Source organism: Aphelocoma coerulescens, chromosome 3 (genome assembly GCF_041296385.1).
Source record: "Aphelocoma coerulescens isolate FSJ_1873_10779 chromosome 3, UR_Acoe_1.0, whole genome shotgun sequence".
Lineage (NCBI taxonomy): Eukaryota > Metazoa > Chordata > Aves > Passeriformes > Corvidae > Aphelocoma > Aphelocoma coerulescens.
Genome location: NC_091016.1, coordinates 20,011,444 through 20,081,212, shown reverse-complemented (window position 1 = coordinate 20,081,212; position 69,769 = coordinate 20,011,444). Strand labels below are relative to the sequence as shown.

At 43.1% G+C, this 69,769-nt stretch overlaps 1 protein-coding gene and 1 long non-coding RNA gene across 2 annotated transcripts; one reads left to right on the top strand and one right to left on the bottom strand.

Moving 5' to 3' along the window:
- Positions 1-38,526: 38,526 nt before the first annotated feature.
- On the bottom strand, positions 38,527-40,974 carry LOC138107750 (uncharacterized). Its single transcript, XR_011149679.1, has 3 exons — positions 40,824-40,974; positions 40,240-40,279; positions 38,527-38,637 (listed from the first exon to the last, which is right to left on the bottom strand). It is a non-coding gene; the product is annotated as an uncharacterized lncRNA (long non-coding RNA).
- Positions 40,975-47,115: 6,141 nt separating this feature from the next.
- Positions 47,116-69,170, top strand: KCNK12 (potassium two pore domain channel subfamily K member 12). Its single transcript, XM_069009345.1, has 2 exons — positions 47,116-47,467; positions 65,755-69,170. The coding sequence occupies exons 1-2, from the start codon at positions 47,116-47,118 to the stop codon at positions 66,648-66,650; spliced, it is 1,248 nt and encodes a 415-aa protein (XP_068865446.1). The 3' UTR covers positions 66,651-69,170.
- The last annotated feature ends 599 nt before the right edge of the window (positions 69,171-69,769 follow it).

Genomic DNA, 69,769 nt, shown 5'->3' with positions numbered 1-69,769 from the left:
CTCCTAACCAGGACACAGCCTGAGCATACATCAAAGTCTGGTCTACAAAGCAGAGTTAAAAGCTGAGGTCCCTGTTCATATCTCACTTGTTATGGCCACAAAACCACGGTAACTCTCCCTTTCTGAAGAGAAATGTCAGAAATCTGCCTGCTGCTTTGACTGCTAATGTCAAAGTGAGCCCTGAAATCTGTCTTTTCCCTTGCCATTTTTTTATTTTTAGTGCAAAGAAGTGCACTGAATCTCTGGGAGAAACTTAAAGGCCCAGAAATTAAATAATGCTGAGGCACTTTCCCAATGAAAGCAATAATGAATTCAGAAAAAAATGAAGCCCCTTATCTTGAAATGCTGTAAAAATATTGTGTAGTATATAATAATTACAGCAGTGTAATAGGAGCGTGCTGCCTATTGCTTTGAAACTGCTTCAAAATGTTCACTGTTCCAATGAAACAGTGAAAGCTGTTGCAAAATCATCACTAGGAAGGCCTGTAAAATAGAAGAAGTATTTTCTTGTTCTTCACCAAAAAACTGCATATGCCAGTACTGACATGAGGCACATTTTGTGTAGAAATGTGCAGTTGTGCACAAGCTCCAACAACACAGGAGTCTCCCCTGTAGAAGCAGTTGCTTAGTCTGGGTCCCATTTCTCCAGCTGCAGGCTGAGTGTCCACAGCATCCAGAACTTTGGGACAGGGGAGTAAAAAAGTGTAAAGGGAAATCATGCATGTACCAAATACAGTGTGTCTAATTCACCTCACAAACATGAGAAGCACCAGAGACGTTCCCTTTTCTACATCCACACAACAGAAGAGTCCTGAGAGGTAAAACAGGGTCAAACACCAAAAGTTTGGGCGTCACCCGTTCTGTTTTGCTTTGACTTTTTATGCCACTGATAATAATTAGCAGTACCTAAGCCCTTCAAAGCTGTATTGTCATTTGTATTTACTGCCTTCCTTAAAAATGCACACACTGTGTTTTTGTCACCAATACACTGCATAGATACATTTTTGGCTGTGGTGCATGTTTTTATTAGGAAAAAAAACCCTTGAAGAACACCTTGCTTTCTGAATAAAGCATACTGAATTTCATATGGTGCTCAGATTTTTGCACAAATCTGTTCTTCAGCCACAGAGCAGTCTCCAAGGAAATGTTTGATTCTGTACCAGTGAGTTCTGTGCTTGCAGAGAACAGATCTGCTGTGCCTGAGGAATGAAGTGGTCAAGCATGATGATGGTCCTTCAGGTGATGTTTTTAAGCATTTAGAGCTGGGTCACCCATGATTTCAAATATATGGAAGATGTCTAAGATATTCTGTGGTAGACAGATTAATAAGGAACTCATAGTAGCTTATGCAGCAAAATCCTGTGCTAGCTGCTATTTTCTCAACTCTGGTGGCTCCGTGCCCAGATGTATTTTGGTGCTGCTGGGAGGTGATAAAGGCAAGCATTACCAAGTCCTTTCAAGTCTTGACTAAACCACAACCCCCCAGAACTGAATTATTATGATTTAATTCCAGTATATGATAGCACTTAAGTCATGGGATTGGTGTTAGATCTATGAATAATGCAAGTTTATTTAAAGGAGCAGAAACAGACCAGATTATTTAAAAGACACTGACTGCCAGGGCTGAATATAAATTTTTCCAAATGTCTTCATCTGTTAACAGAGCTGTAGCCAGAAGCACAAGGAAATACTAGTTTTGTTATGTATTATGAATGACAGAGGAGTTGCTGTTTATCAGCATGGGAACTGATCTCCTCCCCCAGCAGGAGCAGTGGGAGATGCTGCTGCAGACATCACGGACGGACAGTTTGCTATAAATAAGGAACTCTGTATTTATAAACTGCAGGCCAAACTGACTCGTTTAGCTGAGCATCTTTTGGTTTCCTTACCAAATTGCCGAGGTACAAATAATTTGATCCACAGTTGTCACTGAATTTCTTCCTTGCTGTTTGTTTAATCAGACATTTCTCCTCTGATTGAAACTGTGGCAGTTTTGGTCTGGAGAGGCCCTGATTGAGCTTTTATTAATCAGAAGTGTACAGTTCAGACCTGGAGAGGTGGGGCAAGTATCCTACCTGATGCTGTATTTTGTAGACATGAGCTGAACCATGGGAATGAAGAGGGAGACCTGGCTGAACAGCAAGGTGAACTGAATCCATCTGACCCTAAAGAATTCCTTCATTCAAGAAGACGTTTTAAGAGAGGGATGACAGAACAATTTTGGTTTTTTTAGAGCAAGATGTTTTGTCAATAACATCTTACAGATCTTTGGGGATGTTTTAATTTTACTACAGAGACCAGGAATTGTCACATGATGTGTATCAGAGTATTGGCATACTTTTGTTCAATATATCTGATTTCACATGGTCCTTTTGGCCTTTATTCCACTGCTTGTAATAATCAGTCACTGTGTATAAATATTTCATTTTCACCAAGAAATTTGCTACAGTGAGGAAAGCATTCCTATTGCTTCTGTCTCCCCGTTTCCTTGCTGCTCTGCAATATCTTTCCATCCTCTGTTTGGCTTTCCCCTACAGTTCTGAAAGAAATGCTAGGGATTCTCTTCTACAGGAGCGTGCACTTTCTACTGATTTTTTTTCTAATTATTACATTGCTCTTCCAGAAAAAATGGGGGATGAAGGGGGATTTCCTTCTCACATCTTTTGCACCTTCTCAAATGAGCTGCCATATGCACTCCTCCTTCCTGCACTGGGGAAGGAAATATTTGGCAGGAGCAGCAACAGGAAGCACACCAGGTCCCTCTTTTTGTGAAAGCAAGTGGAGGATGGGAGAAAGATAGGGCAAGGTGTTAAAAAAAATTAACAGCTTCCAGGGCAAACTACAGAGCTTGTACAGCTGCCCAATGTTTTATGGAAGCACTACCAGTGTTGGGATACTGAACGTCAGTTCATCAGGGCAGTGTCTAACAGTGCTTTCTGCTTTGCCCCAGGTGTTTTCATGAAAGACACTGATGGAAAGCGTGTCATTCATGTTTATGGAGTGTTGTGATCATCACAGCAGTGATACTCCACCATCACTGTTCCAGTACATCTATTATCAGTGCCTGGTGCTGTTATCTCTGCTGATGGCATTTAATAACACCTCCTGGCAGCAGCACAAAGGAGTCCAGGCTTCACTGACTTCATTTTCCCCTTGGAAAGCACTAATACTCCTGGCATATCCAAGTTATTGCAAAAGTGGCTTTACTCATTTTTGATGAAGTTACTCAAAATGATGTACCGGTGAATTGCAAGACGCCCCATTAACCAAAATTGTTTTATACAGAATGTGAACATTTTTCTGAAGGACATTGCCATTGAATGGGAAAACCATAGGAGCACCTCTCCTGTGATGGAAGGCTGAGAGAATTGGGTTAGCTCAGCCTGGAAAAGAGAAGGCTTTGAGGTGACCTAATTGTGGTCTTCCAATACCTGAAGGGAGCCAACAAGAAAGCTGGAAAGCAAGTATTTACAAGGGTCTTTAGTGAGAGGACAAGGGGGAATGGCTTCAAACTGAGAGTAGGTTTAGATTAGATATTAGGAAGAAATTCTTTACTGTGAGGATGGTGAGGCACTGGCACAAGGTGCCCAGAGAAGCTGTGGATGCCCCATCCCTGGAAGTGTTCAAGGCCAGGTTGGATGGAGCTCTGAGCAACCTGATCTAGTGGAAGGTGTCCCTGCCCATGCAGTGGGGCTGGAATTAGATGGTCTTTAAGGCCCCGTCCAACCCACACCACTCTATGATTCTGATTCTCTTTGCTTCATTTCAGGATACTCTCCACATCCTGACATGTGAGGTGTGCAATGATCCTAATCAACTGGCTGTTTTCATTTTCAACTTTTTTCTTTCTTAGTCATTCCTTGAAAGACCTTTTATTAATGAAGCCCAGCTGAAGGGGAGAAAAACATGATTTTTTTTCCCCTCTAAGATTCATATGACTCATTGAAAATAAGGTTAAAAGTTCCATTCTTGCTACTGATTCTTTAGTGCAAGTTCCTGGGGACTTTTCTGATGGTTACCTAATCTTCCTCTGGGCAATACTCTATTTCTGACTGCTAAAATAAACCTTTACTTTCTCAAGGCTTACTTTGTGGCTGTTTTTGCTGACTTGGAGTTTCATTAACAGCTGATCAGCCTATCCCTTGAAACAGTTTTCCATCTGAGATACAAATTGATAACTGTCTTCCTAAAAATGAATGCACTTCAACAAAATGGATCCTTTTGTACACACTAAGTCTGGTTCCGTGTCTAATGCAATATCAGATCTAAGGTCTAATTCTGTCTTTGCCTATGACACTGACACAGGAGCTAAATCCAGGTGGAGGGGACAAAACGTGGACATTGCTCTTTCAGAGGAGCAGTGCAGAATCTGGTAGAGGCGAGAGAACGCTGTTGAAAAAACTTTGAGATGAGAGGTGAGTTTGAGAGAGAAGGGAAACCTTCCTGACTGTAGAATCATTCTGGAAACGAGGGTAGACATTGCCAATGCATGACAAACAACCCTGCCAGTCAGCAACTGAGAATGTCTCAGAGAGGAAAAAACACTGGTTTTGCTCAGTCTCCACTTTTACACCCAAAATCCTGCATGCAGCAGTGACACCAGTGAGGTGCAAGGCTACGAACACGCCTGGTGTTTTGGATGGGGTCCTTGCAAACTCCAAGGGTGAGAAGCTGAAGTGATTGGTGACACCACCACCAGGCATCTATTTTACAGTTTTTCTTATGGTTTCTCACCTCCATGTTATTCCTGTGGCTGTGCTTGCACTTGGCCCTCATTGAGCCCAGCTCACAGAGGAAAGGTCATGCTGGTGTCAAGGCAGAGGCACAAAGGTCAGTACCTGGCTCTGTTACCAAGTACTTCTGAGTGTATTCACATCTTCATGGGAACAATATCAAAGATCTTCTGGAAATGTTAGAAAATAAAAAGGGCAAATATTGCAAGTAGCTTATGCTGTTGTCCTGCAATCTTGAACATTTTGAGGAAAGGGGAAATAAAAAAATAAAAAAAAAAGAGAAGATTCATTGAACATCAATATTCATAATAGTATCTTGGCTTCAATCCTCTTGTCTCATGGCTAATCTAAGATCCACTGCTGGCAGTCAGGATGGTGCTGCCATGCCTCTGCCTCTGGGGACACCTGCTTTCCTCCACAGCCACTTCCCCTCTTTCCCAGCCACTTTGTGTTTGTGGAACCCCACGGTGCCAACAACGCCCTCGGTAGGCTCAAGCCCACCCTAGTCACACCAAGGCAAGGAAAAGCGTCACACTGATGGGCACATTGACTGTACTGGCTCGAAATGCATCCTTTATGAAGTTACATAAGCAGAGAGATCATGTAGGAGGACTGGAAATAATAAGCTGTTAGGATGATTTGCTGAAGCTGCTCTTCACCTCGGCTCCCACGGAAACACAGAAATAAAAGTCCAATTTCCTCCGTAGACAGAGATCATCGAGGGCAGAAAAATTACAGAATGAAAAGAAACATTTCCCTTTGGTATTTGCTGCCAGCAAAAGCGGTGCTGAAGAAGATACGGACTTATAGACACAAGGACGTAAGGTCAAAATTAGGTGAAAACTTCAGTCAGCAAAGAGACAATGTAGCACAAAAGGAGTAACCTGTTTGCAAGCTGTGAGGGTGGGAAGAACATGCCTGGCATGTACAAATAGGATGGAAAGGGAAAAGCTGAAAATCCTCCTTAGACAATAGTGAAGCTCAAGAACTATACATTCCATAGACTAGAAATAATTTTCAATGTTTATAAACAGCTCATGTTTCCAGAATATCCATAATATCTATTCAGAGCTTCTAAATAGTGGTATCTACCAATTGCCTAAAATTAGGGCAAGCTTAATATTTACATTCACATGCTCATATATGTTAATCTTTTTGGAAAGATACATTGAACAATCCAATTTCTATATAAAGACTAAAGGACAACTGATAATGTTATACACCATTTGCTGACCCATTCCATTCTTGGAGAGATATAGCAGAGATAAAGAGCGACATCCTAGATTTTATTAACTGTAAAAGACATGATTTATTTCTTTATGTAATAAAATCTTCAATGATAACAATGCCTCAAAGAAATAGCCACATTGGGAGTACCTCCTGCTGTCTTTTCCTTGGTGCAGATAGGTATATTTGTGTAAGACCTCACAGAATTGGAATTTCTTCTGCCCTTTTATCTAAATTTAGAGTTAATTTGGGTGACATTGCAAACTGCATTTACTACGGTATCCCCTGGATAACAAAGTGAAGTGAACAGATGTGCTGTGGATAGTGAGAGAGTAGTGGGCTAAGTCTGCCCAGGAACTCGCTAGGAATTGTTCACCCTTTAGACTTGAACCTTGCTTGAAACTCAGCTGCAGCACCCCAGCAATCTTCCTGTTCCTTATCAAATTGTGCTTTCACTTTCCTTATATTACTTTTACATATTTTATCCATTAGACAACCCGAGAAAAACACCACTCTCAAAAGTTGCCAAACTTGATATTGCAGCAATTTAACAAAATGTTTGCAAAATCAGCTTGAACCATCTTAAGACCAGGTCAGTATTCTCCTCACATACCCAGCTGTGTGTGAGGTTTCCCATGTGCTGTGTAACCCCACAAGGTCCAGCATCGTGTCTCAAACAACCAGACTCCCGCCAAGCACCACTTCTGGGCGTAGCACAACAATTTTCTAGTAGATTAGCTGCTAAACAGGCAGGGCAGCAGTGCTGCTCACCTTAGCAGCTTCATAAAATTAAGCAAGTGACTAAAATTCTTTATCATCTTCTTGGCAAACAACTGAAGTGCCAGAGCAAATTTGGAACCTGCAGTACTTTCCAGCTGAATGGCATTGCCACCGGACCATTTTGTCAGGGCTGGGGATCAAGCATCAATTTCTCCTCCATAACTAGGTTAATTTGTCCTGAGTCATAAGTTTTTGCCAGCTCATCCTTAGCTGATTAGGCAAAGCATTCCAGTCAAATTCACACAGAAGAGCCTGCATTAATGCTGCTTTGTTGTTATCATCATAGCAATACCACTGCCAGAGGTCTTTTACCATTTGTGTTACCACCTCAGTGGTAACACCTGTGTTACCTGCTTTGGAAGGGACTGGGAGGCAGCTCCAGTAGAGAAGGGGAGGTGATTATGGAGGCTCCTACATTGAACCAGTCAGAATATGGTCACAGCACTACTGTGCTTAATTCAAGAATGTCCCAGATACTTTGTATGTACTGATACAGCACTGCCTAATTCCAAAGACCATTTTTATTTCATACATTTACCCTCTCTTTCTTGCCTACCAGGAACAAAGACCGTGGTCTTAAATTAATTTTACTTTGATGGGGGAAGGTGGGGGCAGATGTTGAAAGCAGAATATTTTTCTTTGATGTTGTAAGGTCCTGCAATTTTTCTGATGAATCCTGGGCTTTCTTCCTGTTGTAATTTTTCTGATTCTCAACGAGTCATTTAAGATGTTTTTCATGGGCAGATTTATTGCTGTTGAAGTAAGTTTAATACATTGAAACCTAGCCCTTAAAAACCTTCTGAGCAAGGTTTAGCTGCAGAATTCTCAGGAAAAGGCTTCATTTCAGTAAATATTTCAAGTTTTAATGGTAGTGAAAGAGAAGGTGTTCCATTCTTTATCCATCACAAATCACATTTATTGCCACCTGGAAACTGCCTTGTGTTTCTCTGGCAGGCATCTATTCAGTAGTCTGCAAGCAGCACCTGGCATTGCAGAGTTCATCTGAAGGGAGCTGACAGAAAAAGCCCTTGGAAACACCTGTCAGCACAGGGTGCTGCACCCTGCCAGGCTACAAAACCACTGGTTTTCCTGGGGTCTGTAATTTTCCCTTCATACAAATGTATCAAGATAAGTAGTACAGCAAATCACCATTTGCAGTTTCAGCTGACACATTTCAGCAGCACCAGCTCGTGGTCCATTCGCTATTCCTCCCACACAGCAGCTTTCCTGGTGATAACCCTTCCCACACCTACCTAACTTTACCTAGTTGCACACATTTAGGACAAGCACACAAGGACTGGAAGTCCTTGGTCCCTCCTGTGGCCACCTAGAAGCTGCGATTGGCTTCGGGAAGATGCCAGGGAGAGTGGTGCCTTCTGGTCACTTTGTTCCCAGAAGGATTCTGGACTTGGCTTTGAACCAGTGGTGGTGGGACTCCACATGACAAATGCTTCCCAGCAGGAACGTGGCAAGAATGCTGAAAATCCTGCTGCAGTCCTGAGGACTGAAAGAGCTCCAGGACTTGTCCCCGTAGGAGGAAATGCTGTGTGTTGAGCTAGCTGCTGCTTATAAAATCCTGCTCATGTTAGTGGCATCAAACCTCTAGTGATAAAATGCACCATGAGATAAAATCTGGAACCAAGAGTGATAAAGTTCTGTGCCTTGTCCAACTGATTGGCAAACTTTTTTTCTCCCATCTGCTCTTCACTAAGTGGGAAAAATCAGTACACTTCCTGAGCAGGGTTTGGGTCCGCTAAACTTTCTCCATCTCAACTGGCTGATAATATCTCTGCAATATCCTCTTGGGATTGCTTTCTTCTGAATGAGGATGTTTGTTTACCTGGTGTGTTTATAGACAACCAGATCTTCTCTCATCCCTGTTCTTCTCGACTAAGCAAACCACTCTTCTCATCTTTTCCTGTGTGGTGCATTTTCATTCACTGCCTTTCATCATCTCGGAAGATCTTCTCTGAGCCTGCTCCAGTGTCAGTCATCAGTTTTGCAAACTGATGTAGAGGATGCCCAAAGCAGCCCAAAGGAGGACTTTGCCAATAGCTTTGCACAAGTGCTAAAACAGAGATGAGACTGTCCATCCCATTATGCAGAAGAATTCACAGAGGATCTGCCCAGCTGTGTGCTCCCAAGGACGAGTGCACTTTTCCTGCACTCCAACTGGATCAGAAACCAAGCCTGCACTGCTATACCCTGACCTCTCAGCAAAGACTCTGGGAAGACATTGAATTTTAGCTGCACCTCCTGTGGGTGTGGGGCACATCTGTCCACCTGCAGAAGACTCACAGTCTCAATGGAGAAACCCTCCACAAATATAGAGGCATATCAGCACTTCACAGCTCTTTCGCATATAATACCTCAGGCAGATTTGGATATCAGAGAAGTGTCACTTTTGCAAACAGGTCTTGGCTAATCCCTCCCCTCTAGCTATCACACCCAGAGTGCAATACCCTCTCAGGTTACCATTATCCATTAAAGTTTCTCTGGAATGGGGCAATAATAAATTGCACAGATTATTTTTTTTAAATAATTTTCCATTACACATCCAGAAACTTTCTGGTTTTCTGTAGCACAGAAGAACTTGATGGAAGTTGGATCTGCTTCTCAACTGTGCCAATTTACCCTTTACTTGAGCAACTAAAACATCCTCTATGGTGAAGCCCCCTTTTTATTTCCAGGTTCTTACAAATGCACAATCCAGAAGTAGTAATGTAACTGAAAAATACCCCTAATCTGTTGGACACGAAATTTTTCACGTGAGAATGACATTTAACATTATTAGAGGCAAGCAAATAAATTATGAAAAAGAACAGATGTTGCTGGGATATTCCTCCATATTTTTGTTAGCATCATGCCATCATTCAGACATCAGCACTCCTGAGCTGCTCTGTAGGATACATTGTCTTTTCCTGCTGTCAGCTGGTAAGGAGAGACACCAGCTGACACCTGCATAAGAAAAACACCATTAAATGCTAAATTTTGTCAGGGCAGCAGGATGATAGATCTTGATTCAAATTTTTACTTCTAAAGGAATCCTGAACCATCCCAGTTCTGGCTTCTGGCAATACTTTCAACACCTGATTGAGAGACTAAGTTACAATTCATTGTCTGAGTGAAGATTAACTTTTTCTTATCTTGTGGGCATAAAATGATTGTGTTGCCTTGTGAGCCATCCTGACTCCAAGAGAAAGTCAGCCAGCACCAGACCCTGCCCCTCAGGCAGTGCCCAAGCTGGATATAGTCACTGCATCCAGCAGAGCAGCTGTGTATCACAACCATAACTAAAGACAGCCAGAGGGATGACAATTTTTGGTGTCTCTGAATGTTATTGCAACATTGGAACTGAAAACAGGAGCTAAGTGTCCCTCCCCGCTGCCCATGGTGGTTTTACTGGGACAAAGACATCACTCCTCTGTGAATTGCTGCTGAGGTTCTTGTCAGCATTTTTGCAGTCATGGCATAGGACATAAAAAATATTCTTCTCTCCTTATATCAGATATGTAGCTATAACAGCATATATTATGCCTGTTTATGCACATGAAAGATCTTTGCCTTAAGAAACATCTAGAAAGTCCTTGACTCCCTTGGCTGTAGTTCTCCAACCGGGGGCCATCTGTTTCCCCTCTGTAAAAACCTCCTGGGCTCTTCTCTTTAATTGCACATCACTGGCTTAACTGTAAACAGAGGTTAAGCCAGCAGGCTGAAGTTTAAGTTTATTCTCCAAAGAATAAAGCTGGCTCTCTAATCACCAGTATCACTTCTAGCCCATCACAGCTGCAGCTGCCTGATGGATGTGGGTGACAGCAAAGTGGCCACCACCCTGCAGAGTTTCAAATCTCAGGGTAAGGCCAGAGGCAAGGGATGGGGACAGCAGAGGGGGTGGCTCAAAATGCTCACATGATTTGTGCCACCATCGAAGGCAAGCTGCAGTCCCTGATCCTTCCATCTCCCATCCCAGCACCCCTAGGGGAACAAATGCCTTCCCCTGGGATAATCCCACTAACAGGCTGGGCTTTGCACTGATACGGAAATGGATTTGTTGCCATTTCAGGAGCTGGGAAATTGCAGCAGCAATATTTGCTTGTTTCCTAGCAGCTTCCCAAGGAGGGATGTGTGAATCTTCTGTTTTCACCTCTGAAACAAACAGGGGAGAGGGTAATCAAGCACCAATTTAAACATGATTTTTCAAAGTGAACTGCTAAAAACTTAGCTAAGCCAATAGAAGTAAGGCAGAGAAAGAAAAAGAAAGAGGAAGCCATGATGTACTGTCTGAATTCTGAAAAACAATTTAAGTAACTTCTTCCTCTAAAGTACATGCCATTTCTTCATGAGCACTTTGGAAAGCTGTTCTGTGGTTCTCATAGGTGTCAACATGCATATTATTTTGACAAGGAATCCACAGAATTGACTGCATCATACTGAGCTGGGAAATGAAATTGTGGTTTTTCTTTGCTGCTGGCTCAAATTCGGCTGGACTGATTTGGACCCTGCTCTCAGTAGCACTGAACAAACTCTGCTGGAGAGCAGCCAGACTTGGTCTGAATTTCTGTTAGGTACAGAAAGTGGCATCTCAATGTATGCTGGCTGCAACTGGAAGGAGGAAAAATAATAACAACAACAACAACAACAATAATAATAATAATAATAAATAATTATAGTAATGATTTTACTGGAAGGCATCACACTGTGACAGAACATAATTCCAGAGAACAACCCAAGGTCCTGTACAAAGTTTCAGAGCTCTTCCTCCCTTCCCTCAATGGATGCATGTGAAAATATGTCTGTAGTGTTAGTAAGAAGAGCAGGCTAACACACCAAAACAAGAAGGGGAAGGGGAAGGGGAAGGGGAAGGGGAAGGGGAAGGGGAAGGGGAAGGGGAAGGGGAAGGGGAAGGGGAAGGGGAAGGGGAAGGGGAAGGGGAAGGAAAGGAAAGGAAAGGAAAGGAAAGGAAAGGAAAGGAAAGGAAAGGAAAGGAAAGGAAAGGAAAGGAAAGGAAAGGAAAGGAAAGGAAAGGAAAGGAAAGGAAAGGAAAGGAAAGGAAAGGAAAGGAAAGGAAAGGAAAGGAAAGGAAAGGAAAGGAAAGGAAAGGAAAGGAAAGGAAAGGAAAGGCTCGCTTATCAGCATAAATATACAGTAACAAAAAAAACTAACCCACCAAAAAGTCAAACAACACTTTATATAATCTCAAAGTCAATAATTTCCCAACTGCTGCTTGCTTCAGTATCCAGAACTCAGTAGTTCACACAACAACACCCTGAACTTACCACTTGAAAAGGATAAAACAAAGAGATATATCACATGGTCTATTTACAAAACAGTTCTGATCCGTGGCAGGTTGGCTGATGGGACAGAGGACATCATTCCTCAGGGGATGTTTGGTGTTGCCAGAGTGGTGCAGCCACCTCACGCTTACCCCTTGTGAAGTGTGTGGAGTGATGTGAGTTTGTTGCAGCTGCTGAATCCCTTGCACAGCTGGCACTGACCGGATCATCAGAGCATGTGGAGCAGCATAGCTGGGATAAATGGTTGTTTTGCCACCACACATGCCAGGGAAGAGCCGTGGCAGTGTGGCAAAGCTCCAACTGTTACCCTCCATGCTACTCCTGCTTCAGGCATCAGCATAAGACCAGACCTTCCCAGTTCATCCCTCTGCTGCGGCACTTGAGTGCTGAAAATTAAATATATTAAAATTCAAAGGCGAAAAGAAATCCTACATGTGTGCCTTGGGTATATTCAGGAGTATCAATGCTTTATCTACTTGTGTCTGCTGGGCTGGGAAATACTGACAAGCAAAGCCAGATTAAACATTTCCCCACTTCAACAGTCTTCAGCCAGCCGAGGAAACAGGAAATAAAGGGAGCTGAGACACAGACACTCTGCATCTACGTGTAGCAGCTCAAGCTCAATTCCTCTGGATTTCATGGCAGGTTTCCTCTCTCTAGCTATTTAACAGGCATGCTTGAAAAAATCCAGTCATTCCAGGTACGCTGCACACACCATTGCCTGCTCCATAACCACACTGAAGCCGCAGCTGCAGCAGCAAAAACAAGCATTTAGAAATAGGCATATAAAAAGAAGAACACATACCGAATGTTAAAGCCTTGAAGCTGTGAGTCCATCCTGTTGCTTTTATAGGAGAGCACATTTCTCTGAGCTCCCTTTTATGTTCCTGTGATTCACCACGATGCTGATAAATGTGTCCTTGTTACCTGTTTGCTTTATACATTGCAAAAATTTATGGCCTCTTGCCATCTGCTTCAATTAAGAAACTTATATATAGATCTGGGTGCCTTGCCCAGTAAAATACTTTCAGAAAGAGAATTTTATAGTCTGATAATGGGCCAGATCTCCAGCTGGCATTCATCCACATGCTTCCAGTAGTGTCACTTGATTTACTGCAGCCAAGCAGTCAGGTAGGTAACATCACATCAGTAAATTCAAAATGTTATTCATCTCAGCAAAGCCTTTTAATTGCAACACTACTGACTGATGCTTGCAGCAGATTACAAAATAATCTTCAACTCCTGTTCATGTTGAAACTAATTATTTTACTGAGACATTCTTGCAGCTCAAGCAAATATGATTGGATCTCTTCACCAACACAGACTGCAGATAATGGCTCCAATATATCAAACATACCTTTCCATTTTGCATGGGTATAAGAGAGATGTCAATCACAGCTTTCTGGGAAGGGCTTTTTGAGGTCATTCCAGTGGCAGTAGAGTATTCATGAAGTTAAAACAAATGAGACTAGAACAACTTAACACGTGACATCCCTACAGATTATTGCAAACTCCTCTACCTCAATCAAAAAGCTACCACTTCAGCCAAAAGGGGATAAATGCTGCATAATTTAACATCAGCTACACCACTAGTGCCACCTACAGCATCCAGCTCAGAGAAACTATTCAGACTATCAGCTGGCTCAGGTGTGCATACATTTCTAGACCACTTTTATTTGGCGTCCAACCAGTCAAGAAGACATTTTCATAGAGAAAATAGGCATTTGTGCAACACAGGCACTAAACTACTTATTTGCAACATGCAATTCAGACACATAGCTCAAAAAACAGATCCTCTTAGCAAATGCCAATGGCACATTAGGAAAGCAGACAACATGTACATCCAGTCCTGACAGATGAACAGCTTTTACTTGTTGCATCTATTTTGTTTCATTTGTGCTGGAAGTGCTTGCCACCACTGGACAAGGTTTTTTAAATGATGTAATTTTTCCGTCTCCTGCTTCTTGAGCTATGGAGCAGCTCTTCCACCAGTTATCTACAGCTGCATGAGGTACTTTCAGCTTCAGCATGGCTCAGGATGCTGCATAGCTGCAATTCACAAGTGCCACGCTGATGGCTAGCCTTTGGCACATAAGCTCATGGAAAACACCTTTATTGAAGGCTGGCTAGTAATGTGCTTTTGGGACCAGTTCCCACAGCTCTGTAAGCATTAACCTTCAATGAGGCTTGTCACTTCCAAGATTATTTCATGGTTTGGCTGATCCATTTTCTGCAGCACTCACAATGCAATCTGCAAAGGCTCCTGTCTTTTCCATGTCATTTTTACAAGAATCCCGGGGGAAATCTCGTCTCACATCCTCTCTGAATTTTGTGCTACATCATTTCCTGGTCACTGCACACCTGCTGAAGGCTTTGATGTGTGTTCCCCCAAAAGGCTGACTGCAGCTATAAATCCTGGTGAGGTGAAGAGAAACAGACCCATCTGTACAGCTCTCAGTCTTGGCAAACAAAGATTGTCAAAAATAGAAACTCTTCTCACCTTAAAACACACGTTGAACCAGAGCTTGTAGATAAGATCATACTAGGAATTAATTAATTTATTTTAATAAAGAATATTTTTGTGCCTTACATTTAACTACTTTCTTTAAAAAAAGAACCACCTCTTGTTTACATTTCCCTGACTGTTTCTCTTATTTTTTGACACCTCACAGGAAGCGCCTCAAAATATATGAAAAAATAGCTCACTTCCACCCTTAATTTTTTAAATAGACAGCACTGCTGAGGCTTAGGCTCAGGAAACCAATATGTTTATCCTTGTATGATTTGAAGCAGAGAAGCAAAGGGAACCCTTGGTAGGATTGTGTCACCAAGAGCTGTGTCCCTGCTTTTCCACCCTTGCTTGAGGAGCACCCAAGCTCTGAAGGGTTCTGGCTGCAGCCAGGGCCATCCTCCAAGCTCAGCTCTTCCTGAGACAGGATTATTGATGCTGACAAAGCCTGTAGGTCTGCATGTCCTGCACCAAAGTAACACAGGAGATTGGCAATTCATTTGAAGGACAGTCTGCTGAAGTCAGAGCTCAGGTGGCTGAGCACAGGATGTTTATCACCCTGACAGGAGTGTTCTCCTGCCTGGCTCAGGTCTGACCGCAGTGTCACAGGGACAGTGAGCTACAAGCAGAGGGCTTTTCTGTCTCTTTCTGCACAACTCTGTGGTACTCAAAAGCAGCTCCATGCCACACCAGCACCCCTGTAAGCCCTCTCAGCCATCATGAACTAGCCTCACCTCTGACACAAATCTCGTTCTCTCTCTTTTTAACAGGGTGTGGAACCAGCGACTTCCTTGTTGCCATCTCTCCTCATTCCCTCGGTGGCCCCTCCACTTCAGGCAGACATGCTTCCTGAGCTCGTATCGTCACTGGCAGCTTCAAAGAAAGAACTGCTTCAGCTGAATGGAGCTTAGATAAAGAATTTTCTTCTGCTGCTTCCACAGCCAGAGTGATGCACAAGCACATGGCCCAGCCCATCTCCTGGGAAAGTCCACTGCTAGTGGCACCATGTCACATCTGCAGCAAATACCAAGTGGCACTGCAGTTTGTTCCCAATTTGAGATCAGACTGGTTTAACCCAAAATTCATACCCACGCACATATCTAGAAATGGAATTTTAAAAAGCAAAAGTCATTAGATACTTGTTTGTGATTCAAACCCAAAAGAATGGAAAATTGAGTGAGATGGGTAACTGGTGTGTCCTTGACACCCGGGTTTAGGCTTTGGCTGGAGATCTACCTGGAGTTGCACCATCTCCAGGAGCTCCTCTGACAGCCCTGCTCTCAGCTGAGCTGGCTCGCCGAGCAGCTCTGCTGTAGCCTCCTGTCTCAAGCGCTGGCTGTCCCAGCTTAAAGGGTATGAACAGAATAATGTGAAGCACAGGGACAGCTAAAACAGGACTCCTGGCTGTTGCTAAAGTGTCAAATTAACATTGCACACTACAGCCGATCTGGGTATAATGATCCCACAGCAGCCAAAGGGCACAAAGCTGATGGGTACTGTCTGTAAGGGAGCAGTAAATTTGTGTGTGAAGTCACAGAGGACTTAATTATAATCCCTTTATGCAAATACAGATTCTAAATCATCAGTGGGCATGTGGGGGTTCAAAAGCATCACTCAGTGTGGGGCAGCACTTGGAGAGGGAAATGGAAAGAATGGTACATCTGACGTATTCTGACTTTGCACCAGACATCTCTTTCCCCCGTTCTTCTGTCCCCTTAGTAATTAAAACAATTCTCAGTGATGGACTGATGACCGGCTGGCTGTCTTCCCTGATGCCTTCCTCTGCCTCTCTTGTTTGTTGAGAAGGTTCAAAACACCTCAGGCTACTCCTCTGTTTATCACAGACTCAAATGTTGGTTTTCATTAAGCAGGGTGGGAGCCAGAGTGAATGTTCCTCTTCCAATCTGCCTTCCTGCTCCACTGTTTGCTAGAAAAACTCCTGTCCCCTGAGTACGGTTTCACCACTCAGCTGCTCCTAAAAGTTTTTGTGCTCCAAAGGATTTTGTAAATTGTACTGATTAATTCAAATCCCACCATGGCCTGTTAATGGTGACTGTAATGGATGTTGGCAGATTCAGTGAGAAATTCAAATATATTCAGATTAAGAGCAGAGGGTGCTTAGGCTTGGTGAGAAATGTTTGTTCCCTTGCAGTTTCAGAAGGTTTGTGGGGTTCAAGAAGAGCAAGTTCATGGCAGAGCAGAGCTAATGCAGTCCATAAGTGACAGCTCATGACATTGATTTTAGTATCTTAATTGCTATGACTATTTGCAAAAAAAAAAAAAAAAAAAAAATTGTTCAGCTGCCTTGAGCCTTATTTCAACCTTCTGAGGCTTCCCATCCTTACTTGGAGCTGCTGGCATTTCCCAGGAGTTAACTATGCCCTAGGGTACAGGCCTCAGGAGAATCAGACAGGGTGTGAATCTCCATTTGGTTTGGAATCTCAAAGCATTTTGCAGTCCATGTAGCTCAGAGCAGAAGTCTGTAATGAACAACAGAGCCTGTGTACATCACTGCAGAAAACAAGTGATTCGGGAGAGCAGAAAATATTTAGAGAGGATGAGAAGATCCACAGAGGGCTGGGCATGTCTCTGCAGACATAGATACCTCTAGATACCTCTCTGGCTGGAGAATATGCACAGCCCAAGGGATAAGTGGCTACACTTTGGACCAAGGAGCCACAGGTGCCAGAATTCTCCTTTCCACTACCAGCCACAGCTCCGACTGTTTTGGGTTACACTGCTCTTCATTTTAGTGATCTGAATGTGAAACAGGTTTGAGGAAATAAATAGCACTAATAAAAAGACAAGAGTGACCTTTTAAAATGAGTAACTATATTTAATTTAACATACTGTTTGCATTTCAGTTGGCTGGAATTAAGAACATTTATTTTCACTGGAACTGCATGCAACAGAAATACCGAGGATAGGTGCATGGTGTGAGTAAAAGTATTGAGAAATTCTGACCAGGGAAGAGCAATTCCACATCCCCCTTGGAGACATCAAAAATACAACATCAATAAACTGCATATGAAACACCTACCCAGCTACATTAAAACACAACACTGTAAAAAGCTATTCTGATAATTATTTTTAACACTGCAAAATTATACATGATCACGAAGGATTGTATTTTATCAAATACCTAGTGAAATAATCCTTTAACAAACATGCAGAACGATTACAGCCCTTTCCCCTCTCTCCTCATCACAGATGACTAGTTAAAAGGTGTGGTATCACAAATTATTGTCATGTCCCCAAAGGCATAATAATACATTGCAAATTTTCACATCAGTGAGTTTTAGGTCTCCTCCTAGAATATGCAGGAGCATAAAGTCAAGGAGTTGGGCTGTTTTCACAGAGCATTTTTTGCACACCATTCTGTTAATGATGCAAAGTTAACAACCGGCCCCATGGGGCTGTGCTATCTTTAAATGAACACAAGATTGTACCAGTCTCAGAAACTTCAAACAGATAAATCTTAGCTGAAACAGCATAATCAATGCAGCCCAAATCCTATGCCATTCCTATGTACTGAGGCTCTTTTTTTATAGTGCTGGAACTGTTTTCCTGCTGAAGTAGGGAATATTTATGGTTCTTCCTCCAACTGCAAATCAAAAGCTATAAATAGGTGCTTGTCCCAACATATGTGGAGGGACGGTTCATAGTTGCTGTTCCACATCATCTCCAAACCCCCAAGCAGTAAATGTAAATTAGGAATATTAACATTGAGAAATAAAAGGATTTTCTTGATACAAGCAGAAATCCTTCTTCATCTTCTGTGTTTCAGATTCATGGATTTTCAAGGCCAGGAGGGAGGATGAGGCCAACTGGTTGAAAAATGCCGCTGCTTTTCCTGAAAAAAAGCATGTAACAATCAGATGCTGAGTCAGCACAACTTGGGCATCATTAGAAAACTTTTTCTGCAGAGGTAAAGTAAGAGCAGCTGCAGGTCATCCTGTGTCTAGTGCTGGTCTAGATGCCAGCTACACCCAGGACATGGAAAAGAAACACAGTATTTCAGTATCCCAGGATTTGCAAATCATATATAAATCACATAGCCTTGGTTCTGCCACCTCAAAAAATGCAGTGGGGCCACCAATTTTTTTTTCAAACCTAAAGACTGCAGTATTCTCAGGGCAACCCTAACACAAACCTCAAAACCACAAGGCTACACAGACTCTCCAGCTGGTGTTTTCCCTACAGCATAATAAATGGGGATTGCTTTTCCTGCACACAAGAGAGGTTTCAACAACAGAAATGAAGCGCACCTTGACGGCAAGCTGAGGAGCCAGCTGTATCCCGATTTCCCAGCTCCCAGGCAGGAGCTCTCACCACTACTCTGGTCCCTGGGGGCACACACTGATGGTAGCTAACATACACCTGGGTAAGATTGCAGAGGTGTTACCTTCTGGCATGGTTTCTTCCACTTAAAACACCGTGGAAAACCAAAGCAGTCTGGAAACAAATGGGCTGTGCAAAACTGAAAAGGCTGAATTCACTGTCCTGAATTCTGGATGGATAATCAGCCACAAAAGAGCATTGTCTGCAGCTGCACTGGAATTATGTCTGATCACTCCCTCCCTTTCAAAATATAAAATTCAGATCATGTTCAGATTAGAGGGATCATAATAAATACTGAATACATTTCTATTATCCTGCATTAAAAGATACTTGGTTTTTTTCCTCTGTGATTCATGATTATTATAAAATTCATTTTCCTGTTTTAGCATCACACAGCTACTTTGCACCAACTCTCTGAGGGACAACACCACAAGACTAAGACCAGGGAAAGCCCTTAGTCCCCTTTTATGCTGATACTTAGTTTTGGGCAGGCTCATTAAGTGCTCTATCTTACTATGATATTTCTGTATTTGTCTCACTATGTCCCCATATTCTTGCAACACCCAGCTCTACTCTGCACATCTAATGTAGTCCAGTTATTTGCACAGGGACTTAGTATCACTTTCCTGACTTGGGCTGAGGAATCCTTGCACAGTAATAGCAGTGCTGGATCAGACCAAAGCTCCCCAGCTGGTAGCTGGTGGGATGTTTTAGGGGCTGGAAGAAGAAGCAGGAGGATGTGCAGCAATACTTGCATGAAAAGCACCCACTCTGTGGCTCCTGAACACTGCTCCTGTGTGTGAACACCTCTGTTGTTAACAGGTCCTGGCAGACCTCTCTTCCCTGGATGAGCTCATTTCTCCTGGAAGCTGTTTGAATGATAGGTCTCCCGTGGCTGGTGGCAATGAGTTCTGCAACTGAATTACGAACCACATGAAGTAATACTTCATTATTTTAATTTTAAACCTGCCACCCAGCAGCTTTGTGGGGTGCCTCACGACACTGCTCTTTGAGGATCAGCAAATGAGCCTTCCCCATCTTACTGACTTTACCAATGCTGAGAAGCCACAGCCTGTTTAATTACTCCTGTCTGGAATGCCATTCTTTAGGCTACCCTTCTCCAGACCTTTCTGGTTTTATTTTACTTGTACCACACTTGGAAAACCATGCACTGGGAAGCAGCCCTTCCCCTTGAAAGGACATTTAAAACCAAGTAACACCGTCTGGATTTAAACACCTTCTGCTTCTAATAAGCTATGCTAAATTAAAAAATGCTTGACAATGAATGGGTTGCGACAATCGAGGCACAGTATCAGTGTCAGCTGTGTCTGATGTCTTGTGCTTGGCTTCCCACATTGCCTTCACACTGGCAGAGGCAGGAGCTATGAGCTCCTGCAGGCTCTCTCCACTCTAAGTCCTGGTTAGCCATGTGTTCACCAAATCTCTCTCAATTTAGTCCAGCAGTGATTGCATACAGATGGGTTTTATTAGAGCCTGGAAAACAAACATACTAACTGGGACTGCAGCTAGAATTTGGGCAGATTTCTACCCAAAATGGGATTGCTTTCTTCCCCCTTCCCCAGTAATTCTTCCCTTGACACTGGTCCACCTACAGGTTGAGATATAACCACACTGGTTTAAGGTCCCACACCTCACTCATGCTTTTTTTTCTTTGCAGCAATGAGGTAGGGGCTGTGATGAAGTAAACAGGAATCAGTTGCCATACCTATGGAGAAGACTGGTACCAGATAAAGCTCCCAATTTCCTTCTTCTTCTCAAAGTCTTCATCAAAACCACAAGACTGTAGAGGCTTTTGAGGTGTTCAGTACTTGAAGAACAATGAGGTTGTGGTTCCTGCTATGGCACCAGGGCAGGGCCACTGCTGAGGCTGCTCCTGGCACAACAGCAGGGCAAGACCATGCTATGGTGGGGCTGCAGAGTAGTTTTTTTCCACCTAAAATGAAAGGTCAATTTTACTTATCAGGGCAAAGGACATTGATGCCATGACTTGAAAATATATCCCCCTTTTAATTTCACATCTCTGGGAATGGCAAAGAGAGAAAAGTTGGAGATGGAAAATAGACACTGGTGGTCAAAGTGAAAAAATACCTGATGCATGAGAGCACTGTAAGGACAGTGTATGTGCTACCAAGTATTTTGAAACCTGTGAGGCTTGGTGATTTATCCCTCACAAAGAAGAACTGGCCACTGGGTCTTTTGTGTTAAATAGCTGCTGTGCTTCACAGTCAGCATGAGAGATGGAGGCAGAAACTAAAGCTATGTATACTGCTTTTAGCTATGTTGTCCCCAGTGTGGGATAGTTACCTGGTGCTCAACATCAATTCACACAGCAAGGTGAGGTATTTCTAATATTTTTTTCTAGTTTATGCAAAGTAGGGAGCTGGGTGGCAACCCACAAAAGGCTGGCTCCCTGATCATCCAAACTTTACACTAATTAAACATTTTAACAAAGGCATCAGCATCCACTGGTTACAGATTACATAGCTCCTATTAATCAGTACTCAGCCCCCTGTTTGCTAGTTGATATCTCTCATGCTAATTAGTCTGCATGCACAGTTTTCCTCCATTTGATTCTGGGGTCTGTTTTGAGTAGGTGGTCAATGGGCTGGTGGTTGTGGTCTCCCACTGCCAGAATTACCTTTCCCCAAGTTACTGCTCAGTTCTGCTGACTTCACGCCTGGTGGCTCTGGTCCAGACTGCCCATTCATCTTGGGACTGTCTTCCCTTTCCCTTAAAACAAAAGATTAGCCAAGAGCACAAGGTTCACAATGAAATTGCTTAATCAAAACTGTCCAGCTATTGCTATTGATTAATAACTAAAAAAAAAAAAAAGTTTAGTTTGGCTCAGATCTTGAGGGGCTCAGATCTTGAGGGGCTCCATATCAGTGATGCATGACAGATGTGACTGCAGGCAAAGGTAATAGTTATTTCATTATTATTATTCACTATTAGTAACTGGAAGTGTGTTTAACTCTTCTACAGGCCAATCTCACGATCATCACCGTAGGGACTCACTTGATGGAAGAGTGAAGACTGCAGAGACAGCAACACTTCTGTGGCTTTCAGCAGTGGTTAGACCTTACTTGGGTCCTCCAGACTCCTCTATGGATATGCAGTAATGGACAGAGCCCCAAGGAGCTTTAATTTTAAAAACTCCAAAACCCAAGCAAAGCCAGCAATGTGAACTGCCCTGTCTCGCTGCCAGCACCTCGCCTTCTCCTTCCCAACCCTTCCACCCAAGGACTAGGAGTGAATATGATGTTTTACCCCTATTTAACACCCAATTAGGCAAAAACAAATGCACCTCCATTAAGAAGTGCTGACTGCTGTTTGATAAAGCAGAGTACATTAGCACACACCAAGACTGGTCATGAGATTGAAACGAGTCCATTTTTCCACCAGAGCAAGCTTCGATATACTTTGCTTAGTTTTTGGCCAGGTATCACAGAAGCACCAAAGCTTAAAAACTCTACTAGAAGAGATCCATAGGTTGTGCAATACCCTGGTTAATTAGTGTTTGTAAAGCACTTTCTGGAGGAAAAAGTACCAAGGACGATCAATATTATCAACAGTGTTTTCTTTCATCAAGTCCTTGCCAATAATCCTCTCAGTTTTTGTTTTCAGGATTAAATTAAGCACTTTTGTAGTTCTGTTGGGTACAGCCAAGCAATTATTGCTTTTCAGCTCAATCCTTCCAGGTTTGGTTTGATTTTATCTGGGCTTTGTTTTATTGCTGGCTCCATTCTGTATTAAAGGAGCAGTTGAAGCTGATGACCTTTCCCTGGCTTATCCATATTTAAGATAGTGGAAAGAAGTGACTGAGAAAGGCATTTAATTAATAGGACTTTATGGAGGATTGAGAATGAAGCTGGAATGCAAGAATAAGTGCAAACCTATACACAAGAGAACGAGGGATGAAGTATAGAATAAAATTACTAAAGATAAATGTTATCTCTTTCCTGGAGAAGATATTGATGGGGGTTTTTTTCCAAAACATGATGCACTACACCTTATTTTTTTGTGTTTGATGAAGAGCTTCGTGAAGAAATTTTAGCTAAGGCAGAGAAGAGGAGGTTCAAGGTGAGAGAGGGGACCCACTTGAAGAGCAAATGTTAACACCCACAGGTAAAGAGAAACTTCTGGGATGAAGAAAGGATCTGCTGAAGTTTTTTGTGGCTCAAGCTTAGAAATATTTATTTCATATTTTGTTTTCATGCAATACTGTCTCTCCAAAAAGAAGAAGAAAAAAATCTGGTGAGAAAGAACTTCCTTGAGCTGCTGACACGACTTGCTGGCAAGAATCAGAATATGCTACTGGAAGGAACAGATAATTTTGAGAAATACAGTCTAATAAATTAGTTTAATTGTAAAATGCAACCCAAAGAGGAAGACAATACACTTAGGAACTGCTAACAAAATTTTCTGATTAAATTAAGGTTATCATCAGTGGGAACTCATGAACATTATGAAAGTACCAATGAGCACGCATGAGATACCTTTGTGAAGTATCTTTCAAGTACATTTCTAGCCTTCAAATTGCTTAGAGGGTAGGAAAATGCAATTCTCCAGTACTTATAAATCAGAATAACTTCTTTTTAATATCTTCTTATCTTTCTGGTGCTTCATTCATGTGTCACACCCTTTATATGTTGAATGTGTAGTTAATATATCCTTCTCTTTGTTAAATTCAGTTTGGAAATTGAGATAAATTTGCTGTTAAATAACTGAAGGGAGAGAATTAAGAAAAATGGGAAAAACTTGAAGAAAAAAAGGGAGAAAAGATAGCAGCTAGCGGGTCAGGTCTGCATTTTCACTCAGCCCATGTGAATCACATAAGAGTGATTCAAAACAGTGAATGACTCAAAATAATTGCAGGTGACCACACTGTTATATTGTCTTCTTGTAAGCTCTGGAGGTTAAATTCCTCCTCTGAGTTTTGAATTTTGCTTACAGAAGGGATTTAAGTGTATTTTTTACATTCCCCACCATCTACCTTGTTCTGAGTGTTGTAGAAGAGCAGTACTTGACATTCCAGTAAAAAAAAAAAGCTCTAGAATTTGAAGTTTCCCCCACAGCTAATCAAGGGGCTGTCCAAGTCATAACAAATATGAAGCAATAGAATTGAAGTGCCTGGCTGTCATGGTTTAACCCCAGATGGCAACTAAGTACCAGGCAGCTGCCTGCTCACTCCATCCCCTCTGGCCTGGTGTGGTGGGTGAGAAGGAGAATCAGAAAAAGATAAAACCTGTGGATTGAGGTTCAAAGAGTTTAATAATTGAAATAAAATAAATTATAATAATAACAACATTAAGAATTATGATGAAAAGGGAGATAACAAAAAGAAAGAGAGGAATAAACCCCAAGTAAACCAAGCGATGCACAATACAATTTCTCACCACCTGCTGAACTGTTCCCAGCTGGTCCCTGAGCAGCAATCGAGCAACAATTAAAACATCAGTGTGTTATCAACATTATTCTCATCCTAAATCCAAAACAGTAGTGTACCAGCTGCTAAGAATAATTAACTGTATCCCAGCTGAAGCCAGGCAACTGGTATTCCTCTGTTAGGTCAATTCTCCAGCTTGACACAGAGCCTTCACCTGTTTTTACTGGGCTTGGCATTTGTGTGAAAGGCAAGCTGGATGTTTCTGGCTGGCTGAGGTCAGTGGTGCTGGAGGAGCACAGCCCCAAGAGGTAGCAGCAGCATTTTCCCCATGGCTGATCGATGATTATGTACCCATGTGACTCAGAAGAATGGGGCTGAGAGGCAGGCAAGGCACTTTTCCGAGAGCATTTCCTGACTCTGGGCTGAAGAAGCCAGAGCCAGCACAGGCACATCAAGCACAGCCCTCCTCCCACGAGAGGTTGTTGTCAGACTGACAGTTCTTGAAAGTCACTGGGTATTCGTCCTGCACTAACAGGAGGTGCTGCAGAAGCAAATAAAAACAGGCAGAAAGCTAATCAATGGGAAGAAATTTTATCTGCATTTATTTTGAGAATTATTTGGGCTCCCATGAAGCACGAGGTTTCTCTACACCTCTGACAGACAGTTATCTAACTGTCTTAGGCACAGTCAATACACCATCACAGAAGAAAACATACTCAATTTAAGAGCCCTTTCTATTTGGTTCATAACTTTATTTTTGGAACAAAATTAGAACTTTGTCAGCCTGAAAACAGCACAATAAAACCAAGATCATTACTCTTTCTCTGCTTGATGAAAGCTTTATGGCTCACACAGCATGTCTAATCCTTTATGTCCTGTCGCTACAATGCATCTCAAGAATAATCTCCCTTTCTCCTCTATAATTCACTTGACAGCCAAATAATGTATTTTTCAAATCACACAATTTCTTAAGCAGTGTTTTATCTCCCTTATGCCCTCCGCACATTTGCAGTTAAAACCTCCTCTCTGTTTCAATACCTTCTTTCCCCACCCAAACACTCCCCTGCCTCCCCAACAGTGCCAATCAGCCACTTGTCTGCCTCCAAAAAGCACTTTTGCTGGCAGCCTTGCTGCTTGCTCCTGCTTTTTCTCCTGGGGCAGGACATGCCTTCTCCAGAAACTGTCTGCAGACTGACACCTGCAGCCTAATGGCATTGAGACAAAACCACATTAATTCTCATTCTTGTGCAGCCCAGGTGTTCAGCAGAACTGAATACCTGCAGGGTACAGTGACTAGCAGTGAAGAGTAGTGCTAGAAGTTTAAAATGAGAATATTCAAGTCTTCCCAGAGAACCAACAGCTTTCTTCTACTGTAAAGAAACAGAAAAAAGGGATTGGTTTGGGGTTTTATGGGCAGAGTTTTTATGGGCAGAGAGAACAATTTCTGTGAGAATTTGGTTTTAATCAGTCACTTGGCAAAGTGTCCCAAGGATGAGCAAGATTTATTACCTTCACCTTGAGGGTGATACATAGGTAGTATTAGTTACCTACTGCACACAGATTTGTAACAGTGGGAATAAAAGGGTTGTATGTCCCACTTCCCATCATCTCCACTAACAACCTAAAGTTCAGCAGGAAAATTCCAAAAATTAGTAAAGATTGAAATATACTGGTGAGGTAGGGGTGTCCTAAATTCATTGAAACAGAGAGACATAAATTACAGAAAGCTGTACCAAAACCAGCTTCGAGTATAGGGGAGAAGCAATCCTGCCCACAAATTGTCCTCACAGGACCATACACACATCAGCTGGGCAAGTTAATAGCAGTGTAAGAGGGTACATGGTAACTACTCACAAATAATTCTAAATAGTCTTAGATGTCAATTTTAAAAATGCACAATTATTCAGGGTAGCTTTGGGTGAGAAAGGAAAAATGGTGAAAACCAAAGAGAAACGGATCAAGCTTAGGAAGGAAATCTTTGACTATTGAGAAGATTTCTCTATACTGAAGTACCCAGGTCTGAGGCTTTACTCAGGTTCATATATATTGAAATGAACAGATATAGAGCAATTTCAAGCCCTAGCATCCAATACATTTGCAGGTGGAGCGATGTTTCCACTGGGAGCAGAGCTGCAGAGGGTCACATCTCTGAGACTTGGGATGGACGCTCACAGCTGACCCTTACTCTCTGGGTATGCACACCTTTACTTGCACTAAATGGTGCATTTTTACTGTCTTAAATTAACTGTTTGAATGTTGATTTCCTCTCCAGCTGGAGAGGGAGTCTCTCACTACAAAATATTCAAACAATAACTTTCATACAGACCCCTGACAGCACCGAGAATTTTCTCAAGCATAGGAGAGACAAGATCAAGCACAAGTTCAGCTCTCCACAGCTCCTTGGCAAGACCTCAGCGGCCAATCTTCACCACCACAGCTGCAAGAGACAGTGCTGCCTTGAAGGAAAACACACCTGAGAGACAAAACAGTCCTTCATCCCCTCTGAATGTGATCCAGCAGCTCCACCTCAAAAATGTTAGAATGGAGATGAGGAAAGAGAATGAAAGGAAAATGCATTAGAAATTTACTGTAACACTTCTACAGTAATATTACTCATACTATACACATATATAGCACCCACTTTCACAGTCAGGTCCATTTAATAAAGCCGTAGAAATTGTGTTTTAGAGTGGATGCTCAAAGAGAGAAAGAAATTCATACCTAGCTCTCTGCAATCCTGGCGTGCCGCTGGGAGCCTGGGAAGCTTTTCTGCTCTTAGTACAACTGCTGACATCCAATTCCATGTTTTGGGCTCCAAAACACACACCTGACTCTCCCAGCACACTTTAATTGAAGATCTGCCTATCTTAGCCATACCCCTGTTGAGCAGAAACAAGATTTTTCACCTTTATTTGTGCTGGAGGGAATGATGTGAGTAGGTTTTCACCATTGATTAATGGCAGGATAGCCACTTTTCCCTAGAGTGTCACCTTTCCCTCTCTCTGTCATTCATTGGGTGATGCTGGGAGAGGCTTGCAATCAGTAACTTGAGGTGTCAAGAGTACTTCAACAAATCCTGGAGTTGCACAGTGCCCTTGCAAAACCATGAGAGCCTGTGTCCTGCCATGTCCATTAGATGCAGGTGTATGTTGGCAGGCCAAGGATTCTTCTGGCAGCAGGTTCAAAACAAGTGTTACTAAAGGCTCCTTACTCCTGAAGGGCACATCCATTCAATAAAGATATATGTGCTCCCTTTTTCTTATGCTATACCTAGAGTCTAAATCATACAGTTTTATCACAAATGCAGTAAGAGCTGATATTCCTCTTAAGGTTCTATTTAATTTTCAAAGTACATTTCTTTTTTTTTTATGTTTCCCAAAAACATCCATAAAGTCCAGTCCTACAATTCTCAGCAAAAGAAGGCAGATAAAGGAAACCTTTTTATTCCTTTTAATGAATCAGGGGGGGCTGACATGCATTTCTTGAATGCCTGAAGATAGCAAAGATTAATGAGAAAGGGAGGACAAATAAATCATAAGTCCTTTTAAGTCCATAAGTATTTTATGAACAAATGACAAAGTTTTGAAGAACTTTTCTATTCTTCATTTCAGCAACAAGATTAATTCCCAGCTCCTTCTGCAGGAATGTCCCCCTTGAGTTGCGTGGTGATTATTTTTCTGTGGGGAAGATGGAACAGAAGGAAGAAGGGGAGGAGAGGAGAAAGGAGGAGAGAGTGAAATAGATTCCAGGTTTTATTTCCAAATTTTTTTTTAACCTTGGCAAAAAAGGATTGGGAAGGTGCTATCAGTGAATTTCTCTTCCATTCCCCTACTTGAGACATTTCTCTGAATCATTAAAAGCCCTGTGGATGCATTATGTCCGACAAGGAGGCTGAAGCAGCTCCTCCCAAGAGCTGTTTGGGGTTGTGGACAAGGGACATGCCCCACACCATGGACTGCACTGCAGAGGTGTCCCCCAGGCCATGACCCAAACTGCTTCATCCCCCCTGCCCAGTGCAGCCCTGCAGAGAGGCACAGGGGGAGGCCTGGAGGATTTGTAGCCACCCTGACTGAAAACAAAGCACCCTGACTGAAAACAAGGCACCCTGACTGAAAACAAGGCACCCAGGGGGAGCAGCTCTGCGGAGCAGAGCTCCAGGCACCAGCATGGACATGGACACCCCAGAGCTGCCCCTGTGTCACACTGAGCCCACCACCACCACCATGGGCTGGCACTGCAGGCAGAGGGCTGGCTCAAAGGTCTCACCCAGAGCGCTGAAAGAAACCTTGCAGCCCTCTATGTCCCATCACTCTGGTGTTTCTAAGAATAAAAGACTGGGTAAAACACTTTGTTTCTGTTTTTAAATTGCAGAGGCTTTCTCGTGAATAGTTGTCCCTTCTCCTTCCCCAGTGCTCTGCAAGAGGAATATGGAAGCAGGGCATAGGATTGTTCTGCTGAGAAAAGGCTCCTGTTGTGATCTTTGTGGAACTCAGACAGGTTTAGATGGGTTATTAGCACCCAAAATACTGCAGCCAATATGTATTTCATCTGGAGGTCCCTTCAAGGTTTGTGCAACTTCCTTGGAGCTGCAATCAGGCACTCTACTGAAACAGAGACACAGCAGAACTTGACAGAGAGAGTTTCCAAGCACACAAAGCTTCTGCAGGCCTGTGACCATGGTCATAGGTGCAATTGGAAGAGGGTCATTCACAGTCCCCTCCAGGAAACTGCTGCAAGGGGAGCTCCACAGCCACCTTTGCTGCTGCACCTCCCAACAGATGCTGGTTTTTAACAACAATTTTCTTTTCCACTTCTGAATGGCACCAGTCACCATGTAAGCTGACACCAGTTTGCCAGTCTGTATCCTCAGGTTATCTTTTGGCTTTCTGCCTTATTTTTCAGTGTCTTTTATTCCTTCTTGCAGTTTTAAGTGTCTTACATGTAGCAATTTATATATTGGACAATGAGGCATCTAACAGTTTCCCTTTTTCTCCACTGTCTCCTTATTTATACCATGGCCTTCTCCATGGTTGCAATGTGATTTGTATATATCTTTTTTTTAACTTCCAATATTTGACACAGACAGATTGCATTATTGTCCCTGTCACTGGTTTTTAAACAGGATGCAAATTACTAGCAAAACAGATGCTGCAATACTGAAATTCATAGAATCATAGAACATTCTGAGTTGGAAGGGACCCACAGGGACCATTAAAGTCCAGCTCCCGGCCCTGCACAGAACACCCCAAGGGTCACACCAGGTGCCTGAGAGTGTTGTCCAAAACTTCTTGAACTCTGTCAGGCTTGGTGCTGTGACCACGGCCCTGGGGAGCCTGTTCAGTGACCAGCTATCTTGTGGGTGAAGAACCTTTTCCTGATATCCAACCTAGACCTTCCCTGACACAACTCAATGCCATTCCCTCAAGTAATTCATCCTTCACTTCCTTTCTTGAAGAGGAAGCAGGGGCAAAACCGGGAGAATAATTTTGCACCCGGAAAACAGGGTTGCCCAGGGATTTTCTAAAGATTTTCCATGCCTCTCTTGAAATCCCTGGTGGCCCCTCTGCTTCCTTCCAAAAACTCTGTTCTAGTTTGTGGTGTGAAGCCATGTCTGTGACCCAGCCACCTTGGACAGCCTAGCAAGTGTTTGGACATGGCAGAACCAAGGACTTCATGTTCCTGATGTCTCTCCCTGTGCATCCTGTTTTCTCTCTTTATTTTGCCTTGTTTTCTCTATTTCTTAGACATGGGTCTAGACTGAAATTGGGAAGAGCTCCACTCTACAAAAGTACAGTCACAATACTGAGGAGCCCAACATGAGATTTAGATCAAGGAATATCTTAATATGCTGTCAAATTCAAAAATACTACCAAAAAGTTTCTGGATTATAAGTGCTTTCACAAAAACAAATAGTAAGTACTAAACAAGAAATCAAACAGTAAGTATAAAACAAGAACTAATGTCTGGAAACTTGAGCCAGGCAAATCTGAATTAGAAACTTGATGTACATTTTTAAACTTGATTAATCACTGCAACTTACTGAAGTCTTTCCAAAAGACATGCTTGAGTTAGACTCAATGTCTTAGGCTCCCCAGAAAAATCATTGGATTAAATTCTACCTTTACCTGATGATCAGAACATCTCCTCTAGTCCTAAGTGACAATGTCTGCATTAGTTGAATCAAATAGAACAGAGATTTCATCAAGACAATTTTAATATTTCGTTGTTTTATTAAACCATTGGGGTGTTTGCTTGCCTTTTCTGCCAGCTGCATATTGACTGGTTTAGGATCCAGGTTCCTATGGCAGGCAGTACATTTTCTTTCACAAAGCTGTCCAAATTGTGTAGCTGTCCTTAGGGCTATGAGTACTGATCTAAGTCAGAGGAAAAAAGTTTTGGTCCAGATTCTGAACTTCCAGCCCTATGGGATGAAGGCAAACCATGTGACTTTTATATTCCACATTGGTCATTAGGAAAAGTGTTTCCAGTTCATTCTGCAAGCAATCTCCAGCAAAAAACAATTTTGCAGAACCACTGACACAGACTTTTTCTTTGTATTTAATGGCATTTTATTGCTCCTGTTACACTGGGACTTACTTCTCTCTACAGTGCACAAGAGGCAGTTTTAAGTCAGTAATGGCTATTTTCTTGGTCCCTTCTACAACTACATTAAATAAAATTCCAGTTTTATTTCCCATGTTCTGTACAAGCAGGGCAGTTCACAACTCGGCTGGAGCAAATCTAGTTGCTTAGTTCCACTTTCAGTGTTTAGCAACAAAACCTTTTCCCTAAAGCAGTCATTATTTATTAGAGGCAGGTTTATTCTGATTCTGAGAGGTCAACACATGTCCATTGTCTTTAAAATATTCCCCAGAGGAGGGGGGATTCTTAGATGACCAGATATCTCCCAGTGGATAAGAAGTTCTGTTAATATTTCTGAAAAAATAATAGCAATGTAAGACTCCACGTTGTGATCTCAGGTACTGAGATACCTTGGGTTTTCCATTGAGCATAAAAATCTCAAAAACCTGACCATTTTTTAAGGCTTGGTGTAAGAGGCAGACACTCAGCAGTCATTAGTTTAATTACCAGACTGTGAAGGAATTCTGATGTGCTCACTAAAGATGGAGGAGAAAGCTCTGATCCCTCCTGCTGTCACATTTTGCTGATTTTGGTGGAGCTGCTTTTAATTAATTATGTGAAAGGAGTCCCTTTAAGGCTCCCACCATAAAATCTCACTTGATTCCTCATAAATAATGTCTCTCAAGCTTATTCATAGTAATAAAAATATATAGTGCACTGATTAAAACGGTTGTAATTTATATGCATTAAAACCTCGATTTAAAGATGTATTAAGGGGCAAAATTCCTTGACCATGACACTCTTGTTTGCATTTAATTACAAACTAAAGATTCAGGAAATGAGATTGCCATGTACTGGCAAAGAACAATAAAACTCAATGAAATTGTTTTCCTACCCTTCTATGTTGGGAGCAAACCTTACCCTGAAAAAAAAAAAAAAAAGGCAATAATACTGTTTTCCATAGATTTGCAAAGATATTGTCAAGGCAAGGTTCAGGAGAGCAAATAATCCACCTCAGTGTCCATAATGATGGTTCAGATGGTCACCACAGTAATTTTTAAAACAAAGGCTCACTTTTCTGGTTCATGTCAAAAGTCTGAAGGGGAAGGAAATTGCAAACTCCACAACCAGCACCATGCCAGGTCCTACATCCCATCAAGCTCTTCCTGTCCTTCTAATGATAACAACCACAGGGGTGCCCAACACTTTATGAGATATCTTAGAAGAGCAACCTTTTTGCAATGTGTCTTTCAAAGCAATCGCTTTGCCTTCATCTTAAGGAGCATTTGACATGTTTTTGCCTCTTTTGACAGTTCATGAGTAGCCCACAGCATGCAGGAACAAAAACCCTGCATTAAAAATACTTGAGCCAAAGCTGGTGTTTCACATATCAAGGGCTGAGGTGGCCAACAGTCTGAATGGCAAAAGCAGCACAAAATTCCAGGTAAGGTCCTGCGCTTGCTTCTCCCCTGGCATTATTCAGTTTATTATACCAGTTTATTTAACTGACAGACCATCACCTGTGCCTTTCATGCTTTCCATGCACTCAGGTTAAGGATATCTTTTCAGTCTGAATGACCCTGGGTTGGAACAAGCAATGCTGAGAACAGAAATAGGATTTCAGAGCAAGAATTTGCACAAGCACAGGACTCCCGTGCTGCTGCCTGTAGCAGAGCAAAATGACTTTTTCTCTGTACACAAGCAGAATCCTCAAAGGCACAAAGCTGTCGAGGACGGAAATCCATTTTTAATATGTCCAGTAGCTGTAAACAGTATTATCTGCTAAGTTTAATCATTAACTATTTCTTCCCCATTTGTTCAAAGGAAGACAAATGCAGAAACTGGAAATGCAGCGAGACTGTTCCATCAGAGAGCACTTCATGCAGCCAGCACTGTAAATGCATTTCACATTAGCTGAGAGCTCATCTCGGGAAGGCCGCTAAAAGCTGCAGTAAGCTCTCATAAAACAAAACACAACAAAACAGAGGAAAAAGCCCCATCATATTTTACATTACAGAACATTCCTGGTGAGCCACACTCCGAGCTCCTGAACATTAAGGCTTCTGCTGCACAAGCCAATTTCCACACCACAGCCCCTTATTGTAATCCTACAGCCAGAGGACATCTTGTGCACAGCACTACATTCACTGGACTGAAATAAAGCCATCCACCCACCCAAGCACTGTCACTGCTTCATTTTCTGTGAGCAGGGTGGTTTCACCTTGACCTGCCTTCAATCCATCTGAGTCAGAGCCCTCTTCATGTTTGTAAGGCTTGGATGAGTGTGTTTAGTGTGAGTTTCCCTACCCACAAACTTATTGGCTTCATGTTTTACAGTGAGATTGAAATTAAACTTTTCCCGTGCCAGTAACAGTTCCTGTCGACACAAGGCCATACTATCCATTTCTCTCCTGTGCACCTGCCCTTGTAAACTCTCTACAGAGCAATTCATACTGATGATATACCAGGTTTTCTTCCCAAACAAGCATAGAACTGAAAGAAATCATTGCATGGTCAATGTAGTGGAGAGGGGAAGTTTGTCAAATCCAATTATAATTACAGACAGAAACATTTCTATTCAAGATTTTTACTCCTGATGTCAGTCAAGAGTAATGAGATTTGAATAAAAAAGGCTCCATCAGATTAAAATCACACAGTGCAGTGAAGTGATGACTGTGCCAGGTTTTAGTCTGTAGCAGAAGATCTTCCTTCACCAGCAGCCATTTACATCTCTGAGGGCTGAGCAATGCTGTGTCATTCCATCCTCTACCTCTGCAGCATTTCCCTCACTGGGCAGAGGTCTGTAGGGAAACTGAAACCCCTGAAACCTCCCCTGAAACCCAGCAGAACTCCCCAAAGCCTGTGGAAGACTGACATTGTGTTTTGCCTGAACACACTCCCAGACCAAGGTAAACTTCCAGCTAACCGAATCTTTGGGATGAAGTGGAATATAAATTTTAAGGCACGAAGACAAGTCTCCTGTCCTTCCCAAATGCCATCTCTCACTATAGTTGGTCCCCCCTCCCCTGCCCCGCTCACCTCTGTGGATCACCAGTCACCAGCTCCTCAGGTACCTTCTAGTGGTGAACATTTTCTTGCAGCGCCGTGCTCTGAAAAATGTACAAACAAATCCCTCTGGTCCAGGGGACAGGTGTGCTTAACCTAAGCTGTTGGAGATGACTTACTCTGCAGATGTCACTGGGAACTATTCATGTGTTTCGGAATTAAGCCTGTGATGAAAGGCTTTGCTGGATAAGTGACAGAGTTCCTGGTGTTTGCAGGATGAAGCCTGAAATTTGGCAGAGTTTTACTGTTGCAAATAAACAATGCCAACAGCAAGAGGAGGTTTTCAAACTCTTTTCCTGGGAATTGACTTAAAATAGATTTATTCAGCAGGACTGAGAAAGCACTGCATCACTAGCCATTTGGGACAATACTGCTTCACAAACACATATGGGATGATATTGAAATTCCAGTTATTCAACCCTGAAATTTTAGTCCAAAAAGCCAGTACCATTTTGGGCTCAGTTAGAATTTGCTTTATTAGTTTTTAATTTCAAAGTTAACTGTCATCATAAAGCAGGAACACAATTTTGCTGTAGATTTCCCTGGGGATCCTTGCCTTTAGCCAGCTATGCTCAAAAAGAAGAGGGTACAGGAGTCTTCACTGCATATGTGGAAACAGGCGGGAGGTAGAATTACAAATCACACCTGGGCAATCTTTAGCCCCAGGTCTCCCAAAAGCTGCATCAAAAACTGCTGCGAAAGCAACCCACTTGCCTTTGAAAAATTGCTGAACTGTTAGTGCACTGTGCAGATGCAAGCAGGGAGAATTTCTTATGACCTACAACCCCATTTATATCCCTTTTTCTTTCACCAGTGTCTTTATTTATTTTTTCAAATCATCCACTTTCTTTGAGGGTGAAGGGACAACAATCATTACTCTCTGTCTTTTACACTTCAGATGTTTTCAAGGACCCAGGATAATTGCTTCCTTTCGGAGTGCTAAGGTAAAAACTGTGTAACAAGTAATGTAAAAGGTGAGGTTTGATTGAGTTTCCAGTGTCACAATATTGTTCTCAATAATATTGACAATGCTGAAGGCCATGATCCATTAATACCAGGGATTTAATATCAGAGTCAAGGAGATAGCTTACAGCTATCACATCTTTCCTGGAAAATGATAGTGAAAGGTGCTTTATTGCAGAGGATTTGAGAGTTACAGAAGCAATGGAAGAGGCGAATGTAGCTGGTACTGCAAGTGCTGAGACACCACAGGGCTGTTCATCCTCTTTGCTTTTCTAGCAAAGCTTTGCTGCTGCACGGAAGACAAGTTAGTGCATAAGTACTCGATAGGAGCTATGGGGATGTGGATGTAGTTTCATGTTACCAGGCAGAAAGCATGGCAGTAAGCATTAAATCTCTTTTCCATGTCTCAATCTCCTAGCAGCAGCAATTGAAGGGCAGTTGATAAAGACTCATGTTTCTTCCTAAGAGAAATTAATCTTCTAATTCTTCTGAGTTGTCTTCTCGTCAAGAAAATACTGATTAAAGAGGTTGGGAAAATAGCACAGAAGAGGAGATCAATCTGCAGTGATAAGAAACTAAAGGTCAATATGACAAAGTGTAGAAGTGTCTCTCCTAAAAATGGCAATATGGTTGTGCAGGCGACATCATTCCCCCATTTCTGGGCTTTCCCATTGTGTTTCACTGAGCTAGCATAGCCCCATGGGCTGAATTTGACAGCTTCCCTACTCAAGAACACTTACCTTCCAGACTTCTAAGCACAGAGGTGTCTATTTTTTTTAATTTTTTTTGCCTCTTTTTTTTCAGGAAGGGGCTAGAGTGTGGCATTTAACAAAACCCTGTCTAATAGTCTTTTTTTTTTTCCCCTTTGTGATATTTTTGTGCTTCTTAATCAAGCAAGGAAAAAACCCAACATACTTCCAGTGGATCTGAAAGACAAATCATTGCTTTAAATGTATAGACCAGGGTCTGCCTGGAAATGAGCATCCAAGGCAATTGCTGTATTTTAAAAGCTCCCCAAGTTGCAGGCTTAATATGAAGCGGTTCTCAGCAGAACGTATTTTACTGCCTTTCCAAATAACAGCCTAACCATGAGTATAGATCTTCTGGATATTCTCAGTGTAAAAGATCAATTGCAGAACAGGCAGCTTGATGTTTGCAATCTGTCTTTTAGTAAACATTTCTCTTTCTCTTCCTCAGTTGGAAAATTCCTGCTGGGTTCTGAACAGCGGAGACCTTGAGGAGCTTTCATGTTGGTAAATTGCAACAGACATAACTTTTTTCCTTGTTTTTTCCCACTGATACGGATGTTCTAGCAAAATCATCTCTAGCCTTTCTTCCCAAATGCATTCCTCAGCCAGCTTACAAAAGTTACTTGACTTCCAAAAGTCAATATTGCTATAAAAAGAGCGTGGAAATGTAACACCCCTTTTAGTGGTGATCGGGAAGAAATACTGTGTATGACTGAGGGCTGTACGTTATCCAGCTTAAAGTATCTGATGATGTTTTGGAGCACTTTAGCCATTAAATTCAGTTTACTGCTATTGCAGACATCACTTTATACAACACCCTTCAGACTCCACCTTACAGGCAGTCCAGCTTTTTGCCCTCATTCTTCCTATTGGAAGACTGTTTAGAAATTTGATTAATTTAATAGCTAGGAACCGTCTCAAATATTCTCACTCTCAGTGCATTCATAGGCAATACACACTCATTTGCTTTTGGGCCAGTGTTATTCTTCAGCTTAAACATACCTTCTCTTTCCCTGACCTTCATTCCTCTGATTCATGTATTCTCCAGTCCCAAGAAATCCAGTGTTACTAGAAGAAGAATCCCAAGGTCAGGCAGTCCCTGGGACTCATAACTCCTACAACTGCCAAATAATGAACTTCTGGGCTACATCTCTATCTGCTGTACACTTCCAGTGTGTTTGTGTGTGAGACTTGGGCATACACACTGGGAGCTCATAATTATTCAATGCGCAATTGATAAAATCCAGGCACTCGTCTCCTTGGTCATTTCCAGCTGATTTATAGATTTATTTTGTTGTTAGGCTGAATCCCATGACACAAGCTTCCACAGACTGCAGTTAAGGTGATGATTTATATTCTGTTGTATTGCAACTGCCTCTTTAAACTTCAGCACTTGATCAGAGATGGGAGAATTTGCTTCACGGGATTAATATACAACAGTACCACTGACTGGTGCAGTGCACATCCTTCTTCAGCACCAGAACAGCACAGCTCCAGAGACTCTTCATACTTGCCAAATGGGACCTACTCACTCAGTTCAGAGCAAAAGGAATGCTTTGCAATCCCAAACCAAGGAAAGTTGTGACTGGGGGCCATCATGAGTCCAACCCTTGTGAAGTATTCAGAATAACTGGAATTTTGTTTATCTGAATCATGAATTAAATCAGGAAAGCCAAATTTTAGGAAGGCTAAACTTTGACAATTGTAATGTTTCCTTACTTGAGGGTAAGCACAATGCAGTTGTGATCCACAGTACACCCTACAAAGTCCAGCCAGCTGGTTCATCCCACAGCACAGACCCTGTCCTGGCAAGAGCTCACACCAGGCCGAGCTCAAACAGAACATCTCGATATGTCCAAGACCCACCAAGAGTCCTCAGGTGATGCTGAGAGATTTTTCCTTCTGCTGGAAAATACTCAGAATTACCTAGGATCATCCCCAGGTTGTTCCATTCTCCTGGATGAACAAGTGTCTAAGATGTGATGATTAACTTTTAGTACAGAGAGACAAATTTAGTGGTTGGGATGAAAGTCAGATACATGGCTTGTAAGGACAAAGCAAAAACAAAATTAATATATTTTGCTTGGAAAACATGTCTTTTTTCCTCCCTATTTCCATTCTCAACAGTATTTGGATCATTTTTACTCATGGGTAAGAACCCAGGAAATTTCCTCTAGAAAAGTGAACTTTCCTTTTCTAATAATATTTCATACTGGAGAAGGATCTCCCTCACTTAGTGCATACCAGTTCTCTAAAGCAAAAAAACTCTGACAGCAGCACACTGAAATCACGTAAAATAAATAATAACCTGTGATTTCATGCCTGAGATTGTTCTGCTGCTTTCCCCAGCCCAGCACCTATTTGATTTCTGTGTTATACACTGCCTGTTGTTTGTCAGCAGGAAAAATTCAGAGTACTAAAAATGCTTACTGCTTTGAGAGCAATAATAAAATGTGTGCTTGCCTTCAGATTAGCTATCACTGTTTTTTCCTGCAGAGAATGAGAGAAATATAGAGGTGAAATTCCATGTTGTTATGTATAAAATAGTCTTTAAAGAAGTGCCTGGGGAGTTATATTATATTGATATTAATGCGTCTTATGCAGCTAAATCCCTGCTCGCTACTTATAAAACATAAAAGATATGAAATCTAGAATCTTGATCACAAAACACAAATTAAATCAACACAGTCAGCTTCAGAGAGCATGAATATATTTCATTTCATTAGAAAATAATAAGCCACACTGGCATTTGGGCAGAAATGAAGCCTGCTTGCTAGACCACATCTTTTTCACAGCAGAGTATTTTCCCCTTGTATCATTATGAGCACGACAAGGTCTCCCCAGTACAATGGTTCTCACACCAGCGAGACTCTCTTCTATTTCCTTCATGGATGGTGAGAAGCTTGCCATGACTTCTTTGTATCTCCAATGGAGCTATGATAATGCATCAAAATAAAAGCCATTCTATTCCGGAATATTTCTCAGCCTAGGGAGAGAAACAGGACCAAGGTCAGAAGGGTAAGTAAGGCAACTGAAGAGAAATTATTGGAACAAGGTGGTGCAATGTATCAGCTTATAACTGGTGAGAAATCCATGTTTTCTAAGCCTGACTCAGACAGCCTGGCTGTTAGACCAGGAGTCAGGAGCTGTGGATGGCACATGGGCTGAACCTGACACAGAGTCACTGTAAAATGGGAATGGCTCCATCCTGAGATACAGCCAAGAGTCCCAGGGAAGCCAGCAGGCCCCACATGCCGGTGGGACATGACACTCGACTGCCTGGAGGCAGCTTGTTTCCATGTGGGACAAATCCCATATATCCCAAACCTCTGTTAGCCCACTGAACTTCTGATTTAGAAAATTAAAATACACTTTGGCAAGTGCTGCTTGAAAACTTTCCAACCGGTGCACTGGACCACACTCACCTAGAAGTCAACACACCTGAAAGGCCAGCAAGGGGACTGTGCAGCTGGAAGGAAATCTTTTGGGAGGACTCTAAGCCTGAGCTTCCAGAAGGCTTTTAAAGTATGTGCTCCTTTTTTTTTCTCCATCCCTGCCTCCTGCACTTCTCACAGAAGCAGAGTTACAGAAGTGATGTCTCAGGCACAGAGTGCCCTCAGAGTTACCATTATTTACTCCATTCCTGCAGTGTCCACTCTTAGGCACTCCTTGTCCCACTATTCCACTGTGTTCACCTCATTCCTTACCTAAGCTCTTTCTGACCTGAAGCACATTGTGTAGTTTGGATTCAATATCATATGTTCTTCATTGTGCATTTTTATTTCTAATGTTTCCACTGATGCATTTTCACTAGATAAGTGCTTGTTAAATGATAAATCAATACCCCAGTGCTCTAAAACCAAAGTGAGCGCCCTGGTCACAGTACACCTACAATGGATTAAAGCCACTGTAACAAGTTTAATCACTTTACACCACTTTGACTGGTCCTCTGTGAAATGACTGCAAAACTCTGCCAAACAGCTTCATTTCATTTTCCCCTAGTGCCCAGGTGAATATGGGCAGTGGCCATCGCTAAAAATAGGAACGTGGGAGGCTGAAGTTCATTTCCAGGCTAAGAAGAACAGAGGTGAAAATTACTCTGGTCCTGAATGTTTTCCCTGGCACAGTTTTGCATGTTCAGTGGCACAGCAGTTGTGTTTCTTTCATAACACGCACAAAGAATGTTTTGGTATTACACATGTAACACCGTTTATGTGACCATAAATAACAGAAAATCTTAATCTGGAAAGGTCCTTTAAAACCCTCTACACAGCAAACTGGGATTTTATTTTTTTAAAAAAAACTTGATACATTTCCCCATTTGCTCACTGCATTTGAAGTAAAAATGGACAGCTGTAAAGGGGAGCCCTCCTCACCATGACGTTCTCTTCACCCTCTGCTTCCTAGCAGGAGCTTAGAATTTGTTCTAAAGATGATGATATGTTGCCTTCCTTGTATGTGCCTGATACCTGCACAGGAAGCAGAGCAAAGTCTTTAGCCATACACTTTGACTCCACACATCCTCACGAACAAACCAAGTTTGTGAAGTTGCTTAGCCACAAGTGGAACCTGTTCATGAAAAGCTTACCAGGGTAAATGACCTCAGAGGAGCATCAGCCAGCACCCATCTGAAAGAAACAAGAGGGACAAATCCAGGGCAGAAGGGGCATTTTAACCTGTTTGTTGATAACTGACAGGTGTAATCAGCACAGGATCGCTCTCTGAAACTTCTCACCCTAGAAAGCAAATCTAACAGGCCAAAGGGGTTGCCAATATTTTCTTCAGTGCTGTGATCAAATGTTGCCTGTCCTGAACTTCTGTAAAGCCTCAGCCTGACAGAGTGAGTGTCAACTTAGCCGGTTTCATTCTGCTGCCACTGGCTGGAGAGATTTGCAGGATGTGCAGCCACAGGCTCTATCAAATACATACAATACATCTTCAAATGGCATGAAAAAGGTGTTTGCCATTTCACAACTTTGATTCATAAATTCCTCATGCTGTCCTTGGCTTTTATGTCAACAGGATAAAGAAGGCTTTCCTGTTTCAAAACTTTGTCTGCCCAGCAGCCCCATTTCCAGACCCACATTCCTTGTGCCTTCCCTTGAGCGTGGAGGGAGGGTGGGCAGAGTGACCTTTGCCACGTTCACCAACCTAGCTGGGTTAAACACTCACCTGCCAAATGCAGGAAGGGATGTGAAATGTAAGAAGGCCCCATTCCCATGAATTGTTTCCTCAGCGGCATCACGAGATTCAGGGCTGCCGGCTCCCAGACAGACATTCCTCCTCCACTTTTCACCACGCTCTGCTGCAGCAAGGCAAGTGCTTCTGGGAACAGGCTGGGGACTGGATCCCAGCTGAAAGTAGCCCTTCAAAAATAGCAATTTTTAAACTGAATCATTTTCCAAATCACACTCTAAAATTACTTCCCTTCCTGGCAAGCTCCCTGCAGCTCATCGGTATACAGGCAAGCATGGACTTGGAGGATGCAGATTTCTCAGGAGCTGCACCAATCCCATTCTGCAGGTTTCTGCATCCATCCATCCATGCATCTGTCTGTCTATCCCTCCCCTCTGCACTGTGAACCTCAGCCACAGAATACAGGGGCCCATCTCTAACCTTAACAGAGAGATTTACAAAGAGCTCTTCTTTCCTCCAAATTCTTGTCAATAGAAATGGCAGGTTACAGAACTGCCTACCTGGCCTTTCAGTCCTTTCAAAAACTGAGCTATTTACTAGGAGAGCTGAAGGATGCTGACCTCTTCTGAAAGGCCAGGCTCTGGTTAGGCTGAACAATATTGGTTTCAAAAAAAATCTGGTAACTTCTTTGTTCCTTAACAGCCTACATGAACTCAACAGTGGGTTGTGCATTCAGAAACTATCCTTTGCAGGGCCTCAGAAGTATTACAGAACTGCATCTTCCTGAGTAGTAGAATAGCAGCTTTCCATTATTAAAATGTATTAAAAATCCCTTGCATGCCAAGGCACTGACTGAAATTTCCCTGCACAAAGCAATAACAGAAGAAACAAATTAGCAAAACTAATGCAGGAAGAACATAAGCCACCAGAGTGGAAGGTTTTCCCATAAAATGCGAGATTTCATCCTGCCAAAACTGTGAGGAAACTAAGTCATGTGAACACAGAACTACCTGCACAAGATGCAGGGTGCCTCCAGCTTCCATAGGCAGTACAGGCAAGTGAGAACACATTAACATGCTCAGGATGCTCAGAGCACTAGACAGAATCAGGCCTTCTGAAACTGGCTATTCATCAGATTTAAATTGAATGTAATTGGCAGCACTAATTAGATCATTCTCTCAGTGAGAGCAGTGAGAGAGTAGTAGTTAGATCACTGGGCCTCAGGAAAAAAAAAAGGCCATTGCATATTCATAAATTAGCAGGAAGAATTAAGGAATCTCTGTTGTAAACAGTGATTGCTTCCTGTTTCTCTTGAACCTGTGGAAATATTCTCCTGGTAAAATCATGTCTTTGGTTAACAATACTCCTGTTTCCCTACAGCTTAGCATCCCCTTGCAGTTTGACCTAGCAAACCAAAACCTTCACTGGCTGACTCCTACCTCTCACCCTGACTTGATTTTGAGTTTGGGAGTTCAACAAATGGTTCCCAAAGGATTATCAAGTTTATCTCATCAGCTTCTTCAGCTCCACTCTCATGAAAGCTAGAGTGCTACTGGCAGAGCAATGCGTCCATACACAGCCCTGCTACCTGGAAACAGTTTCATGCCAAGACTCCACATGGACCACCTGCTAGTCAACCCATTAAATGTCTTAGTTTTCAACCAAATTGTCTGCAAGAGGCAACTCATGGCTTCATGACCAGTAATAAGCCTGTCTGTTTTCTCTCTCCCCTCCCCAAAAGTTCACCCTGATACAGAGAGAAGACATGAGAATATAAAAGGCCATTTGGGTCACAGGACTGGTCTTCTGCTTCAAAACCTACCAAAGTGCCCGGGGAGGGTGAGGAGACACTAGTAACACCTAATGCTCCAAGGAAACAAACACCCATCCCCAAATACTTTGTAGTTAGTATACTTTTCACTGTCTCAATCTGTCAGGTACTGGGAAGACCTGGTACCTGGTACTACATCAGGTACTGGGAAGAACACCCTACCCTAAAGTATCCAGATTTCTAACTTTAAAAATGGGCATATTCATTTCTGTTATGGATTGTAACTGAAACCTTTGCTCACAATGCTACCAAGGCTGTGATTCCATAGACTACCAAATACCTCATCCAATTCCTTTAATTACAAGGTAATACCAAGGAGACTGTCCCCTGAAATGCAGTAGGAGGTACAAGTGAAGAAGAGCACCATCTCATTGCCTGCACAGCTTGTCAAACACCCAGGCTCACCATAAGGCCATTCACTGAAAAATAATTTCCTTGGTACATGTTACAGACAAAAACTAATTTATATAGCCCATATTGGGCTGTATGAAGAGCAACACAAAAACATCTGCACATTAATTCCAGCTGCAGTAGCAGTTACAAATCTATTTGCCTTTGGTTACTGACGAGGTAGAAAATATGTCCAGCTACTGCAAACAAGCTGAACATTTCAGGTCAGGGACTGTATGGCATGTTTACCTTCAGACTGTATGAGACATTTCCAAATAACTACTTGAGACATTTCCATGCCAATATAGTGGTAAAAAGCTCCTGAATGATGTACTTGATATTTTTTCTTGGCAAATATTTGCTACAAGGTCGGTGGGGACGCGCATGAGTGAAGCTTGTACTGGAACCAAGAACACAACTGTGGACGTCTTGGTATCCCTGAAGTTGAAAAAAGTGATCTTGCTAATTTGCTTGTGAGTCACACAGTCAAACCATGGTTGAGAATTTAGAGGATTTTACCCATTAAAAAAAAAAAAAAAAGAAAAAAAAAGGAAAAAGAAATAACTATTCTCTTGAAAGGAATAACAGTAACAGGTCTTTTTCAGGTTTAAAATACCATTTTAAACTTTATTCTTCAATAAAGAGAAGTGATGTTTAGCAGTACAACCTATTTGTAGACAATGGTTTAATTAAACATTTAATGAGCCCGTCTCATTTCTTCGCACAAGCTTCATTTTAAACAGCCAAGCTAATAATGTAAACATCACATTTTGGTTACTACAATAATTGCTTTCACAAACACTGACCTCCTGACAAACCAAATGGCTGGTGCCATGCATACAATACTCCCACACCTCAGGGATCCAATTTTAGCATAAAGACCAATTTACAGCTGACCATCAGCTTTTAAAAAAATTCTAGGCAAACAGTGCTAAAGACAGTGATGTTTTCACCAAGTCCCTCGAGACTTGATTCAATTATTCAAGAAAATTTAGAAAAACATCATTCATTTAACCACGTAACAGCCTTTAAGAGTGTTACCCAAGCAGGGGTGCAGGATGTTTCCTCTAACTCTGCTATCTGGATCAAAGCAACCAAAACCATAACCTTCCTTTAAGCCACAGCTCTGGAGGATTTTTATCCAGCTAATGGAGTTTTTCCAAGAGCTAGTTACTTTGGAAAGGGCCAAACATTTTTAGTGGGACTTTAATGAAAAAAAAAATCAATTTTTCCCCCTTGCTTTATAACCGAAAAAACCTGAAGTATTTCTGCAAAACGGTGACAAATTTTCAAGACTCCCAAGTAAAAAAATCTTAGTGAAATGAGTTGTCAAAACATTTTGAAAATCTGTCAACAGCTCGAATTCTTAGAAACCATGATTCGGTGATGCTGGAAATACAGTCTTGCCCATGCTGAAGCAGCTAAACCACGTCCCTTGCTGCTTCAGCTTAGCTTTTTTCTTCATGGAAAGTTACTGGTAGGCTTTCTTATCTATGATGTGATTCCTCAAGCTAATCAGCATCCCACCAGCATCATCCTTTCCCAGGCAGGACATCTCCAGAGAGGCCACCACAGACTCCAGAGCCAGTCAGCTTCAACTGCTTGGAAATTATTCAGTCGTGTGACCCAAGGAAAAGACCAGTTTTTCAGTCCTCATCTAGGGGCCAACCATCCCCCAAGAGGGGACAAGGCATGGTGTGGTGAGAATACGAGTTACACAAACTTTACTAACTGGCTTCTCACTAAAAACATCAGGGGTCTCTCACATTAGTGAAATTGCTGAGGACTCCAGAGAACTGAACCCTCATTTTTTAATGTTCCCAACAGAAGAGTAAAAAAACAGCAACAAAAACAAACAATCAAACAAAAAAACCCAGTCTTGCTTCCCCTGCAAACACAGAAACACCAGGAATCTAAACCATGATACCCATCTGCAGCAACAAAATTCCTGCAAATTCAGGTAAGTTATCTTAGTTCTACATCATCTGACACAGTGGATTGCATGTAATTATTCCTGAATTATCAGAGTGGAAATTATTTCTAACTATAGCCATTGGCACCAAATGGTCCATATCTGACCTATTAAGCCCTTGACCATCCATGGGAGACTTTCCACTCATTTCAATGGGGTTTTGATTAGGTCTGATATACTTTCCTAATTTTTTTCTGCTTCTTTTGTCCTTGAGATCTGCTACAGCTTCCCACAGCTATTGGGTTTGTGATTTATTGGTTTAATTATTTTATTTTTATTCAGTTTTAGTATTTATAATGGGACCCAACTGACACTTTGAAATAGGAGCCACTTTTTTCTTAAGGGTTTGCATGTGGTATTGGTTGCCTTGGGCACAACAGGAGATTGAAAATCTTTGATACTTCCAGACAGTTTCCTTTCACCTTTACTGAATAGAACGCTTTAGCACAAAAGCAATAATGCCAAAACCCCAAAGTTTAGACAAGTTAGTGGCTATCAAAACATGATATTAAGAGTACTTTGTAAACTAAGTAATTTCATTTTATCTGTGGCCTGTTCCTAGGAAGCATAGGTGTAAACCCAAGCCATTTTCTTCACCTGACAAGTATGAACAGTCTGTTAGAAAGGGAGGAAGTTCTCCTGCTATGGATGTGGCCAAGAGATAACTGCCAATAACGTGAAATCTGAAGGCAAAGCAAAATCTCTCAGATCCAAAATAAGAAATAAATGTGTGAAGCTATGGAGAGGTTCTAGTGATGGCAAATAGCCCTTTGCTAAAAGACACCATGCAGCTACCAAGAGGCAGCAAATATTTTCCTGTATAAAAAAAAAAAAAGGGGGGGGGGGGGGGAAGAAAAAAAAAGAACCTAGGCAAAAATAAAAAACCCATAAACCAGGGCACAAGCTCCCATCCCAGTGAGACTGACACTGGCAACTGTAAATTCTGGGGAGCATTTCCTCCTCCAAGCACAGATCTTTCCTACACGTGTTATCAACCCCTACACATATGTTTGCAGGACTGGCATCATTCCCATCCTCTTTGCAATATTTTATCACTGTGAATTCTCATTTTCTTTTTAAAAAATGAATGTATTTATTTACTTGAAACCTCCCAGGAAAGGACTGCAGTTCTTACTGCAGCATAACAGATAAGAAAGGCTACAGTGTTTGTTCCAAGGCAAACAGCGAAGACAGAACCCTACATCTTAGGGGAAAAAAAAAATCACCTTTCAGACACCAGCTAAGATTAAATGGGCATTTGGCACTGAACCCAAAATGTATCATTTTCTTGGGTCTACCTCTGTGGAGTCAGATCAGAAACAACGATTCGTGCAACTAGAAATGGCTGAAATTAATTAATTTGCGCTCCACCGATCACCACTATCTTCCCCAAAAACACCCTGTTGGCACCGGGCACAGAGGAAAGCTTTGGAAGCCAAACCACCCCCGCAGCGGCCAAGGCGCATCCCACACATGGCGAGGAACCAGTGCGTTCGCCGTGTCCCCCCTACCCGGCCGGTGCCGCGGTGGGAGCGCAGAAGCGGGGAGCGGCGGGCAGGGCAGGGCAGGGCAGGGCAGGGCAGGGCAGGGCGGCCCCGTCCCGCCCCATCCCTCCCCCGGGCCGGGCGCGGCGGCCCCCGGGGGGGCGGCAGCGGCGGCTCCAGCGGCCCGGCCCGGGCGGGCGGCGGCAGCGGGGCTGCGGGAGCCTTCCCGCCGGGGATGCGGCTCCCCGGGGGACGCGCCGCACGCTCCCGCCCTCCGCCCGCCGTCGACCGGGCGCCGCGCGGAGCCTCCGCCTCCGCCTCCCCGCGGCGTCTCCCCCGCGGCGGGGCCGCCGCCGCCGCCCCGCATGGCCAGAGCGAGCCGGCCGGTGCGCGCCGCCGAGCCCGCGCCGCAGCAGCCCGCGGCGCCGGGGGCGCGGGGCGTCGGGCCGAGGGCGGGCGGGCGAGGCCAACGGCCCCGGGGCGCCGCCGCCGCCAGCCGGGCGGGCAGCCCCGCCGGGGGATGACTCAGAGCCGCGGCCCCTGCAGCGAAACCGCCGCCGCCGCGCCGGGCTCCGCGCAGCGCCGCCCCATGCCCGCGCCCCCCGCCGGGGGCCGCCCGCCGCCCGCCGCGCCCGCCGCGCCGCGCACCGGATGATGCCCCCGCGGGGGGCGGTGGGCTCCTGCCGCCGGCGGCGCCTCGCGCCCCTCAACGAGGACAACGGGCGGTTCCTGCTGCTGGCCGCCCTCATCGCGGCGTACCTGAGCGCCGGCGCCACCGTCTTCTCGGCCCTCGAGAGCCCGTCGGAGGCGGCGGCGCAGCTCCGTTGGAACCGGACCCTCCACAACTTCAGCCGCATCTTCAACATCAGCCCGCCGGAGCTGCGCGCCTTCCTGCGGAGCTACGAGGCGGCCAGGGCCGCGGGCATCCGCGTCGACGCCCTGCGGCCTCGCTGGGACTTCCCCGGCGCCTTCTACTTCGTGGGCACCGTCGTCTCCACCATAGGTGAGCGCTGCCCCGACGACTCCGCGGCGCAGACCCGCCCGCCCGGGGGATGCCGCGGCCGCGGCCCCGGCCCCGTCGTTATAGCGACCAAAGTTTGGGGAGAGGCGCCGCCGCGTTGCTGTGGCAACCGGGGTTTCGCAGCGCGTCCGGGTCCCTCTTGTCCCCGCTGACCTCCCGCCCCGAATGTCGCGGTCCCACCGCTCCGCCCGCTGCACGGAGCCGGGGACCGGCGCTGCTCCCGCCCCGCGGCGCTCCGGCTCCCGCGGGTTCGCAGGAGCACCGGCCGTCGCGGCTGCGGGAGCCCCGTCCCTCCCCAACAAACTTCTGCTGCCGGCTGCTGGGCTTCGTTCCGCCGGCCCCAAGGAGCGAACGGGGCTGGCGGCTCCCCGAGCAGCGCAGCCTGCGCCGCGATGCGCCCGCCGGGCGAGTGGCTCGGTACCGCGGGAGGCGGCGCGGGGGCCGGTAGTAGCGGGCTGATGGAGATGCTGAGGGAGAGCCAGGCTTTCGCCGTGCCTGGCCGCTCAACTTGGTACCGGCTTTAACTGCTGGCAAAGTTAGGATGTGTATGTGTTTAAAGACGCAAGGCACACGAAGTCGTGTGTCTTCCAGCTGTAGCACGATACACGTTCTCCGTGTTATCGCTGCAGCCGGCTGCAGTTTTTCATATCCCATAGGTGTTTAGGAAGAGCAGCACTTTGTAAAGCAAATGATGAGTTCTAGTGGGAGGATTTTTGTTTTTTTTTACTCTGTGGCTATCTACTACTCTTGGACTATTGCTTGAGAAACCCTGTCCCTGAACACAAGTTCTTACCGGTCTTAATTCTGCCAGTTTTTAAGTTTTGTAAGAAGCCAAGTGTCTTCTGAGCGTAAGTGTTGTGTTTTCCCTTTATTGTAGAGGAAGAAACTCACAGCTCATTATTGCATTTACATTCATTAAGTTTGGAAAATGTTTTATCAATAATGACTAATCCGTATAATGGAGTCGTGATGGTGAGTACAGCAATGTTGTCAGGTATTGTTACTTTTTGCATTGAAAAATCCAGTTAACTTTTGGGTTGCAATTACATTCAGTAGCCCTGTCATTAAAACACCGTTTTAATTAAGCATTAATTAGAATGCATTTCTTCATCACAGGAACATACATTTAAAAGAGATCATTTTGACTGATGTGAATGAATGAACAAAAAAAGCCAACGTTTTAACAAACCCACTCTTTCCTTACACCTGCTGTGGGAAACAGAGAAATCTTCAGGTGACGTGTAAACACATTGCTTCCCTGCCAACCCTGGCTTCTCCTCTCTGCGGTTATTGAAATGTAAAATGTTTCCTCTTCATTTGCATTTGTTTCCATCTCCACTTCATTGCCCCATCTGCAGTCATTTTTACCTGGGCAGAGGGAATGAGGAACTCAGCAGGGGGTTTTGCCAGTCTTGACAGGTGTAAATGGCAGAACCAAGAGTTGTGTTTCTCATACTCCTGTAGCAGCACTGAGAGGCAGTGCTCTCTCCTTGGAGTCAATAATGTCACATCTCACGTGCGAGGTGGAGGCTGAAGACTGTTTTTCACGATCTGCAACAAAGGCTGGATTCTGACAAGTGTTCCCCAAGTCGTACCTTCTCTTGGCATGCTACCTGCCTGCTACCTCCTGGATTGCTTACAGTACTTGGTGTGAGTTCAGAGAGCCTGCTGCAGAGCAAGGCTTTGCTCTGAGTGAGGAGATGCAGCAGAAGGTGGCTGGAAGCGCGGCCGCGTTGTGCCTGTGGGCACAGCAAAGGCCGTGGCAGAGCTGCTGTGCTGGGGGTGCCAAGCTGCCCAGCCGGGCAGGAGCAGTGTCTGCCGGAGTACCGGCATCCCGAGGCTGCTGCGTTCCATCCTGGCATGGCTTCTACCAGCTACATGTACAGCTCCTGCAGATGAAGAGCAGCTGCCCCCACCTCAGTGCTTCCCTTCGTGTGCCTCTTCAAGCTGCTGCAGCTCGTAGAGAGGCAAAGCCCACGGTGAGCTCAGCTGCAGCAGGGTTTCTTCCACCACACGGTTGTATTCGGTTATTTTTGGCAGTTCCACCCAGCAAAGGCAAAAACCCCCAATGAATTAACTAGTTGTTCTGCTAAAACATGATGCTGTGCTCTTAGTCAAACATGCACAAAGCCGTCTGGCTCGTGGTCCCAGCGTGGGAGGAACCAAATGGCAGGGCATTGAGGTGTCACCTGGGTGAGCAGTTCCACAGCCATTCTTCCAAGGTCCATTTTTTCCCTCCCAGCGAGCTCATTTATGTACGTACCCTCCTGGAGTACCTTTGATGCCACTGTCGGCTCACACACCACATTATCCTGGCTCAGAGCAATTTGATTTGCTTTCGTGTCGTGCTTAATTGACAAGAATGCTGTTTCTACCCAACCTTGCCAAGAACTACCAGACATGCAGAGTCAAAACAGTTTGCCTTCCTCAACAGCTTCATCAGTTACGTGTGTCAAAGCAGCTTTATTACTCCAGCTAAACACACCACTATCCTAGCGACGTGTTGGAAACCTTCCTTACTGCTTAACAAATAGCAAGTATACTCAATGTCTCTCAAGGGTAAATCACCCACAGGTTACTCAGCTTCTTACTTGTAGAGGATTCGAGCTTGCAGGGATCACACTATGTCTTTTCAAGCCCTCACTCTGTTCTCAACAGTTTTAATAAGACTACTAAATCTTTCAGATGTAGGCATTGAAATACAGTCACCCAGGGACAGGACTGCAAGTTTTCCTGGAGTTTGTGTAAGCTGAGCATAGGGAGGGAGAGTCCAGGTTTCATCCTTCTGTGAACACGAGGATTAGGCATAGCCAGGCTGGGAGAGAACTGTTCCATCCATGCTCCTTGAGAGCTTTGCAGGGCCAAGCAGCTCCCCTCTGTTAGGTGCCTCCTTGGCTGCAGTTCTGTACTTCCCCAGTTCCTCAGGGACACAATCAAACAGTCTGGGTGAGAAACATGTTAATGGGGTCTTTAAGAAGTGAGAGTTGAAATTCTAATTTTAAAGCATTTTCCTGAATAGCCCACAAAGTGTGTGGCTTACAGTCCCTAAAACACCCTCTTGATAGCACTCTGGGCATTCATTTTTTATTACTGTATTGTTTGTGCTTGAATAATGAAATGTTGAGTCTATTTTCATTAGACACATTTGGATTTTCAGAACTATGTAAGAAAACACTTCATTCTAATTTCTGTTTGCTTGCTGTCGGACTACACCATCTCTTCAGTCATTATTTTGCACTCCGAAAGGTACTGGGTTTCTAGGCAATTATTATTCTGATTTCTTTAAGGAGCAGCTAGGTGAAATTTATTCTTGATTCTTTGGTTTAACTGACAGTAGGCTTTGGTTTGCAGTTGAGTTTTTTCCTTCCCTCCCCAAGTGCAGACCACCTATAGCTCTCAGCACTTCGCTAAAGACTGACAGCAAAAGTATAACTCAGATCAGATTTCTTCCTGGTAAAATGTGACAGATACAGGCATAATCAGTCCTAGCTTTTCCCATATTCTGGTAGCAGAGACTCATTCTGCCTAGCACATCAAGCAACTCTGGAATGCCTGAAGATCTGGATTTCTGACTCAGTTTGTGATCCTAGACTTTGTACCCAGATTTTTTTTCCTATCTTAAGTGTTAGAATAAACCTTAGGTGCCTGTATAGTAAAACATTTTGAAAAATCAACCCATGAAAACTGGATTCTAAGCTTCTTATGTGTAAGTACCTGTTTCAAAAATCAAGTGATAGAACTGATTTATAGAAATCCATACCAGGCATTAAAAAATGAGGTCAAGTGAAGTACTCTGATGTGTAAAAGTGATTTTTGGATATAATTTTTTTTTTTTATAGCACCCTTACTGTGGGCAGATGTGTTTGGGATGGAACATATCTGGGTTATGTGTGCTTGAGAAGCGCCCCTGGGAAGAAAAGATGCAGGGATCTTCTCTCTGTACAGCTGTGCTAAGGTTACAGGTGTTGGGGGCAGTGTGTAGGAGTGAGCAGGACTGTTCATACTTGCCCTAAGGAATCCTGTTAAATGACCCAGCTGTGGACTGACAGCTCTATCCAAATGGATGGGGCATGCTCTGCTCTTATCTTAAGTAAGGGACACAACATTCTGGGTTTTCTGCCATCTCACAGGTTTTGGCAGCTCTTCTCTCCTTGCTTAGGATGCTTAGCTGGGTTAGACCTTCTTCTCTCTGGGTCCTCTGTAGGGACCCAGCATACCCAGCACATCATTTCTGCTTGTGCTCCACAACCTGAGCACCATAACCACTCACTTCTAAAATATCCTCTGTCTCTGTGTCATAGTCTTGTGGGAATATCTGGTGGTCCAGATGTTCTGGAGGTGATAATTTAATGGAAGTGATGTGCAAAACACACTTGGACAGCTCAGCAAGCACAGGTCAGATGTTGTACTGAGCTGCCAGGAGCCAGGGGGTGAGCCTGTGAGAGCAGGCACTACAGAGGATAATTTGGCAACAAATCCCACAAATAACCAAGATGGTCTGAAGGTTTTAAGGGGGAAATATATTTGCCCTGTCTTCTTTATTGTTGTATTCCAGGATGTGAATTAGAACTGCAGCCATGGGAGGTTGTGGCTCTCTGCTCTCCGTGAATGCAGCCTCAGTCTATGTCTATAGGGCCAACCCAACCAAAAGGTGACAGCCAAACTGGGGTGTGCACCTGATCAGCAGCAGTGTTGTCTCCTCAGGGCTCTGCAATTCTCTGAGGCTTGTGCAGGCAGCTTTTGCCGAGGATTCAGAGGAGAGGGGGGAGTTGCCTCCAGAGTTGACCTTCTTAAGAAATAATCAAACAAAACCAAATGAGAAAGCAGCTGGAAGAGCAAGCAGTATTATTAAGGTGCAGTGTCAGGTTATTTGTCTTTGCCATCCTATACACAATCTGCAGCCAGCATGAGAGTGTGTTTCAGGCAGATCTGATTCCTTCGATGCGTGTCGTGTTTTGATCAATGTGCCAGTGGATTTCTGAGAGTCATTTCCTCACTTGGGTAATCTCAATAAAGAACAGAGAGCAAGAGGCTCAGAGGGCAGCAGGTCAATGGTCAGCATATTTCTGTGGAGACTTCTGATCCTGCACTGATTTTCCTCACATGAAGAACAGTCACCATAACAATGTTTTCTGCTTGCTGTAGGTGCATGGGAGTATTAACTTCTTTGGGTGCCACTGATAGGAATTTCCTAAGTGTGTGGGCATAGGTTGAGTGCTCTGAGCAGAAAAGTAATCTAAATCACAGCTTGCTTTCTTGTGGTTGAGAGAAACAACACGAAGATTTACTTGGATTACATCCATGTAATTACACAGGTGACTTGAGGAGTCCCCCCTGAAGGGTCCCAATGAAATAATTTTGATCCTAAATTTGTTGGGATTTTATTCTAGAAAGCAGGAGGAAGGAACCCCAGTATTTAAAATAAAGCCCTTTTTTAAATTTAAAAAAAATCTGAAAAACATTATCTTAATCTCAGTACTTCTTAGGCTTTGTCTGCCCTTGTAGGGTTATGCCTGCCACAGAAAATAAAGCTTTCACTGTGCTTTGGTCATCTAAAATGAACTATTTCTACAGAGCACTTCAGCTCAGATTCCTTAATCTAAGCATTTCAGAGGTTTCTTTAATATTAAACCCTAGCTAAATGTTTCAAAACACTCAGATCAGTAACTGATGGAGAAGTCAAGGACAATCAAATTGCACTTCTTTTTGCCATGGCTGTGGAGTTTGAGGTGCTCAGCTGGAGCACTGAAATGTGGGGTCTCCAAATTAAATGTCAAGCACCACAGCTTCATAGAGCGGTCTTCCAAAAACCAAACTTTGCCCAGCATCACATGAGATATGGTCCAGCATCTCAGAAGTTAGGGGAAATTTTATACTGACTTACTAAGTGCTGGTTCAGGTTCAAACCAAAGACCAACTGGAGTTTGTAATCAGGGATTCTCTGTTGTAGCAGCCTTCAGGGTCCCTCTAGCTTGGGTAATTGAAGGAGCAATGTCTGCTTAGTGAGCATGTACCTCCTGCTTAGCAGAACATTCCTTTTGGTCTTTGGTGATTGTCCTGCTGGACAAATACCTCCATTTTAGTTCCCTGTGCATTTACAAGAGCTCGGAGATGTGATTGCATACCAGACACTGGTGTGCCAAAGCACCCCTTTGACACCTCTCCATCCATGTGTGGCTCCAGCCAGTCCGTCTCTATTACCAAGCAACCTCCCTGTAAACCAGCTATCGTGCCTGTGATAGCTGTGAGGGATCATAATTACTGGGCTTATCAGCTGCCCTGTTTGCTGCAGGCTCATAAAGCCAGATCCTGCTTGAAACCCTATGGCCTGTGTTCCCATGGAGCCCTGCTAGTCCCTGGAGTCTTCCCCCCACTTGGCTCTCCTGGGGATATTCCCCCTTTCCTTCTCATACAGCTGATGTAACGCTGCCTGCTCACCTGTGTTTCCCAGGGAGTCTGAACTTCTCCAGCTTCTTCTGCCTTCCCCCAATTAGTGTGCCTTTCTCTACTGGTGATTTGCTTGCTTGATTAACTTTTGGATATTTGTTTGATGTCTTTACAGCCTTTCATGTTAATAACTACTAAAGAAGGCAGAAGTAAAGCTTTACAGTTTCTCTCTGTTCCTCATCATACTTGTCCCCTTTCCCTGGTGTTAATCCCCCATTTCTTTTTCAGTCTAACTATTTCTTCTTTCTCCAATTGTCTTCAGTTTGACACAGATCATACACACGTCATCATTTTTTCTCACTTGTACCACAGGGTCATCTTTGCCAGCACGCTGTCTTGTTTTTATGCAAGCTTTAATTGCTCTTCATTGTGAAGAGAGGAGGAAAACAATTATAGGATAGTTCTGTTGACAATTAACTTCATGTAACATTGCCTACTCCTGGTGGTGTGCTGAAAAATACGATGTCATTTCTTTATTTAATGAATGCGGTATTACCTTATCTTTGAAGCTGTTAAGTCAAAGAGAATTTTGCCTCTTGCTGTAGTAGCATCAGGGTTAGAGCAACACAAAAACAGGTCTGAACATTTCATCTGCAACTTTTAGACTGAAACAGCTTGATATTACTGAGAACATAACCTGTGGCCATGATCTGAATGAGTCTTGCTTACCTATATCAAAAGAGACAGTTTTTGTAGTGTGTCAGCACCAAGTGCATACCTGATGGCATTTTGGGAGAAGATGTTTAAGCACAAAAATTAGGGTTCATGCTGGTGAACATTTGAAATGTGAAAGTCCTCCTGAGCACAATAAATGTTTGAAGTGACAATAAAAACCTTTTGCGAATAGAAACACTCTAGTAACAAACAAAATTAGAATCCAAGGGGCAATTGCATTGCAATCCAGACAAATCAAATATCTCCTCAATAGCCTACTTCTGCTGAAGTCAATAGCAGACCAGCCTGCAGAACTTTAGGAAATCCTACCTTAGGTACTTTATTGGCATGCCAGGTTTATAAAACAGATGCACTTGTTATTACCGTGTAAAATACATCCCCCTGAGCTCAGTGGGTCTGTTGATGGCAGTGGCTGCTACATCTAGACATGGGAAGGTTTCAGTGCAATCTTTCTTGAATCAAACGAGAAGTAGAATGAAAATTAAATCTAATTGCATTACACAAGGCAAAGCATTAGCAGCCTTTACAAGTGATTAAAGCTTTGGAGCGGAATAAGATAAGAAATTGAATGGTTTGATGTTAAGATATGGGATTACTTATTGTGGGTGAGGCACTGCTACTTCTCGTGTTTAAAAATCCATAATAAGTGCATGAAAGAAGCAGTAATATCTTGATAACAGTTGTAGCCTTGCAGCAATTCCTCCCTGGGTTTGAACCTTTCTGAGCTTGTTCCACTGCAGCTTCTTCCCTTTTAGAAATTATTGGCCAAATGTTTCCCAATCATTCCCAAGTCTTACACAGACAAATTTAATCACGGCAGAAACCACAGCTAGAAGAAATTTGCCCATGCGAGAACCGAGCGAGAAACTAATTCAGTAAATTTCAGTTAAAGCCAGATAAAATGCCTTTGGTTATTCATCATTATATATTCTGTGATCTCTTTGCTCAGCCTGAGCATTGTGCAAGCAATATATCTGTCTCCTGAGGTCAGACAAAAAGCACAGTGTCACTCATGCTCAATGTGTATGCAGTCAAGTCTACTTTAAGCCCGATGGAAATAGGAGGGAGTGATGGCAGTGTACAGATCTTAAACCCAAGTTGTGATTTTCATAAGAGAGGCAGAAAGAAGATGTTTGATAAGATGATTCGTTCATTTACAAAAACTGCTACTGGCGGAGCTGGGAGGACCAGGAAAATCTCAGATAAAATCAAAAGCTCAAAATTGTCTTGGCAATGTGGCAAAGTTGTTCAGTATCATTAAATTTAAAAGTAGTCAAGGGAAATGCATACTAAGGAAGGAAGAGTTAAATGGAGAAGTAGAAAATGGGAAATAACTGGTTAGTCAGCAGTCCTGTCACCCTCTATTTCTATTACAGTAACTTAAATTTGGGTCTTTGTGCCTTCATGAATGGATTGGAAGAGCTGCCCAAGCAAACAGATACTTGAGAATTTGCTTCTTTGCTTTCAGCTGGAACGTTTTAAAATAAGGGACCTGTGGAGGTATATTTAAACCATTGAGAAGTCCAGGTAGATTTATCTGAGTTTTTTCATTAAATTGTAACTGTAGGAGTTTGTACAGAGATTTGGGGGGTAAACAAAAAAAGGCCTAATGGTAGAAAGGATGTTTTCATGTTTAGGGCCTTTTTATCCCTTGCATCCATCTTTGTAAAGCAGAATAGCTGAGACAACTATCAAGAAACAGATGTTCTCTGAACACCTACCTACACAAAACACCAGTGTCAGAAGAAAAATCTGCCACAAGTCTGTTGTTTAATCCAGTCAAAAGATAAGCCAACAATATAACCGTTGAACAGCCTTTCCCATCTGTAAGGCTCAGAAAGCCCACAAGTGACATCTTCTTTTGTCAGACTTCTTATGTGGGGAAATATGACATAGACCCAAGATCACTTGTGAAATTCAGATAATGCTGTTTTAATGCTGTTTCTTAGCCTGAAAAGAGAAGTACTTGAGATGTACTGGCACTGAAGTGACAGTACATGTGCAAGTATTCTTTCGAAGCCAATAATGTCTCACAAGAACATGACAAAATTTGGATACCATTATTCTTTTTCACTTGCAGTTCAGAAAAAAAAAAAAAAAAAAAGGCTCAACCTTGGGTCTACACAGACATCTGAAATGCAAGTTTCAATAAACAGCAAAAGCAGCTAATGTTTGAAATGACAGGGCATAAGCTTTTTTCTGTTAGGGTGTTGCTTAGATACACGATTATCCACACAAAAAACATTCTCAAAAAAACATAGGAAAATAAGAATGGGAGCAGCTTTAAAGGATGAAAAATTATGATTGCAACAGAAATCTACTTTTGAAACAATGTTCACCTGGAATCATCAGCTGCATGAAGACTGTAGGAAGGTCAGAGGAGATGGCAGTATATGGCTTCAGATATTTGACACAAAAGAGAGAAGGAATTGGTGGTTCTTGGGGTCCATGAGCACTACCATCATGTATACCCATGGTTACTGAGACATACTTCGTATATTTCTTGGTTATCATGCTTTTGTTTCCTGTGGATTTTTTAAAACAGTTACTCTTAATACAGGTGTGTTTCCTCTGTCTGATGGTGTTTCAGAAACCCCTGTGTTCTAGGTGATATTTGGCAGTGCAGTGAGCCCAGGCAGATGCTTCTTCATGCAGCCTGGAATATGAGCAGGGGTTTAAACCCCCCAACAGCTGTTAATGTGAGAGTGTGAAGACCCTAAGCCTGTAGTGCAAAGGGGAGGCTTTTTCACAGTATATAAATTTGTCAAACAGCTGTGGAGCATGTGGGATATATTTTTCCATTATTAACACCACCACCATTTCAGAGAAGATTGTAGCAAAATGGTTTTCCCCAGCTGTTAGGATAAGAAGAGAAAACAAGCCAGAGACAGGACCCTGCAATCATCAGGTGTGGAGGTAGCCACAGAAAGCAGCTGTGGGCTAGTTTAGATCAATGTACAAGGAGACAGGCTGCAACCAAAAGAAGGAACATCCTGTTCTCCTCTCCTTTTTCTGGAAATCCTCCTTTGTGAGGTGGTTTAGGACTAATTTAGGCAACACTAACCCATATTCTTTCTGTTTTAACAAGCCATCAGAGTACCTCAGCTGTGCCAAGGGGCAGAATAACAGGAGGGCATTTACTAGCATCTTGCTGAAGATTTGTCCAAGAAAGGCAGCATAAAATGAAGAAAATAATTTCAGTCTTGATTTTTATGACTGTAAACCAGAGACTGGCCCCAAGAGTTTAGCAGAGAAGAAGATGATATTATTTATAAGAACAATAAAACCTTAAGTATTGAAAGAAGTTTGTGAACATTATGTTAGTGGAAAAGGGAGATTGTCATGCCACAGGACGCTTCCATCCCTTTACAGCCAATTCAGCAAGAATAGTGCCAGTTTGTAGGTCCTGACTTTCTTTGTCTCTGTGTATTTGAATTCCTTTGAATTCAAATACAGTTTGAATTCCTACTCCTGATTTTCATCCTTCTCTGAGCTTCATTCTCCACCATCTCCTTTTAGGAGAGGCTCCCTCTCCCTCATTTGAAACCATGTTCTGTTGCAGTAGGATTAGCCAGAAAACTAAACATAAGCTTGCCAAAGATTTTGAGCCTCAAGCCTGTGACTCTCCCCACGTGTTCCCTCTTCAGGGGGGGCTGCTTAGCAAGAGCTTGGGCCAGAGCTGCTGCTCAGCTGGCAACACTGATGGCCTGGCACAAGTCAGTCCCCATTTGCTTGTACAAGGTGTATGAAGAGCAGCTGGCCCCAGCCAGGGAATCATAAAAGTGATTTAGAGACACTTCTACTTCTTCCGTGGCTTGGTTCTGTGCCAAAGCAACGTCACCAGACCTCCTTCTGTATTTACTGGGTTTTGTCTTTAGGACAATGGCATGTAGTAGTGAGCAGGGGTGGGCTTGTTTAATTAGTCTTTGCAGGCTGAACACAGAAAGGGCAGCATGCAGTACAGCTGAGGACAAAAGCTTGCCTGCTTCTGCTAAGTGAAAAGAGCAAGAATACTGCTGCTGCTGGTGAAGCTGAAGCCCCAGCGTTTATCTTTTTAAGGGCCATGTATCGCTCAAATACACAAAAGTTAGGCCACTTGAGCTGATAAATGTGCCTGCTGAGTACCCTCTAGAGACTAAAGATCTTTCTTGGAAAGCTCAGCTAGAAGGTGTCAGCTTAGAAAAACACACTTGGGAAACCTGCTGTGAGGAGGAGAAGTTAAACATTCACGAGCAGCCGGGTTTTGAGGAGGTTATTCCTCTCTCCTTCTCTGAGGTTTCTTTGGGGTCACCCCCAGTGCCTTAGACCCTATCGAGATGCTAACAGCTGGGGTTTCTGAGATAAAACCTCACCTTACTCCTCTAAGTTTGGCATATCCTTCACCCTAAATATACTGCTCTGGCTGTATCATACCTGACAACCTCTCCTTAGGTCATGGGGCTCCCTCCTCTCCTGCCTGACGTGGTCAGGTATCAGCCCCACACGGCAGCACCTCTGCATGTAAGTACTCTGCGTCTGGGATCGGTCTTCACATTCCCATCTTCAGGGGATTTCATGAGAAATTTCATGAGGTTTTCTTGCAGCTTCTTATCCCTCTAGTGCTAGTCCTCTGTACAGCACAAGAGGTCCTTCATCACTACCTCCCCTACAAAATTTCCTGTCCAGAGCACATGAGTACTTTGTTTAATCCCAGCATCACAGCCACCAGCACCTCTCCATCACAGTGCTCTCCATCACACCACTCTCTTGCAGGAGCCTCTTGCATCATTCCCTTGAGGCAGACCCTTGTGACATCCTACTGGTCTCCAGGGATGACTGTGGGAGTTGCAAGCCCCTTGCCCACATGCAGAAATCACCAGCTACCAGAGAAGCAGGGGAGTCCCAGCACCCCCACCCTGATGAAACTGCCCTGCTGCTTCCCAGCCCTGTCTCCTGTCCTCACCTGAGTCACAGCTGGGAGTAATTTTGGCTTCATCTTTGTGATTCACTTCTACAGAAATTGTTTCCTCTCAGTCTTTTATACCTTTCACATGCACCTGGTAACTTAGTAACTATTTATTAATTCACCTTTTAGTTATTTAATGTAATTGTGACAAATACAATCTTTTTTTCCTAAGGAAGCTTGGCTTATTTTAGGCTTACATTTCTATTAACTCTTTTTAAAACCAACATACATTTAAGAGGAATGGATATGTGACCATGACCTCTTAGCCTGTGGTTTAAAGCATGGCCAGCAGAGAAATGCCAAGGGTGATTGATTCTGGTGTTCACTGATGTTAGGCATCACAGGGCTATGGATAACCAATAACCTGATCGCCATTGTGTGTAAATAGAATAAACTTGGTACTGTATAAATCTTGTAAAAATTGCCTGCAGCTCTCTGAAACTCCTTAAAGTTCAATTATTCATCTCCTGTCTCTGTTCTGCCAGCATGGCTCTTTTTGAGTAGCAGTTGTCTCAAACACCTGACTAATATTTCACAGGTGGAAATGAAACAAGGAGCACCAGCAGAGACCTGGATGGTTTTTAACTACATTCATTAAGCTTATTATGATGCACTTTTCAGTCACTGAATAGAGTGGGCATCTTTTCCCAAAGTCTCAGGGTGCAGGTGTGCACATTTTTATATATGGAACACTCAGGGAAAACAAAAAAAAAAAAAAGAAACTGGTTTAGCTCACCTTGGTTTGCAAAGCAAATTTACAGGAATTCTGACCATCTCTTTAGTCTCTGTTAAAGGAATGTATTTAAAAATATTTTTAGAAAGTTAGGAAATGCCAGAAATTGAAGTGGTGTGTGTATATATCTATAGATATAGATTTAGATATAGATATATTTTACAAAGGATGGATGGATGGATGGATGGATGGATGGATGGATGAATGGGTAGATAGAATGATTATGGAAGTCAGTCCTTATCTGCATAGTCACTCAGTATTTTCACCATGGAGTATCTGTCCCAGTACATGGGTCACTAAGGACTGCAGGTTTGTGTAGGATACAGGTTAGGCCAGCCCTAAACACTGCAGTTGTATCTCATTTATTCAGACATAGCATGGGTCCAGCTTAAAGGGTCTTAATTCACACAGTGCTGGACAGACCACTGCTGTCCAGGAGGTGTTTGCAGATAGTAATCTAAATAAGATCAAATGGGATTTTACAGCAACTTGGATATTAAAGGCTTTGCAATAGAAAGTTCTAAAAAAATGTACTGTTTGAGCCCAAAGGGGGGTATTTTAGTAAATCAGGCTGAGAAAGATGTTAAAGGGAAAGTAAGTCTTTCATTTATAGTCAGCAAATGTGAGGCTGGGTGGAAGAACTGACTCGTACTATTCCCCCTTTTGGGTAAAAGCTCTGGATGCAGCAGTTTTGTCGGCTCTGAGCTGTGACCCTGTATCCAAGGCAACCGTTTCTGGATGTTAGGTGGTAAGGAGCTAGAGAATAAATGAGAGGCAGTTGTGAAATATACAGGTATGACTCTCAGGGGAAATAATAATGAAATGCTGACAGGTGGGAAAGGGTGGGAGGAAGCACCAGAACCCAAACATGGGGTTCAGACTAGGATGTTTTGTTCCTATGTACTTGTATAGTACGGTATGTGTGTTAGTCAATAAAGACCAACCAGGACTATTGGAAAGCTGTGAAGTAATGCAAGTGTGGAACAGACAGGAAACAGGAAAACATGAAAATTGGTAGCTCTTTGTTTCTCTGTGTTCTGTAACCCCCATCTCTTACCCTTTATGTTGCAAGAACTTCTTTCCCTCTGGAAACAGCATTCTGCTTATAGTTGTCTCTGTTGTTTTTTATCTCTGAGGAACCATTTGTTTAAAAAGTTACTTTCAACCATTTTAGTTGATTTTGATTTCTTTAAATATAACCACATGATGGTTATATAGTTGCATAGAGGTGATGCTGCTCTGATCTAAGGGCTATTTCACTCTGGGATTTCAAATGATTGTGAGTCAGTGTGCTGAGCTGCTGTGTGAGTGACGTCCTGTGACAGGACACCTGCATAAGAAGAACTGGGGTGGCTGAAAGAGGCAGGGACAGATTATGCCCTTTCTTGTGTTCAGTTTTTGTGACTTTCTTGTGTTTTAAAGTTTTTGCAGTGACCAAAACTTTATTGCATCTCTCAGTAAATACATCTTTACTGCAAAACTGTCACCCCCTTTAATCTCAAAATATAGTAAGACAAGGTAATTGCCAAAGTAATTTGACTGAGAGGAGAGCTCACAAGTACTGAAGCTGCTGTATTCCTTTCTGTCTTCTGGCATCAACCATCTCTTACTCATAAGAAAGTGGGTAAAAGAAAAGAAAGCAAGAGCAACAGGAAGCATATGTCACAAGTTTGTCCATCTGTTCTACCTCTTGAATCCATCCCTAGCTTAAGTAATTTAAAACTCCAGATGAGCAGAATTGTAACCACAAACCTGTTATGCAAGCCAGGATGAGGGTTTCATTAAATGCCAGCATTTAACCATGAGAGGCTGCTGAAGAGAGTTTTTGTCAGCTCATCTCTACTAATTCTCTTTGTTTGGGGAGGAGAAAATCAACCAGCTGAAATTAGTGCTGCCATAGAGCTTGTATCTGAAGTGGTGAGGCAAAATTGGCATGAGGGAGGTTCAAATATTGCAAAGTCAACCCCAAGGCACCTGTAAAATACGTCTCAGGGCCATGAAAAATGTAAAGCCCTGTTGCACTTTTTCCCTTGTAGCATGTTGGAAGCATAGGCAGTTCTGGATGAATTTGCTTCATCCAGGCGTCAGGATGTTCTTAGCCTTGGGTGAGGGCTGAACTCAGAGATGAGGTACAGAACATACCAGGACCAACCCCTCGTGGTCAGGGTGGCACAAAGGGACAAACCCAGCTGGCAGAGGAAGACCCTGCACGGACAGTCCATGAGTGCTCCCCTCAGCCAGCTGGTGACCTAAGAGATGTGTTTTAGTGGTGGCTTGGCAGTGCTGGGGTAACAGTTGGACTCAATGGTCTTAAAGGTCTTTTCCAACCTAAATGAGTCTCTGTTTGCCTGGCCTCACTTTTTGCCTGTTTTATATATTTCTTAGCACTCTCATTGCTGTGGTGGGCCCTTTCACCTTGCATAGCTGCATACTGAACTTTGGTAACATTTTGCTTCAGAAGATTTTGACGAAACAAAGAGCAACAAAAATACAAAACTTCACTCTTGAATGATCACTAGAAAATACTGAAAAGCCTCAGCACATTTACAGCTCGATCCAAACTGTTGCTATCTCTTTTTTTTTCCTAATTAATAAATGTGTCTAGCCATATGTGTGACAATAAACCCATTTATTTTGATGGTGATGTTCACATGCTTGCTGTGAAGCACATGTTTAAGTGCTTTGCTGACAAGGCACAGGCGAACAGATGCCTTCTCCATAACAAGTTGGCTGTGTATCCCTAGCTGCCAACCACAACAGGCTCCCCAGCTCCTTCTGAGGACCAGGCTCTTATGGATATTCATAATTAAATGAGAGACTCCTGCTAGCAGCCAGCCCAAGCCAGAGAACAGGTCCACCCCACAGAGAAGAAGGAACTGAGAACTTCTCAGAGCCCAAGGCAGGCTTCATGAGGTCTGCTCAAAGGTGGTCTTGTTAACGCTGCAAAATGAAGAGATGGTGGGTCCAGAAAGCAAAATGTAATTACCTCTTTGGTAATAATGTTCTGGTAATACTGTGCAAGTTTTTCACTGACTTTTACACAGAATACTCTTTTAACAAGGAAGATTATGATCATTAAATCCTAGAATGGTTTGGGTTGGAAGGGACTTGAAAGGCCATCTATTCACATGGGCAGGTGCTGGAGTGAAAGCTTCTCTGGACTCAGATCCAGAGGAAAAGGCCCAAAGTACAGGGGTTGAATTAAAACCTTTGGACAAGCAGAGGTACATGAAGCCACACCAAAGTGAAATAGAAATATAGATTTTTAACTATTAGTAAGAATATATGCTAAGTGCCTTAAATAGTGCCTGAAACATTGAAGACCTGCAGCAGAGACCTTAAACACAGTTCTTACTGCAGCAGTGTTGCCTTTTCACAGAATTTCTTTACTTTAGACAAAATATAGCTAGAACTGTACTGTTCACATTTTTTAGATAGATTGTTCCCATGAACAATAAGAGCTGATAGAAACCATATATGCAAATCTGTGTAATACCTGTGTAACACTTGTGTAAGGCTTACATCTGTTAGAATTAGACCAGGATAGGTTAAGAAAAGGAAAACTAGAATCGTGTGTTAATCTTATTGGTCAATTAACAAATGTAATCCACACTTCTGTGAGAAAAGAAGATAGAGCATATAGAATTAGAAGAAGCAGCTGTTTTCTGCCTGCTGTTTGCTGTTGCTGCTTGGCTTTATCATGTAACCCCCTTGAACCCTGCCTTCAAGAAAGCTATGAGACTATGAGATAAAGAACTTAGCAGAACAGCAGCCTCCTCTGCTCTCTTACCTGGTCCGAGAAGGAAGGGTATCCCATCAAAAGCTCAACAGGCAGGGACACCTTTCACTAGATCAGGTTACTCAAATTATGAAATATAGTCTGAATTGGTGGCACACAGCTGTTTCTGAGCCTGCCAAATGTGCTGTGAAAGTAAGACCACCTCTTTTCTCATGCATCTTCATGTCACTGAAAAGATACGCCTGAGTTTGCTTGTTGTGAGCATTTACATTCTTTTATCAACCATTGGGAAATTCTCTATCAACAAAGTAGGAAGGGAGCACAGATAAACTACCCAGAAAAATTCAGCCATTGCAAAAATAAACCAGTAGGTTTCAAGCAGCAGTCTCAATTCTTGCTGTTAATAAAGGTGTGTCATGGTAATAAACTGGATTTAATGATTTCATTATGCTCTGTAATGATTTCATTATGCTCTATGCTTTGTCTTCCCAAACTTCTATTTATATAGTCTGGTGTTGATATTTACCACCTTGAATATGTTATTTGCTCAGTATTTTGGTGGAGCAATACAGCAATGACATTTCGGAATGTGGATTTTTCACAAACCTTTAATTCAAATTAGATGTGGTTATTTTTTCACGGGACATAAGCAGTCACCTCAGTCCTGTCAATAAGCATTTTGCCTGAGCCACCAAGTGTTTTTACAGAGAAGAATAGCAGAATAATGGCAATACCTGCAGAACTGAGTTTCAGAAGAATCTTCCTGAGATAGGATGTGAAATATGTGTAATCTTTTCCATAAAATAACTGGTATCAGCAAATAACAAGGAGTAAACTTACTGTATTTGTTTGCATGCAAATTTAAGTTCACCTTTGCTGTTATTTAACCATCTGTTAGCTACAAGGCATTACTGCTTACTTATAAAACTGTGTGTATGAGTAATGTCATAATAAGTAATATTACAATAAGTAATTCATATCAAGAAGAGGTGAATTAATATTGTTGCTGTATCTTCCCAGAGTTTGTATACTCTGATTTTTCTGTTTAACTGTGCAGCAGTGTTTTTCCCTGCTGTAATTATCCCATCTGCAAGCTCCCAATGCCCCCAGTCTCCCAGGCAGCTCTGGAGCATGATGGCTTTTCCCTCCCTCTGTGATGATACCAGGTGGGCTAGTCACAGCTGGGATTTGGAAAAGACTTTGAAGTGCTGTTATTTTTAAAACAGTATTCAATATTGGGGAGGTGCATTTTTTTCCTGTTATACAACCTGAAAACTTCCATCTTCTCAGTGGGAATGGTGTAATCAGACCCCTGTAACAAAAATGTTACACTGGGTTACAGCTTGTGAACAGAGAACTTAAACTTTTCATCAGGTCCTGATGGCTGACACATGTGGGAGCAGGGAAATGGCCTCTTTACCTCATCCCACCTTGAAAAGGTTTGGGTTCAGTGAGTCTTCCACCTGCCTTTACAGAGTGGTGTTGCTCTGCTAATACACTGCCTTTCGTCTTGGAAGGATTTTTTGCTCACTTTTGAGTTTTAGTCATCTCATTGAACTTTCTGGTGCTTTCCTTCTTTACCAAACCTGGTTTCATGTTGGCCTGAGCTGACTTAAGAGATAGCACTCCTTTTGTCCAGTGAGATGGGAGCCATGTTAAGGTACATATATCCTGAGCTTGTGCATGAAAACCCGTGTCATTAATGTTGCCCGTTTATCTCCACACCGTAGGTTTTGGAATGACCACACCAGCAACCGTGGCTGGAAAAGTATTCCTCATCGTTTATGGCCTTTTTGGGTGTGCTGGGACCATCCTCTTCTTCAACCTCTTCTTGGAGCGCATCATCTCCCTGCTGGCGTTTATCATGAAGGCGTGCTACGAGAGACAGCTGCGAAGAAGTGGTCTCCTACCTCCCAACTTCCGAAGGGGGCCAGCTGTGTCCGGGGTGGGCAGCCTCGTGGGCTGGAAGCCGTCTGTTTACCATGTGATGCTGATCCTGGGATTTTTTGCTATTACCCTTTCCTGCTGCGCCTCAGCCATGTACACAGCAGTGGAAGGATGGAACTACATTGACTCCTTGTATTATTGCTTTGTCACCTTCAGCACCATCGGCTTTGGAGATTTGGTAAGCAGCCAAAATGCTGCGTACCAACATCAGGGATTATACAGAGTCGGGAACTTCATATTTATATTAATGGGGGTATGTTGCATATACTCCCTTTTTAATGTCATCTCAATCGTAATCAAACAAATTTTGAACTGGGTGTTGAAAAAATTGGAATGCAGGTGTTGCCCAAAGTGCCATAAATCCAGTACCCGCCTCAGCCGTCGCAACGCCATCACCCCAGGAGCCCGCCTGCGCCGCCACAATGTCGCCGTGGATGCTGACGGACAGTACGACAGTGACACCGAGGGCAGGAGGCTCTCTGGAGAGATGATCTCCATGAGGGAGCTCACAGCGTCCAATAAAGTCTCCCTGGCCATTTTGCAGAAGCAGTTGTCCGAGACGGCCAACGGCTACCCGAGGAATGTCTGTATCAATACGAGACAGAACGGTTTCTCTGCGGGGGTGGGGGCTCTGGCCATCATGAACAACCGCTTGGCAGAAACAAGTGATTCTAGGTAGAGTTTTTGGAATCCCTTTTGTTTCTTAAATAAAAATGAAACGGCGGTTAGGGTGGAATTACCACTGTAAGCTACTGGAAAGTTCTGAATTTCAGAGACAGCCTTGGTATTCATTGGGTGTTCAGCGTTTTACTTTCTGGGGGTTTTATAAGTTTTCTCTAATATGCAGTGAGATCTTTACCATTATGTTACAATTTTCCCCTTAGGGGGTTTTAAATGAGACTTGGATGTCTTTGATGCAGAATCTGGTGCAATTATAGAAGGATGGTGTGCATAGTTAGGATGGTGTCAAAACCAACATGTTCTTCTTCAGAACAGAGCCTGAACCCAAACTCTATGTTAAAAGGCATAAAGCGGGCAAGCTAGGCTCCAGATTCAAGCCTGGGGTCGGTAAGTTTTGGCTAAACCAGTATCTCACAGTTTGTTGAAGTCTGGTTCTGGCCCTGAGCCTTGTACTCAATGCTCTTCAGCAATTCCTCGTAGCAGGCCTTTGTATGACATACACGTAGGTGAGTGTCGTCACACCAGCTTTAGGGTGGCTGTGCTTCACTTCAATAATCCCACTGACTTCAGTGGCAGAGGATGGAATGGGCTGAACTCCCTTCGTAGGGTGGGGTTTAGCCAGTCTTGTCTGAAAGACCACCTGCCACCTAACTCTTAAAAGTCAGGACCGTGTTAAGGTGTGCAAAACTGTTCCTACTGAATAACAGAAAACAGGCAGTTGTCATCTTCAGAACTGACATTGTTTAATGCAAGAGAAGCTGGTATGCACCTCTGGTGTCAAATGTTTGCATCACCACAAAAATGCTTATTTCATTACTTTCTCATTGAAATAAGTCACTAAAATGAATGTAGGCTCTCTGTTGTCCTAAATTTGCTCTTTTACTTCTGCAGTATTGTTGCAGAGATTCGTGCAAATTATTTCTTTGAGGACCCCAACCCTGTACTTGTTTCCCACAAATCTGACTGTGCAGGCTGTACAAAAGAGCACTGCTTTGAAGTTCCCCCAGAAACTGGCTTCCCCAAAATGTTGATACCAAGTCATAAATTAGCCTTTGGCTGTTGCTGCTACCATCTTAAGCCATATTTAACCTGTGCTAGCCCAAACCACTGAAGAACCAAACACAAACCTGGTCTAGAGTGTAGTTTAGCATGACAAATGGATGCAGAGGAGTTACTGCAAACCTCTTTCAAAAATACATGCAACAGCTCTGGATCATTTCTCTAAATTCTCTCTACTACACTGTGAAGATAATAAAAAGGCTTCTGCTGATTCCAAGCAAGAAACAAAACTTAAGCTTATATTCTAAGAAGCCTTCTCTTGGAAACTTACTGGAAAATTGTAGGCAAGACCATGAGTAGTAGGTTGGTTACTGAATAAATTGACCGAGATGATGAACACAAACTAGGAATATTAGAAATGCTTGAGAATATTTCCATGAAAATATTTTACTCTATTTACTGACTTTGTTTTGCATGGGTTTGGAGTTGCCATCATTTTTGCTTTCTTTTAAATTTGTAGCAGTGCAAAATGTTTTGGAATGTACCCTTGGAAAACCTAACTTTAAATCTGAGGTTTTGCACACCTGAGCCTGCCAGCTGAATTATGGCATTGAATGTATCTTTTTCCTAACGAAAAGGAATCAGAGCTGCAGATAAACCATCACACATGGGTCTGTATCACACTGTAAATGTCACAGCTTTTATCAAGATGTGTTTGGCCAGAAACAAGCAGTGATGATTGTAATGTGTTTCCAGCTGGTGCAGACTCACACTTAAGATTCTGTGGTATGGTAGGGGCTGCATTCAAGAGGCAGGAGCTTTCTTGGTGGTAAAGAGACTCCTCAAGGTCCATCTGTCAGAGTGCCTTCCTGTCTGTGCACTCATCCTCTTGAAGGAGGCAGGAGGAGGTGTTTGGTGCTGCTTTTGATGCCCACTGAAGGATAAATTTAAGCAGGGTGTACAGGGGCGGGTCATGGTCTGGAAAAGACTCTCACTGCTGGAAGACCCAGTTCAGGAAGGGTCCCTTCCTTTACAGACATGCAAGGGAAACAGCACAGGCAGAGAACCAAAAGAATGGAAATTTGTTATTTCCCCTTGGGATTACCCCCACGGGTAAATCTCTAACTATGATGATTTATATGTTTGTTTATTAAAAGTGTGAATGGGACCCTGCTCTTTTTTTGCAGCCCAACCTCTCTTAGGGTTGTATCTTGGTGCATTTGTCATCATGGGGACTATTACTCATTAGGACTATAACATAAATCAGGGCCGACAGGCTCTGTTCCAAAGGACTTAGGAGTTTGAACAGATAGGGCCCTGAGCCACAGCAGAATTACCTGTTTATTATTTCTCTCATAAAAACATGTTCAAATGTATCAACATTCTGTGAGCTCAAGAACTCTTATTTTTATGGTAACAAGTTTGCAAATTAAGGGGGTTTTTTCAGTGAATTGTTTTTAAAGGGTAAATATTATAACTATTATTAGGATCCTGTTTAAACTGTAAATTTGTGAATTGTTTTCAAACCACTTATTCCAGCCTGGGAAATACAGTGAAGTAATATGAAATTGTACGTACCTCCTCTGTACCTTTTCTGAGTCCAGGCAAAGGCAGACACACAGTCTGCTGTAGCATAATTTAAATGTTTCCAAGTCTTTCTGGTACCATCAGTCACAAGGGTGCCTTTGTAGGACCCTGTGCAGTTCCTATTGACTCCAGAGGAAGTTGGACAAGCTCCTGGAGCTGGGCATCTCAATGGATTTGAGCATCAGGTTGCTGCTCAGTTCACTTAGATCTAATGTTTACTTACACCCAAGGTCCTTGATAATCTCCATTCTGCTTCTCCTTAGCTTCAGAGGCATATAAAGTGCATGCCCAGTTATTTACCAGTGCCCCTATTTCTTGCAGGTCACATATCTCCAAAAGCTGACATAAGTCAACCACAGGGACCCCCAGGTCATATCTAAGTCCCAAACCCATCTGGCGCAGCAAAGCCAGTTTATGAGAGGGTCAGAGCATGATTACTGAGCTGGGTCTCACTGGGGAGCATCTGCTGAAGGGTGGCCTTACAGTTCCCTCATATTCAGTAGCAGAAGTATTTTTCCAGGATGCATGGAA

Excerpts from the sequence above, each read along its gene's own strand:
- KCNK12 (XM_069009345.1), top strand. The coding sequence starts at position 47,116 with ATGATGCCCCCGCGGGGGGCGGTGGGCTCCTGCCGCCGGCGGCGCCTC. Across the intron at positions 47,468-65,754 it reads CACCGTCGTCTCCACCATAG|GTTTTGGAATGACCACACCA; the intron begins GTGAGCGCTGCC and ends TCCACACCGTAG.